The sequence below is a fragment of the Mesoplodon bidens genome, assembly GCF_964165515.1.
Source record: "Mesoplodon bidens genome assembly, chromosome: 5".
NCBI lineage: Eukaryota > Metazoa > Chordata > Mammalia > Artiodactyla > Ziphiidae > Mesoplodon > Mesoplodon bidens.
This window is the reverse complement of record NC_138161.1, coordinates 7,061,875-7,133,963: the sequence shown is the minus strand read 5'-3', so window position 1 is coordinate 7,133,963 and position 72,089 is coordinate 7,061,875. Positions and strand designations below refer to the sequence as shown.

At 44.7% G+C, this 72,089-nt stretch overlaps 1 protein-coding gene and 1 long non-coding RNA gene across 2 annotated transcripts in view; both read left to right on the top strand.

Annotated features, from left to right (window-relative positions):
- ETS2 (ETS proto-oncogene 2, transcription factor) overlaps nt 1-14,788 on the top strand; it is an 18,131-nt gene extending 3,343 nt beyond the window's left edge. The window contains exons 2-10 of the mRNA XM_081235230.1: nt 1,256-1,327; nt 4,547-4,658; nt 5,847-5,966; nt 6,284-6,484; nt 8,001-8,084; nt 9,105-9,329; nt 10,153-10,416; nt 12,329-12,447; nt 13,351-14,788. Of these exons, the coding sequence (XP_081091356.1) occupies nt 1,256-1,327; nt 4,547-4,658; nt 5,847-5,966; nt 6,284-6,484; nt 8,001-8,084; nt 9,105-9,329; nt 10,153-10,416; nt 12,329-12,447; nt 13,351-13,566 (1,413 nt within the window). The 3' untranslated portion in view covers nt 13,567-14,788. The remainder of the gene's footprint in view (nt 1-1,255; nt 1,328-4,546; nt 4,659-5,846; nt 5,967-6,283; nt 6,485-8,000; nt 8,085-9,104; nt 9,330-10,152; nt 10,417-12,328; nt 12,448-13,350) is intronic.
- Nucleotides 14,789-54,258: 39,470 nt separating this feature from the next.
- Nucleotides 54,259-59,101, top strand: LOC308618009. Its single transcript, XR_014015947.1, has 3 exons — nt 54,259-54,465; nt 56,778-56,841; nt 58,826-59,101. It is a non-coding gene; the product is annotated as an uncharacterized lncRNA (long non-coding RNA).
- The last annotated feature ends 12,988 nt before the right edge of the window (nt 59,102-72,089 follow it).

Below are 72,089 nucleotides of genomic sequence, written 5' to 3'. Positions count from 1 at the left end.
CTAAGTTTTCTAATAGCCACAGTAAATGTGGTGAAATTAATTTCAGCGTGTTTCACTTAACTTCGCACATTCAAAATATTACATAAACATGCAGTAAATACAAAATTAGTACTGAGATACTTTACTTTTCGCTACGAAACCTTTGAAACTGAGAGTGTGTTTTGCATGCTTAGCACATCGGAGTTCACCCTAGCCCAGGGCCAAGCGCTCAGGAGCCCCACGTGGCTGGTGGCCGCCACGTTGGTCAGTGCAGGTCCAGGATAAGCCCAGACCATCCAAGCAAGTAAGGCAGATCCGTGATCAGAATTACTTCCTTTTGAAGAAATGCACAGCTGAGCAACACGCAAAGCAGGTGTATTCTGAGCTTGTGTATTCAATGCAGGAGGATCTAGACAACGAAAGAGGGTTTGGGCTCTAGCCCTGGTTCTCCCTTTTATCTGCCTCCTGAGCCTGTGCTTCCTCACAGCTTGGAGAGGGAAGGGGGCCTCTGAGGCGGTCTTCCAGCAGGCTTTCCTAGATCTGGATCTGTCTGGGAGCTGCGGTGGCAGGTCATCCCTGCGCTTGCCCTGGAGCTCCCAGGTTGAGCTGACTGTCCCCCTTGCATAGGGGAGATAGCCCTCGCCCTGCCCGGGGGAAGCAGATCCTCCCACTCCTGTCCTGGAAGGACCCGGGCCCCCAGCCCAGCTCACCCAGCCAGCCAGAAGGCAACTTTATCTGTATGCCTCAAATCTAAATCGAATTCAGCAGAGAACCAGCATGATTATTTAATTACTTAAGTAGCATCCCATTTGTGAGAAGAATTCCTGGCATTCAGTATTTTTTTTCAGTAGTGATAGCATCTAAGATTTTTTTCTTTTTTATTGTGGCAAAATAAAATTTACCATCTTCACCATTTTTTTTTACATCTTTATTGGAGTATAACTGCTTTACAATGGTGTGTTAGTTTCTGCTGTATAACAAAGTGAATCAGTTATACATATACATCTGTTCCCATATCCCTTCCCTCTTGCGTCTCCCTCCCTCCCTCCCACCCTCCCTATCCCACCCCTCCAGGTGGTCACAAAGCACCGGGCTGATAGTTGATCTCCCTGTGCTATGCGGCTGCTTCCCACCAGCTCTCTATTTTACGTTTGGTATGACCTGTTAGGGCTGGAGAACTTGGACCAACTCAGCCAGAATTAGGTGTGGATGTGGACTTGATTTGTTGCCTCTTTGAGTTTCTTCATTTCTTTTCCTTTTTCTTTTTTTTTTTAAGATGAATGATTTTGGAATCAAGAACATGGACCAGGTGGCCCCTGTGTCCAGCAGTTACAGAGGGACACTCAAGGTGAGTGAACAAGTTTTAATTAAAACTTAAAAAAAAAAATTTGGAAAACTCAATCTCTAGGAGAAAAAACAGTGGATTGGGTCCCAGAAGACCGGTTCTAGCCCTAGCTTTTTAATTAACTGGCTGTGTGACTCTGGACTGTTTGCTTAATCTCTCTGGGCCTCCGTTTTCTAGTCTGCAAAATGGATGTCCTGGTGCTTGTTCGACTTGTCCTCCAAGATATGAAACCATTTAATTTGTAGACGGTGAGGCCTTTGTAGTTTCTTTCGGAGGCTCCTACCAGGTGAAAAATCCTATGAATTCTCCAGAGAACAGAGCTGGAGGAGCTGTCTGTTCTGTCCCCCCAGGAGTTTTCTTGGGTGACAGAAAAGTTGTTTAAGAACTGAAATGAAAGAGCTTAGAAGAGGCAGGCGGGCCCAACTGCTGCTGCTGCTCCCATCAGAAGGGTCAGTGCCCACCGGGATGCAGGCAGTCTGCATCCATTGTGTCCTTCCAGGCACAACTGTGCCTGTTTATGTAAAGCAAAGAACAGATTAAAGATGAAAGAGCCTTCTCAGCTGCATAATAAACATTCCGTGTAGTTTCTGTCTCAATCCCTTTGGGGAACATTCTTTAGCAGCACAAACTGATAATTTCCCATTTGCCTTCTACAAATGTGACAGCGAGATTTGATTGGGGTTTTTTTTAGTGTTGAGTAGTAAACATGTCTCAGAAACAGCGATTTTAAATTGGCCTCCTCCTAGCTTGGTGTTTTGTATGATAATGTGTCTCTGGCATGTTATGTTTTTCTCAGTAGATCAGCGTGAGGTTGTCTGTCTGATAGAACCCCAAGAGGCAAAAATTGGCACAGACCTTTCTAGAGTGTCATGAAATTTATCAGACGTCAAGTCAGCGAGGTTTTCTTTTTTCTGTTCATTTTGGTCAGATGTCTTCAGTGTTGGCATGGCAGAAACCATACAAGAAATTATGGTATTAAGTTTGAAACGACCCCTCTAGAGAGAAGACTTCTCCTATAAACTAGAAGAGTTTGACAGTGCCTGTGCGATCTCTGGGCTTGGAGAAGAAACTGTCATTGCTGAAATTCGATGTGTTGAAATACGCAGCAGGAATTTGTCTTGTCTTTTGGCTTCCTGGTTTTAAAAAAAAGAACAGTCAGGAGTACAGTCAGGAAAGGGCAGGCATTTCTTAGTCACTGGGCAATGCTAGTGGGAATTTAAAAAATCTATTGGCTATTTCACCAAAATTGGCGCTGCTCTAAGGTAGTTCATAAGCCGAGATGAGTATTTCACACTCTCAGGATTGGTCTTTCCCCCGTGGGCTTTGGGCAATTGGTCATCCTTGCTTTGGGTTTTGGGGAGCTGGACTCCAACATCATTGGGACATCACTGGGTTGAGCTCCTACTTCTTATGTAATGCGTCATTCATTGTTCTGCATTTCTAAAAAGAAAGCACACAAACTGATTTGTAAATGTGTTACACATTTTTTAATTGATGACTCAACAGATGGGTCATTGCATTGCACATGACATGGGATTTCCAGCTTATGTTGGAAAAATATAACCTTTCTTCACGTTTTTCTTCAACAAGTTAGGCAATGATGAATCAAGCCTTTATCTGTTAACATGTGTTACTCATAAATGAGTCTTTTTTCCTTTTTTTGACCGCGCCATGCAGCATGAGGGGGTCTTAGTTCTCAACTGGGGATCGAACCCGTGCCCCCTGCAGTGGAAGTGCCGTCTTAACCACTGGACCGCCAGGGAAGTCCCAATGCGTCTTACATTAAAGGCTATTCCATTTGTAAATGTTAGATGAGATTATTAGAAATCCTCACAGCTCCAGGCGTATCTTTCTCTGTGTATTTCTCCCCCTTTCCCCTAAATTATAGGTAGTTTAACTTTAAACCTATTTCTTTTAGAAATCTTTCCCCTTAATAGATGATGGGGGAGGGGTGTCCTTTTCAATACACTAAACTTTTACAAAATTAAGTCTTAAGGAATGTTCTCATATGTATTATTATTTTCTGAACCGTTGGAATAGATGGGGAAAGACATGTAGTTTCAGTTGCAGTGTTTCATGGTAAACATTTCAGAATAAATGCTTCAGCAGAAAAAGTAATGTATTTTGTTGTTTGATTTTTCATTTTCATTTAATCACTCACCTTTCATTTTAACTGCAGTGAACCAAGTCGTTTTTCTTATACACACAGCCTAGGCATCTCTCCCAAGTAGCTTAGAAGGCCCAGGTGTTTCGGGTTTTTTTTGCGGTACGGGAGCCTGTCACTGTCGTGGCCTCTCCCGTTGCAGAGCTCCGGACGCGCAGGCTCAGTGGCCATGGCTCACGGGCCCAGCCGCTCTGCAGCATGTGGGATCTTCCCAGACCGGGGCATGAACCCGTGTCCCCTGCATCGGCAGGCGGACTCTCAACCACTGCGCCACCAGGGAAGCCCGCCCAGGTGTTTGGATCGCAGTGGTCTCTGAGTCCCTCCAGGCACTGTTCTAAGATTCTCTTGGTTTTAGGTTTGTTTACTTAATTTATTCATTTAAATTGGTTAGGCCATTAAAAATAAGTTCCCAGTCATTCTGGTTCTGCGGTTGATGAGAGGCAGACCTTGTGTTGTACTTCGCTTTACTGCGCTTTTTACAAATTGAAGGTTCGTGCCAACCCTGCATCATAAGTTTATCGGCACCATTCTTCCAACAGCGTTTGCTCTCTTTGTGTCTCTGTGTCACATTTTGGTAATCCTCGAAATATTTCAAACCCTCCACCAAGTGAAATGATTACAGCTCTCTGAAGGCTTAGATGATGGTTCGCATTTTTTAGCAATAAAGTAGTTTTTAATTAAGGTATGCATAGCTTTTAGACATAATGCTATTGCACAATTAATAACGTAAACGTAACTTTTACATGTATTGGGAAACCAAAAAAATTGTGTGACTTGCTTTACTGCAATATTCACTTTATTTTGATGGTCTGGAACCACACCTGCAGTATCTCCAAGGTATGCCTGTAAGTGATCCAGAGTGAAATAGAATCCTTCTGGTCACTTTGACCCTGTCAGAAGTCCACTCAGAGTACTGACTGGTTGATTCCATGCGTGGCTTTATGACTGGCAGCTTAATCAGGGTGTATCAGTGAGGCTGCCCATGGACCACTTTGAAAACAGGTCATTAAATAAGTTTAAATGTCACGTTTCAGTTTTCTTTCCCTCTGCCTTTGCAGCGCCAGCCTGCCTTTGACACCTTTGATGGCTCCCTGCTCGCTGTTTTCCCCTCCCTAAATGAAGAGCAAACACTCCAGGAAGTGCCAACAGGCTTGGATTCAATTTCTCATGGTAATTTGTTACTCAGACTTGACAAATTGAGCGTGATGTCCCTAAGTAGTTCAGTTCATAGATTATAATTCATAAGTGACGAATGTTGGTATCTTGAATCTTTGTATGAAAAGTCCGGTAGAGGCTCAGATCTGAGAGAAGACAGTTTTCCTTTTTTATGCGCTTGGTGACTTTGAAGTCCTCACTTGCCAGACACACCCCAGGGAGGGTGGGTGCCCTGCTGGGAGCAAACCACAGGGTCGTTCCCCGTGCCGCCCCCCCCCCCCCCGCCAGCTTCTCCTTAGGATATTTCAACACTGCAGCCAGCCCGGGCCCCATCTCCCAGTCCCCTCTGCGAAGCAGACCAGTAGACGTTAAAATGCACCCCAACTTTTCATCCCGGGTTTGCATCCTTAGCTGGATCTTCCTCCCCTACCTTGAGTTTTGGGGCAACAAATTATTCCTGCTCATCTTTACCCATTTGCGTTTGTTTCCGTAGTTCTTAACGTCATTGTTTATTCTTTTTAAGGGAATAGCACGTCAAGTAATGCCTCTGAGATGACCGTGATAGGGTTATTAGTTGGAAACATTCCAGAAATTACTTTGTCATGTGAAGTAGGTGCTAGAAAATACAGCCCAGAAAGTTAATTAAAACACACATGCTTGCGTAAGCGTGCCATCATGTGACGGTCATTTATCATTCTTGAAATTGCTGAGGGAATCCAGAGAAGGCTGTGTTTCAATACAAATCGACGTCACGGGTGCTAAGTGCTGTGTGTTCCTGTTACATCTGATGTTCCTTTGCTGCCGCTTAGTTTAATGGAAGTTGCTTCCAAATTAGCCATGTACAACCCCTTAAGGCTTTTGGCCAAAAGCCTTGCAACTTCTTTCATTGTCGAAAATGTAGGAATAGTCTTAAATAGAACCGTTATCTAGGCATCACTGCTCTATGAAGTTTGGCAAAAAATCAAACTCGAGTTTTATTTTAGATTTTTTAAAAATAAGTGTAGTTATGGGATGTATAATATTTTCTCCACTGCAGTCAAAAAAAACAGCTTCTGTTAATATTTACACTCATCTAAGGAATGATGCGGAAGATTTGAGATCAGAGTTGTTCTTCCCTAGAAGCTAAGACTCCCTCCCCTCAATTCTCCCTGTGTTGCTGCCAGCTTGAACTCCTAACATCCCCCCGTGGGGTTTCTTTTCCAGACTCGACCAACTGTGAGTTGCCTCTGTTGACCCCGTGCAGCAAGGCTGTGATGAGTCAAGCCTTAAAAGCTACCTTCAGTGGCTTCAAAAAGGAGCAGCGCCGCCTTGGCATCCCGAAGAGTAAGCGCTCCTTCCTGGAGCTTTCTGCGCCTGCGCTGTACTAGATAGAGCCATCAGGCTGCCATAGCTTGAGATGACTTAATTTCAAGCATTTGTTTAGGGTGTATTGAAAAGAGGGACAGAGCTGTCATTAAGCTGAGCCAGTTTTTATTTCAAAATCCAACCAACTGAACACTTCATCCAGCACTGCTTTTAGTGCCTCAACATCTTCCGGGGTGTCTCGTTCATTTCCTCGGACTCTGGTGCCCGTCTGGGCTCTGCGGGTAAATCAGGAGTGCTTCTGGCCTTACTGCCTCCTTTTCTTCCTTCCCCGGTAGATCCCTGGCTGTGGACTGAGCAACAGGTGTGCCAGTGGCTTCTCTGGGCCACCAACGAGTTCAGTCTGGTGGACGTCAACCTCCAGAGGTTCGGCATGACCGGCCAGGTGTTGTGTAACCTTGGCAAGGAGCGCTTTCTGGAGCTGGCGCCTGACTTTGTGGGTGACATTCTCTGGGAACACCTAGAGCAGATGATCAAAGGTACCGGTCAGCGACTGGGCTCCCCAGGCGGGGCGAGCATAGCCGGGAAGAGTGATGGGGTGGGGGGCATCTACGGTTGGCATTTCAGTGATGTGGGGCAGATTGCCTGAAAATGCCATTGGCGTGAGTCAGCTACGTGGCGGTGATTTATGGATTTTGACTCCACTTAAGTACGTGAGTGGGGAGCATTGGCCACAAGGCAGGAGCCCTAGTCACCAAGGTGTTCAGTGTCGCCAGACGTCATGAGTTGGAGTTGGAGGCATACGTGTGGCTCAGGTGAAGAGACAGCAAAGAAGGCCCGTGTTCAGACCTCACGTCACAGAGCCTTAGGAAATAAGTCAGCCTCGGCGAAAGTGAGCCTTTGTTCAGATAAACTGGGAATTTTATAGTAACATTTCCTAAGACCAAATGGAATCCAACAGAGAATTTTTTTGTTTTATGTTTATAAACCAATGTAGAAGTAATTGATACATACCTACACACTGACATATTATACAGGAACTGGCCTTTGAGCAAAAAGAGCTCTTATATAGAAAGTCTTGATTTAGACCTAAAAAGAGCATTGACACCAATGTTAAAAATATATTGAGTTACAAAAGAGAAACGGTATAGTGAGGGAATCCTTCAAGTTAAAAATATAAGAAAATAAGCCCCTTAGAAGAGTTTAGGGAAGTACTCCTCATTTAATTGATTTTAAACTCCGAGTTTCAATGTCTGTTACAGACTCAGAATCTTTAAAAGATCTCAGGGTCGCCTGCCAGCTCTTCTTAGTTATGGCTTCTGACGGCCAGGGAAACTTAAAGACCCTCAAATTTTCCCTGAACTTGCACACGTCTGGTCTGACAAGTTTCTGGTGAATCTATTTGCTGGCAAGTTAGACCTGTTTTGCCATTTCTCACTCTGTGAGTCTGTGTGGGTCTGGATTTGTGGGTGTGCATGTGGTTGTGTGTTTGTAGGATGTAAGCACGTACAGGGAATGCTAACCTTTTCCTTTTAAGTTCCTGGGCGTGTGTGTCCCTGTTCGGATGCCCATAGCACTGCTTTGACCTCTCTTTCTATAACAGCGCTCACCACCCCGGGACACACCTCAGGGTTTGAGGCGATGGGTCAGAAGCTTCACCAGGGCAGGAACTGTGTCCATGTTACTAATCTGCTGTATTCCAGCCCCTGGTACAGTGGGGTACTTCGTAAGCATTTAACCCTTTGTCGACTGCATAGATGAATTCAGTACACCATCTAGATCTCTCAAATTGTATACTAGAAAATTTAACTTTGCCAGTAACAGCACCGAGGAGTTTAGAAGACTTATTCTAGTTATTAGAAAAATACATTTCTGTCTCTAGTGCTTTTAAACGACATGATGACATGGAACACCATCAGATTAAGTGGGAAGTGCTAAAATGCATTTTGTTATACTGAACTAACCATAGAACAGTAATTCAGAAAGGAACTTTTTTTCTTCTGTAGTTTAAACCTCTCAATTTGTAATCTTATGTCTCCTCTGTCTATTTTTCAGAAAACCAAGAAAAGACAGAAGATCAGTATGAAGAAAATGCACACCTCAACTCAGTTCCTCATTGGATTAATAGCAATTCGTTAGGTCAGTGCAATTAATTCTGCCCTTAAGAGCTTCTAAGTCTTCCTGTTAGATTCACGGAAGTTTCGAAGGCAGAACCTGCACTGTCCCATATGGTGATCACACACATTCACAAGTGCGGCTGGTCCACATTGAGATGTGTAGTGAGGATATAACGCACACCCGCCCGATCCGAAAGTCTTAGTGTTGAACAGAGACTGTCAGTATCTCCTTAATAATTTTTAAAATTCTGATTACATATTGAAATGATAATGGCTCTCTTAGGTCAAGTAAAATATTCAAATTCATTTCGCCAGTGTCTTTTTAGTTTTTCAGTGTGGCTACTAGAAAATTTAACGTCACATCAGTGACTTATGTCATCTTTGCTTTGGCCAGGGCTATAAATTGGCAATTTATAACTCGAGGGGCAAAATGGAGTGAGCCAATTGCTGTGGTCAGATTAGTGTAACAGACAAAGGTGGCAGGTCCAGGAAGTGTGTGGACAGCAATACTAAATTTGCTCTGAACTTTGGGGTTTAAATAGGTGTCATGGAATTCTGTCCCCCACCCCAGTGGTTGACACTGACGAGTATAGGTTTTGGTGGTCCCCCAGCCAGCGTGGGCAGGGCAACTGGAGATACTCCCTTATGGGTCACTGGCTGGACGGCAAATCACTTCGTCTGTCTGAGCCTTAGTTTCCTCAGAAGCTGAAAGATCCAGTGACCCTGTTGTCCCAAGGCTCACATGTAACCACTTGAAAAACAAGAGATGTAGAAATATTCACGTGAGACATTGCATCCGGGGTCCAGGGGCTGCAGGCATTTTGGAAAAGGGCTCATTGACTGAGAAGACGAACAGTTAAGTTAGAGAAGGCAAGGACACAGTAGAAAACCTGCCCACCCAAGCTCACACGTCCACTGGGGTTTTGGGGAGGGAGGGCTGGAGCGGGCAGACCTGCTCACGCTCCGTTTTGAGGTGTGTGGGGGTCTCTGGTCATCACGTTGATGTCGCCGGACGGCTCTGCCCTCTGTGGTCCTGTTGCAGGTTTTGGCGTGGAGCAAGCGCTGTATGGCATGCAGACGCAGAACTACCCCAAAGGCGGCCTCCTGGATGGCCTGTGTCCAGCATCCTCCGCGCCCAGCACGCTCGGTCCCGAGCGGGACTTCCAGATGTTTCCCAAGGCCCGACTCAGCACCGTCAGCGTCAACTACTGCTCCATCAGCCAGGACTTCCCGGCCGGCACCTTGAATCTGCTCTCCAGCAGTTCTGGTAAGATCCAGGCTTCCAAGTGCCCTTCTCAGCAGGGTTGTTGGTTTGATTCCCAGAGCCACGGTGACATGAGCTCAGACATCCGGAGTTCAGCCAGTGAAGGAGGAGGTCAAGGACTGGTCCGTCAGGTCACGGTCCCAACAGTGGTGCTCGGCGAGCTTACTCCTAACGTATCTCAGGTCCCGGGCACTGGGGGTGCCGGGTAAATGACACAGTCCTTGCTCCTGTGGCCACAGTCGTCCACGCAGTGGGCTATTGGGGGAGGCAGTGTAGGAAGGTGACAGATGTCTTTGTACGGGGATGCATATGTACTGTGCATGAAGCTCAGGTTGGATTTTTCTACATACACCCCTGTGTGACAGCCACCCAGATTGACATGGAGAGGGTGCCAGCACCCCACAAGGCTCCCTCACGCCCCCTCCCAGTTAACAGCGTCCCCACCCCAAGAGGATCTCATTGTCCTGACTTTTATCACCATAGTTTTGCCAGTTCTTGAACTTGATGCAGGTTGTGTTTTCTTCTGTGTTTGTCTTTTGCTCACATTGTGCGTGCCCGAGGTCCATCCACGTTGTTGCCCTTTTCCTTGCTGCGTAGCCCTCTGCTCGGAGCTACATCCTGCCGTTGATGGAAGATGCGATTGTGTAGCATATGTAGCCTAAGGAATAAGCAGCTCTGTTTCAGGGCATCGTGACAAGTCTGGGTGATTCTGAACCAGCAGGGCGAACACTTAAAGGGGGTGACGGCAATGACGCCGCCTCCATGGAGGGTAGCACCGGACGTTCCGTGGTCCTGGAGGGTCAGAGTCCGTTGTTGTCTCTGCCAGGGAAGCCCGGAGACCACGACTCCGCCGAGACAGGCGCCGACAGCTTTGAGAGCTCGGAGTCACTGCTGCAGTCCTGGAACAGCCAGTCGTCCCTGCTGGACGTGCAGCGGGTACCTTCCTTCGAGAGCTTCGAGGACGACTGCAGCCAGTCCCTGGGCCTCAGCAAGCCGACCATGTCCTTCAAGGACTACATCCAGGAGAGGAGCGACCCGGTGGAGCAAGGCAAACCAGTTATACCTGCGGCCGTGCTGGCTGGCTTCACAGGTGGGCGCCACCCCGGGTCCCCGTCCCCTCCCCTGCACCCGCCCAGCCCTGCGCCCGCCCTGTTTATCAAGGGCGTTTCTCGCTGGACCACATTGTGTTGACACCCCACGTTTTATGCGTGGGGTGTAATCCTGAACCCAAGCGAGCTGTCTCCCTGAATTCAGAAAAGGCCAAACTTGTAGGGATGGCCATGGACACAGGGCTCCGCGGTGTGGAGGACAGTCCTCAGGCTGCTCCCTCACCTGGGATGTGCCCGGCCAGTGCCTGGAGGAGTGGCAGCAGGGGACACGGGGCTTGTGGAGGCTTAAGCTCTGACTCAGCCACGCCAGGAATTTCAGAGAATGTAAACTGGCTGGGGGAGGGGCTGCAGAGCCAGCCTCCAATAACCCGGGGACTGTTTACCTTTTCTTGCTTCTCAAATCCATCTTATTTTGAAGGTTTGGGTAAGAGCTATTCTAGGCCAGGGACAAATATTAAAGCTGTTTTTAGAACCAGATATTTCCAGTACTTTAGCGAAAATATCAGAAAAATTTTTTCGTTGCTTCATGTGTCCTTAAATGTGTCTTTTTTTCTTCATATTTTGAACATATGGAGCCATTGGGGATTTAAAAAAAAAAACCTACTTTAAAAAATCCAATAGGTTAAAATAAGAATATGTAGGCACCCATTTTTCTTCCGTCATATAAAACAAATAGCCATGAAAAAGTGTTAAAATACTCAGTGTGGAAACTGCTGTAATTTTCATACATGGGCATCAGGGCCTGATAAGGAAGTAAACAGCCATGGTGTTGGTGGTTTTCATTTTAATATTAGTTACCATTCATTGCCTGCCAGCTGCGTGTGGTTAATTAACTAGGCATATGGTCAGTAGACCCTAGGACAGCCTAGCATGGGTGGTATTAACCCATTTTACAGGTGGGGAAATGGGCTCAGAGGAAGATAGCTGTCTGTGGTCACAAAGGCCACACAGCCTTATCAACAATATAGCCACTGTGCCTTGCGGAACAGTGCTTGGATAAATGTGCGATCCAGGGCAAGGCACCCAGCCGCTGAGCCCATCTTACCCTTCATCTTTAAAATATTGATACAGTGATACTTCACAAGGTGGCGGCAGTTCTAAGTATTAACCAAGAAAAGGTATATGAAGAGCACTTTGCAAAGCATATACCTCATCAAACAGAGGCGGTGAGGCCATGGCTACAACCCCAAATGCCCCAGTGACCACTGAGTAAAGCAAGTCTTGGGTTAAGCAATTTGCCCATTGTCATCTGGCAAGAAAGCTACGCATGGGATTCGGAGAATGACACGCCTCATCCTGTGTTGAAAGGCTCCTTCCACCGACTGCATCCCTGTCCCACTGGGTGTTTCTAGAAATAAACCTTGAAAGTTATTACATAAGGAACAATTAAATAGGGGGAGGAATTTTTTTTTTTTTTTTTTTTTTGCAGTACGCGGGCCTCTCACTGTTGTGGCCTCTCCCGTTGCGGAGCACAGGCTCCGGACGTGCAGGCTCAGCGGCCATGGCTCACGGGCCCAGCCGCTCCGCGGCATGTGGGATCTTCCCAGACCGGGGCACGAACCCATGTCCCCTGCATCGGCAGGCGGACTCTCAACCACTGCACCACCAGGGAAGCCCTAGGGTGAGGAATTTTGATGCCAAGAGTTGGTGGCCCAGAATTTTTTTTTTTTTTCCAAAAAGACCAAACCCAGCAATCAAGGGCCCAGTGGCCTCTTTTTCAGGAGCAGGGGGCGTGGAGGAAGCCCTCCAGGATTGTCACCAGCACCCAGAGTCACACCTTCACCTTGGCACCCAGTCCAGAGCCAGGTCTCACATTCCTTGGTTCAGTAGGATGATTAAAGCCATGCTGTATTTTAAACTTAGAAAAACATAACCCTCCCCCTTTCCCCTCAGGAAGCGGACCTATCCAGTTGTGGCAGTTTCTTCTAGAATTGCTGTCCGACAAATCCTGCCAGTCTTTCATCAGCTGGACGGGGGATGGATGGGAGTTTAAGCTTGCTGACCCCGATGAGGTACGTCCAGAAGCTGGGAACTTGCCCTCCAGGCTCTCAAACCTGATTCCATCACTTGGGGTTCACACATCCAATTCTCTGGGTGCAGGAAAGGGGTCACCAGTATACAGATGAGAGCACTTCCACAGGAGGCGTGCCTGACGGTCGGGAAATGTGGAGTCTTGTTTCGCTGATGCACAGTTTATAGTGCCCCCTGTTTATGCACACGGCACCAGGCAGGCTTCACCACCCTGCTCCGTCGTCTAGTTAAAAGCTGAAAGCTGTCAACTGAGCCTCTCGCCTGATCATCTGAAGATGTTTTAGGAAGTTTGCCTTTTCCCTTGGAGGGACTGAGCCCGCTCCTCAGCTGAGGTTGGCAGAGCTGCTCCAGCCCCATCTGGAGGAGAAAGCCGAGGGCAGGTCCGATACCAGCCCCTCGAGGACAGTGTAAGGGGGGAGCCCTTGGTCTCCGGTACCAGTAGAGTGCAGCCTGTCACCTCCCCAGTATCCTGGGGCCGCAGAAGCACTGAGGGATGCAGAATGTCCTGAGGTCCTGATCCCACTCAGCAGCTATGGACATGGGGGTCAGAATTCAAACCCAGGAGGTGGGTGGGACACAGCATTTCCCTTGTCTCAGGACCCGCCTGATTCTGAACCCTTGGCTCCTGGGGGCTTTGCTGAGTGAGAGGCCTCCGCAGACGGAGCTTTGGGTGGGGTCACCTCGATCTCGCATCAGCACCTCCCTCCATCCCCTGAGAATCAGCCGGGGGATGCAGAGCCCTGGCACGTGCACAAAAGCAGATGACACCTCTGTGGTCCTGACGTAGTGGTCAAGTGAGCATGCATCCAAATCATTGTTGGGAAAGTGATGCACTTTTTCTTAGTTGCCAAATTGAATGGAACTCTTTTCCATCCGTCCCACAGGTGGCCCGCCGGTGGGGAAAGCGGAAAAACAAGCCCAAGATGAACTACGAGAAGCTGAGCCGGGGTTTACGCTATTATTACGACAAGAACATCATCCATAAGACGTCGGGGAAGCGCTACGTGTACCGCTTCGTGTGCGACCTCCAGAACTTGCTGGGCTTCACGCCCGAGGAGCTGCACGCCATCCTGGGCGTCCAGCTGGACACGGAGGACTGAAGCCGCCTGGGGCTGGAACTGGGGCCACGGGGACCCATCCAAGGACCCTGAAATGCAGGATCAATGCATCTGGGAACGTCTCCAAGAAGCAGTGGCCTTATTTCATCTGGTACCGCGGTTCTCTGCCGAAAGCAGCACAGTTTCTTGCTTCTAACTCCTGCTGCCAGGAACACGCAACTTAGGATGCTGTTACATTAGAATGGCCCAGAAGGAAGCTCCAGGCAGCTGTCCTGGCTCTGGGTGGGCTGCGTCGTGACAGGATTGTTCAGGCTGTTGGGTCTTCTCAAAGGAGCGAGCATGTTGTGGACACACACTTTTGGATTTTCTTTTGCCTTTTGCAACCAGGAAACGCCAATGCCAAAGAGGTCTCTGGTTCAGAGGGGAAGGAGAGTGCAAGGAAACAATCATGCCATTTCAGAAGTTAGTTTGTATATATGACTGTAACTTTATAATTGTTATCAAAATCCCCTAACAGACCTATTTAACAGAAATTGTATATTGTAATTTAAAATAATTATATAACTGTATGTGAAATAAGAATGCAGACGGCATTTTGCAATGTATTCCAGTTGTCAGGAGCACAGGTGGCATTCTGCAAACATTTAATCTGCCAGGGCAGATTAAGAGAAGTTGTAAAGTGTGTACTATTTACATTTAATATACCTACAGGAATAAGGTCTAAGAGGGTTAATTCCTGTTTTTTTTTCATTTTGTTTTGTCTGGGTTATCTATGGCAAGGACTTTGTACATTTGGGAATTTTTATAAGAAACTTAATGTTATTATCTGGGGGCCCATCTGGCCTCTCTGCTTCTCCTTTCATTGTAATGTAAAAGCTATAAAGCAGTATTTTTCTTGACAAAATGGCATATGTTTTCCATTTCTATGCATGCCTTTAAATGTTTATATACAAAACTTATTTTTTAGTTCAGCTGTTTTTCCCCCAACAACTAACCTCCGCTTGACCAGCCATTTCCTTCCTGTGCCCCAAATTATGCTGTTTGATTAAAATAAGAATACTATTTTTGGAAATATGCGACTCCTTTTCAGAGATCAGGAGGGATTTATGTAGCAGCTATTTTTACTGCAAAAGTAATTCACTGGAAAAAAATGTAATTTGTAAAGAAAGTTTTATTTTTACCTCAGCTCTATGTACAGTTGACGTACAGAGCTGAAGGTGCCGGGGGAGGGGAAGCTTTATTAAACCTCTTGAACGTGAGTAAAGCCTGATTTGCCCCATCTTGTTTACCTGTCGGGTCTTGGGTTTTCTGGATACCAAGCTGCTCCTTTCTGTTTAGTGTCCCCAGTTTTATTTTCTTGGACGCAGAATGCCCAGAGGCAAAAAGAGGGCCAACAAGATGGGAAAGAGAAGGGATTGGGGTTGTTCCTGTGAAGAAAACATCTTGATCGTGATGGAGACTTTGGTAGTTGTTTCAAAGGAACCCCTGGTTCAGCCTCTGCCTCCTGCCTTTTGTAAATGATCAAGTCCAGTTGGTTTCAAAGTTTTACAGCCTTCACTAGCAGCATGAGGAGATACTAGGACCATTGGTGACATCTCTACAGAAGAATCACCCATGCGATGAGACCAGGGGCTTGGGTGGTAGGGCGAGCGGGGGAGAGCAGAGTTGGAAGGGGCACCACACAGTCTCAGAACCCACACCAGACTGTATTCCAGGATCACGACGCACAAGGTGTTTTTCTCAAGCAGGACCTGTTTATCTCTCAGACATCTGTTCATAACATCAACAGACATGGGACTGGGAACATCTTGCTGCCAAAAAGAAATCTTAGCTATTGGCTCATTTTATATGGGGTTTGACCACATGAAATTGCCAATGTTTGTCTGTTTCACCTACGAAGTTGGCAGTTTTATGTGGTTCAACCCAATAGTTATGGAAAATCAAATCCAGGGTAAACCTTTGACGTGGTAATGAACAGGACTTGAGTATAAAAGTTGTGTAATTTGGCCTTTTCTTTCTCAAATAATAAAGTACTTTGTTTATATAAACTCCTCCTTGTAAAGGTCCCCATTCTTCATCCCCACCAACCCCCCGGCATGGTGGAGTCAGGATACTGTGCTCAGAACCGCCAGACACACACCTGCTCAGTCCCTCAGAATTACATCTCCCTTTAACTGATTTCACACACCCATCCCCTGGTAAATTGGGACCAAGCTGGAACCAACTGTGAACACTTCCTGAAGGAATTCCCCGAAAGTGTTCCTTAAAGCGAAAAATTTTCAAGACGAGATTAAAATAGAAAAATCCAGGGGTCTAGTCTTTGTCACGGGGTTGCCAGAGATACCAAGAGATTTTAGGATGTTTCTAATAAGAGCATTGGGGTTTGAAGTTCAAGGACTTTTGTAACTGAGGCCTTGACTCCCCTGGAGTTCTGATGTTGCCGAGATGGCTTATCATAGATGAGGTTGGTGGTCCCTAGGACACCTCTTCTCAAACTCATTCTTGGACCTCCTTTCTACTCTGCATAATAAGTGAGGATTCTAGAAACTTAGGTGGATTGGATCAGTGGTGTGCTGAAGCCGGCTTGCCACGGGCTGGCCAGAGCTAAAGGTGAGGGCCTCTCCGCAACTTTGCGTCAGCGAGGTATTAGTAGCTCAAACTTGTTTGCGACGAGAGTAAGTTACACCAGTGAAACCAGCAAACGCTACAAATCAGGGCTTCCCCCACCAACCCTTCTCAGGGAGCAGGTTATTAAACATTTACTAACACACCACTGGTACTCAATGTTAACCATGTTAGAAATTAAAACAAGTTTAAAACTATGATTCATTTTTGAAATTACATCTATATTAATATTTTTATAAAAAATAACTTTTTCCCAAAAAGTGAGAACAGCACTATTTGACATGTTTTTAAATCTCCTTGATGTTTGGTTTAGTGGGAAAGAGCTGGATTCCTATATGGGCTTCTGCATCAGTCTGTTGTGATACATTCTGAAGAAAATCAGGCCTCACAGGGATCTGTAATTGGAACAGGCAGGTGTGTTTTATAGCGGTTTCACATAACTGGATATTGTTTTATACTACACCTAAACTGACAAATGGTAGTTTCTTAAAGATAAATTCCAGTTGGCATATGAAACCATATCAATAAACTTGCCTATGCTTACAGTAAATTCCATTGGTCCATCTTGCACTTTGAATGGATCTTTTACCCATGTGTGGTTTTGTAACATGCATTAGTCATCAGAAAACACTGCTTCAACATGTTGACTCATTTCAACATATGATATCAAACGATCACATTAGTTACTCTCACCACCAGTTTCACCAGAAAAGTCCTGAGAAGCTATCAAGCTCCCAGTGGCAGATACAAATTTTCAAAAATTCAAATTTTCACTTGAAAGCTCAAATTTTATCATCAGCAACAAATATGCAAAGTTGTTCTTTTGGAAGTGGCAGACTGATTTCATTTACTTTTGGGGAAATACCTGCCAAATACCCAAGTCTGAATAAACATTATTTGTCAGTTGGTCTTTCAAATACAACTGGCGCTTATGAATGAAATGGTTAGTTTAGCTTGCAACTCAAATCCACAACTGCATTTCCCAGGACAACCAATCTATCTCAGTAGCACCAGACCTTCTGTGTACTTTTCCATGTTATTACCCAGAAACTAAAAAGATGTGTCTTCACTTATTAAGAAACTTAATTTTTACTGCTTCATCAAGGACATTTTTTAAAGGAAACTGGTATTTTTTTCCTGCAAGTACATGATGAAGAATATCGTGATTGCTAGTACAGTCTAGTGCTAAGGCTCCAGGAGTTTTAAGCACCATCAATGCAAATGTCAGCACAGTAAAAAAGGTGAATGTTTTAATATTATTATAAAAATCATTTTGACCCTTGAGGATCCCTCTGAAAGGGTGTTGTCTGTGGACCTCACTTTGAGAACTGTTCTAGAAAGAGGAGAAGCTCACTCAGAATAAAAGGGGTGGAACTGGGACAGGGAGGGGGGCACAGGGAGGGAACATTTTCTTTTTGTCTCTCTAATTCAGTGTCTGTGTTTCCAGTCTTACCCTTTCATAGCCAGTTAAGATGAAGCATCTTTTATTTAAAGCAAATAGAATGGTCTAATGTCTGTATGATAAGGAAAAATTCATTCACCCGGGCTGAGATGGATCCTTTCAAAGTCCTTCTATTAGCCTCACTCTTTGTCCTTTTACTAGTTCCCCTGAAATTCCAAACCTTTTTTTAAATGTATATGTTACCATAATATTTTTTTAAAATTATTTTTCCTAACATAGTCAAATCTGAGGTCATAAAGAGATGAGGTTCCTGTGGCCTGTCTTCCAGCTTTTCCACAAGGTGGAGAAGAAGCAGAACTAAGTTGCCTTTAGCTGCCCCCTCCTCCCTGTGTCCCAGCTATTCCTCATATTAGGGGCCTGAGAGCTGCAAATGGTGGACACTCACAGCGGATAGGGACTGGGGGCCTGATGGGTGTGTGAGGCACAGGATGTGGGGCCGGAGGAGGTGGGCAGGGTCCAAGGAGGGGGTCAGGGTGGGCTGTTTCATCATCTCTTTGGAAACATCAAGTGGGCAGTAGGGTTTATTGTGCTTAGGAGCCAGACCTCAGCTTATCACTCTTACCCGGCCTTTGTGACCGTGGGCACATGACTTACTCCATGCCTCAGGTTCCCCCCACAAAATGAGGTCCCTGGTGGATGTATCCATGGTTGGTTTAAGACTGTGGGAAGTCAGTGACCTGGGGACTCCACTGAAGTCTTAACCAAAGCCTTCCAGCAGGGGTTCTGCAAAGAACAGACGGCTCCTCACATCAGTGCTTCGTTTGCAGAAGCAGCATGGGTGCAGAGTTCAACGATAAAGCTGACACTGAACAGAACCAGGACTCAGACCCAGGTCTTCTGTTTCCTGATGTTGTTCGCTTGCCAAGATAACCAGACTGAGTTTTGTTGATGCGATTAAAACTGCTACCCAGGGACTCCCCCAGGCTTCTGTACACTGCCCTTGGCTTTGAATTTAAATTACCCAGGAACCGCCTACAAGAGAACACAGAGTCCTTGGACGCACAGCAGCTGGCAGCAGCTCCGTTCTCTGAGCAGATGAGAGGATCCCATAACCTGGGCCAGAAGTTAATCTGTCTTTTCTGTAAGAGCACAACAGAAGAGCAAGACTCAAGCAGGGAAAGGGGAAACCCCTTATTGTGTAAACTCTTTTGAAACTCCTGGGCAGGTTTAGAACATGTGATGCTGCTTGAAATCTAATATTAGGGAAAAGATCATTTTTGGTCACAGCTGGTGTGTTAACACCTTTGCAACTGGAATTGGCATGACCTTTGTCCTTGTGCTATGAGTGAGTGACCCCTCCTTGCTTACCGAATTCATGTTCAGATGGCAAAACAGCCCCAGATTGCCACATCTGATCCCCATCAGTTGTTCCTGTGTCTATGGCTTCATACGCTGAGTACATATAACCAGGGCTCAGCACACACCTGTGTGCTTACATGGCTGGGGGACAGACAGGCTGATTCAAGGGGGCCTGTGGCCTGGGCTGGCTGGAGGATGGAGATAGAAATGGAGGGAAAATGGTAAATAGAAAATGAACAAAAATATTGTGTATCAGCCATGAGCCATCTCCATGTAAAGCCCTTCAGAAACAATTTGCCATTCGCTGGTAAACTCCACCAAACTGGGTATTGAAGAGGTTATTTTTCATCACAATGCAAATAGGACAGGGCCCCACCACTCTGCGCTGACTTGTTCTTTGGCACAGAAAGGACATGACCTGACCCTGCTCTGACCCCCTAGGTTTGCTGTAGGGCCAGGTGGGGCCTAGAGGGGTCCAGCTCCAGGACGTGATCAGCACTTTCCACCTCCCCCAAGGCCTGTATATGTGATTAGATCACTTTCTATTTCACATCAATTAGGGAGAACTGTTTCCTAGAACCTGGCTGGCCTCCCCTTCCCCAGCCTAACGGATCAGCCCTGGTTGTCAGGCCCTTGTTTACCTTGGAGACAGAACACTCTGCAGGGTTCTGAGTGGTCAGTTGAGGCCCAGAGGGCACTGGCCCTCAGAGGCAGATCTGTGGAGCCCGCGCAGCCATGGAAGGTCTGCCACCTGCTCCCTGGTCCACTTTCCAACTGATCCTGGAACACCTGTCAGGTGCTCTGCTGGTGGTTCCCCAAAGCTTGACGCACCTCCCAGGTCTCCCTGCGTTTCCCTGCAAGATCCTGTCACGTGCTGTGCTGCTGGTTCTGATAGTGAAGAGACGGCACACTTTAAGAGGTGTGAAGTTCTGAGGGAAAAGGTCTTCTGACCATGATGAAGTCTGTGGAAAATGTAATGAGAATATTGGACCAATAGCTCAGGCTGATGAAGCCCTCAGGCCACCTGGGTGGAGGCCACTCCTCCCATGTTACAAACCCTGTGCTTGTCGGCAAGGAATGCAAACCTGAGCAGGTCATCATTTCAGGACACTGTGGACTTTCTGGAAAATGTACACAACTGCCAGCCTCCTCAACTTTCCCAAGTTACTGATGGCAAACACCACCTTTAAAGCATCAGAGGAGGATGGAGAACAACCTCAGAAGAAAGAAACAAATGATCTGAATAACAATGTTGATTTTCCAGAAAGTCTAGAACTGTCTGACCAAGAAATTAAGAGAGAAAAGTGGCGAGCCCAGGAAAAGGAGGAGATGGGAGGAAGCCTGGAGCAGTCGAAGGCACAAAAGGAGCAGGTCCTGAAAGATAAAGTCAGCCGATTAAGATCCATAGCAGAACATCTGCTGACAATCTTCTCCCCACCTGACCCCTTTGGAGATACCGTGGATGAAGGGAACTCAGACATCCAGCCAAAGAAGGAAGCAGAAAATGGCCTTTGCCCTGTCCATGGGTCAGAAGTTGACCTGAAGGTCATCATGGATGATGTTGACTGCAACGTGTCCCTGCCACGTTCTGAAGAGGAACATCAAGGAACAGCCAGACAACTGAGGGAAGAAAAGCAAATGATCGAGGAGCTTACAGGACAAATCATGAGTCTCCAAACTGAGAAAGCATCTCTGCAGTGTGAAACTTTACTTCTTGACAGTGAGATTCAGCCGCTGAAGCAGAAACTTCAAAGTCTGCCTGATTTACATGACGACTATGTGATGCAACTTCACAAAAAATGGTTTAAGGAGGAAGCATGCTGCTTAGGATTGAAGAAACTTTTCAACGTGTATAGAGCCATGAACTCCATAATCAGAACCGCAACCTCTCCAAGAAGATAGCCAAAGACGTGGGCAAAGAATTGGAGAGAACCACTTCCTACTATCACCAGGAGACCTGCCTCCATGAGAAAAAACCTCTAGAAAGCTGGGTGGTGGTGATGGAGAGAAAGCTCAAGGAGCCAAGGCAAGAGAGTGACCACAACAAGCAGATGCTGGCCAAGGTCAAGCCCAACATCCAGCCATTCCCAGGGAGCCCTTGTGCCCCTGCTGCTCTACCCACAGTCCACAGAGGCCCAGAGGTGTCAGGGGATCCCCTGGGTCATCAGGCACCACACCCCCGGAAGGAGGAAGATCATGCCATGAGGGCCCAGGGACCTGGGATCACTTGCAGGTTTGACTCAGCTCACAGCAGCCAGGTCTGGACACTCACAACCAGGACAAAACATCTGCATGTGTTTTCCCTTTTTAGAGTAATTTTGATGTTTATCTTTTTAGTTTAGCTTCTATTACATAATTTATTTTTTATTCATACAGATAATGCATTATAATTTGTAAGATTTTTCAAATAAAGTTTTATTTAATACAATTCTTATGAATAATTTATTTGTATGTCTTGCACCGTCTAGAACATGATAGTATAAAAAATGTATTTTAATTTAAATCAAAAGTCACTATTCTTTAAGCCATCATTGAAGTTTAACATAGAGATGTTTGAAATAATAAAGACCATTTCTGTATGCTACGAACTGTTATTAGAAATTTGTACAGGTAATCTAAAATTTGCCCCCAAGAAATTAGATGGGTTTTGAAACACAATGCAAACAAACAAACAAAAAAACCCTTGAATACACTACCACTGAAATGTCATATTTTTTTATTAAATGGTCTAAATTCATTGAATATTTAGAGGAGTTGACATCTTGCACACTTTTTTTTTTTTTTTTTTTGTGGTACACAGGCCTCTCACTGTTGTGGCCTCTCCCGTTGTGGAGCACAGGCTCCGGACATGCAGGCTCAGCGGCCATGGCTCACGGGCCCAGTCCCTCCACGGCATGTGGGATCTTGCCGGACCGGGGCACAAACCCGTCTCCTCTGCATTGGCAGGCGGACTCTCAACCACTGTGCCACGAGGGGAGCCTTCATTTTTCGTTTTATTATATTTTTAACCTTTGTTATTTTGTTTAAAGTATTGTTTGTTGTTTAGACATTTTTCAGTTTTATGAAGTGAAAATAAAAGTTTTCTATTGGCAAATCACATATGCACACACACACATACACACATGTACACACCGACATACACAAACACACAAAGACTACAATCTGGGTGTAAGACAATTTATTTGTTATTTCAATACCTAAGGAAAATGCAAAAAAAAAGAGAAAAAAAGTTTAGTTAAAAAAGGAAAAATAAAAATCACACATGTGCAATTTGTGTATATAGGGACAAGATATCTAAATCTTATACACAGAAAAGATAGTTATTAAGAACAGGGGACCAAGGTAGTAATTTTACTGGCCGCTCCCACCTGGATGATGGCGTGGCCTGGTTTCAGAGCTGAACGATGCCAAAGGACGTTGGGAAAAGGGACTTTTTATTTATTGTCTCTAAGCTGTGACGGTGAGGAAGCCAGGAAGTGATGGCAGGAGGTGGGGGGGGTGGGGTTTTTAGTAAGGACGATGCTGTCAATGAAATGATAAACCTACTTTTCACGTCGCCTTGAGCTCAGGAATTAGGTGACAAGTGCAGAAAGTCTGGGCTCCCTCAACGATGTTCGTGTTGCTCTAAAGATGCTGAGAACACTCACAGAATGAGGTGAAATGACAGGGTCCTGAGCACCGACACCCCCAGTTTGGTTCCTGTGGGACTGGGGCCAACAGGTGACAAGGGGGCTCAGGATCCTGTGTTGAGAGCTTCAGGGAGGAAAAGTGCTGGCCTGCAGCTGGGTTGTCCCAGGTGCTCTGGGGACCATGACACCATCTCTGGTGCCACAGCTCCTGGCTGGTGGCGGCTGCAGGCATCTGATCCCAAAGGGCCAGGATGGGTTCAGAGTGAAGAACAGGTGGAGGACGGGGAGAGGGTTCCCATGGCAACACGCGGACAGAGATCAGACACTGGAGAAGGCTCTGTCCTCGAAGCCCAGGTGAGCAACACCTCAAGGTGACAGAGGACACCAGGCCCACATCACCTGCGTGTCCACCGTCTGGGCGCCCACCTCCCTGTCTACACACAGAGGGGACCACCCTCACGCCGATCCTATGAGGTCTGTGCAGGGTCTCCAGTCTCCAGGTGAGAAACAGGTCAGATTCAGTAGCTGGTGAGGCCAGAGCAGGATGTGAACCCGAGTCTGTGAAGAGCAACATCTCCGCCCCTTCCGTTCTCTGATCCACCCGCTCCGTCTTTGTCTCCATCACTCCTTTCCTACCTCACCTCCTCTTCCCACCTCAGTCCAGGTCATCTGCCCGACATCCATCCCAACCCCAACCAGACTGAGCACATGGTGGGCATCGGGCACTTGGAGACACATGGAGAAGTTCTCCCCACCCGGGAGCACTTGCAAATATGCTCATGAAATTACAGGGAAAAGGGCTGCATTCAGTGTTTTCCACTGAGAAAGCAGGTGAGCTGGATATTTTACTCATCTCTCCTTGGTTGCTTTCCATTTCTAAGCAATGTGCAATAATCATTTCAAGTAAACCCTGCTGATGTGTGATTCAGGGGGAGGAGCTTTGGGGTGGGGAGAGACCAGCTGGGCGGCTGAGGACCTGCCAGGAGCCATCAGGAAGGACAGGGGAGCGGAGGGGAGAGGAGGAAAGTCAGCATCCCCAGCGGGAGCTCAGGCTTTCCCGGATGCTCCTGTGATCTTTCAGGGAAGCAGAATCTTCTTCAGTGAGAAATCGCTCCCTAGCTTTTGGGCTCATTGTGAGCTTAAATCCTCTCTGAGCCATTATTTATTCACTGTCAATCATTATGAGCTTTAACTATGAACTGGGATTTTCCAGTTTAAAGAATAAGAAAGAAATGGGTCCAGTTCTCTGTCATCAACAGGGATGGAGAGATTTTGGTGGAAGAGTGAAAATATCACCTCTCTCACTGATCAGAAACTGATAATATTATTAGCAGCCTAAAACATTGCACCTCCTCTTTATTGTTTTAAAATTTCTCATGACTCCTTTTGAAAAAAATACCTGAAATCAGATATCTAAATGCAGGTCAGATATCACAGATAGGAAAAATGGGGGAACACTGGAAGGAGTGTTTGGGAAAAAATCAAGGGTCCCCGAATATAGCCTGAGGCGGATTCTCTTGTTCCCACCTGTCCTCCCCCAAGGGTGTGCCTTCTAAGATCCCACCGGTGCCCACAGGCACCTGCTCTGTTCATACCTTCCTGTGAACCTGGCTGGAGGATGCACTGGCTTTGGGAACACGTCTGACACCTGCCCCCTCCCTGGACCAGAGCCTGACTGTCACCTCTGAGTCAAGGAGGCGAGGTAGCTCCCTGCCAGACTCTCTGGATTTGAATTCCAACTCTGCCACTTACTGACTGAGTCCTGGGGGAACTTATCCACTCTGTGAGCCTCAATCTTTTCATCTGTTAAATGGGGGAATTCTTCATACCTACCTCAGAGTGTAGTTGTGGGGATTCTCTTAATAACACTTGTAAGACTCACAGCACGGTGCCAGCACACAGGACGTACTGTGGCTCCTGGTGGCAGGCTGGTGAAGACCATGGGCCCCTTCTCAGAATCATATTTTTAAACGCATAACATAAAATTCAGAGGATGACAAATGAAACCAGTTACTGTACATTGAAATGTATATTGAAATATAGTTGTGGAAAAGTGATCTATGTGCTTTTTATTAACATGTTGTAGAATAAGATCAGTGGCAGGTATAATAATTACTGCAATTTCAAAGCAGTTACGAGCAGAAGCAGTGTTTTGAGATTTCACAACAGCATTAATGCAGTATGAAATATCTGTGATTTCGATTGGTGACGAAATCACAGGTGCTGCTAATGCTGCTGTAATGTGTTGCCTCCATTCAATTAATGAAGAAAATGCTACACTTTAGTTGGAAGCTAGTGAAAATTAAAATGTGGGTTTTTTTTTTTTTGCCCATCCAAGTTCATTTATGGACCCTGAAAAGTCACGTCCCTGGGTTTTTCTATGATCGGGATACTGGAAAGAACTCACCCCTGGTTCTGAGCTGGGACCCCATGGAAGGCACAGGCTCACAGAGGAGGACTGGTCCTGCTCCCTCCCTGTGCTTCTCCTAAGAAACAGGTGTTTCAGAAGAGGGGATCTTCTCCCAATCTTTCTCTCGATTTACCTGGATATTCAGTTCAGAGATGCTCTAGTCTCTCAAAGGAATCCGGGGGTGGAATATGGTTTAAATGTCAAGTGCACCAGTCTGCTGGCACAGCCTGGAGAAAGCTCTGGACTCACCGTGGCGCCTGCCACCCAGGACGGGCAGAGGGACTCGCAGCCCTTTCTCCTGTTACTTAGGTGACATTCTCAGGTTTTCAGAGTTGTGAGATGGTCAGCAAGCAGGGGTTTTCAGAGGCTCTTTGTCACATCCAACCTCTGCTGATTGCTGTCTCCCAGCTCTCACTAGGTGCCAGGGAACACATCCCCTAAGGGAGGCTGGTCTCTGAGCACCGGTAGTGGAAGCCTGATGCTGGGTGCCCCGCAACTCTGACTCCTTCCCTGCCTCCTGGGAGCTGCCCTCCTCCAAGTGGGAATGACCTCCAGCCCTGAAGTACAGGGTGGACATGTGACCCCTGCAGGCCCGGGCCCAGCCCCCTTTTACAGATTAGTACAGATGTTAAGAAAGAGGGAACTTCTCTCAGTTTGAAGTCATGAGCACCAAGAATCCTGTAATCCTGGGGCATCATTGGTCATCTCCTCCCTTTTGGAGATCTCCTATTTGAGAACTAAGCTACTGCAGAGAAAGCAGTGAAGCCCAAAGACAGAGCCAGAGTCCTGAGAGCTGGACCCTGGATCCAGCTGTTCCTGAAGTCCCATATCCTCCTCTCTTAAATGCCGGATCCAGCTGTTCCTGAAGTCCCATATCCTCCTCTCTTAAATGCCCTGAGCCATTGAGTCCCCTTTGAGGCTTAAGCCAGACAGAGCTGAGTTTCTATCAGTTGAATGTGAATGAATCCTATTGGTTATATTTTTATAATCATTCTGCCAATAGCAAACTCTGTCTTAAATAGAACACTGTGTTTAGAATCACAGCGTCCATCAGAACAGACAAGGTGAGAGAGCTCAAAGGTGCAGTTGGTCAGACCTGGGCTCATGCTTTACAAGCATAAGAGCAGGGACAAGCGTCCCTGTTCCTGAGTTTACAAGGCATCCTCCCTCTGGGGTCACCCTCTGTCCAAGGCTTGTGGGCCTTTTGGGCCCTCAGGGAAGGGGATTGTTTGGCCCGGCTTCCAAACTTCCCAGGGAAGACAGCAGGGACCACGAGGGCTCAGCCTTCGCCAACGACGCATGAGACCCACAGCAGCTCCTCCAGGGAGCAGGGCTGGGGCTGGGGGCTCCCACTCCTGTGTGTATAGGGAGCACCTCCCTGCCAGGGAAGCTTCTGGGGACGTGCTGCCACTCTCCTAGTGGAGGAGAGGCCACAAGGGGCGAGACCCAGGTACTCTGTCCACAACAGTGGTGGTGGTGAAGTGCTCTCTGGATTTCTGACTGAGAGTTACTCCTGGACCTTCGAAACCAGACCCGAGGAAGAGGCGGAAGCTGGTCCTGATTGGAACCCCCATCCTTAGACCCCCGGAAGTTATCAGCAATGCCGGAAGGCAAGGCACCTAATCGGACCGATCCATGGAGCTCTTACGTCATCCACACACACAGGTTTTCTGCCACTTCACCCACACCAACATCTGACCTCAACCTTGGCAAATACTCACTGATGCACTTTGGTCAATGAGTGTCAATGATGGCCAGTGTGGGGCTGGTTTTCTATGTGAATATTCTCTCCTGCTCCCACTGCTGGTGAAATTTCAAGTCTGAATCATGAGGTCAGGATGAACAAAACCTGGAAGATTCGAGTAGTTGTAAGATGAGAACTAATGGGCAGGTCTATATCACATGCCTTCTAAATATCTCATTTCAGGCATCACACAGAATCTTTCAGCTAAAATAAAATCTCTACCCGCCATTGGACTCTCTGAGTGGGAGGAGACAATAAGGCAGCTCCTACCCCATCTATTAAGATTTATTAAAAACAGGCTGCAGGTAAATAAATAAATATATATATATATATATATATATTTTTTTTCCTCCTGGGCAAAGTTAATGCCAAGCCATATCAACTAATTTCTGAGACAAAAAGGTGTACAGAACAGTGCTTGTGGAATTTGAGACTTGAAGGAGTTCCCTTGACCGGCCCCCCAAACACAGACGACATCACTGCAGCCACATACCCTGCTAGAGAACGACCTGTGAGATGCAAACCCCCCATCCAGTTCCCAGGTTCATAACATAATGGTGAGGTTACTAAATCCTGGAGGCTTTGCCATCAATTGGCATAAAACTCCACCCAGAACTCTTGCCTTACCACTAAAGGCTAACCCCCTGTGTGAACTACTGTATTTTGAGTTAGGCCCAGAGGGTCCTCTACCCATTGCTAGGGCGACAAATCTGCACCCTCACCCGGGGCTCACCCAGGCAGCCACCCTCCTGGAAGGTGGCCTTTCCTACCCCCTCCCAGAGCTACAAGCTGCTCTACAGCTCCGTCATCCCTGGACCCCAGACTATCAAGGGAGGAGGAAAGGCTGCTGACCATGCACAGACCCCTGTGTGCGGGGTGTGTGGACTGTGAATGATCCATGGAGGGAGGGCAGGACCCCCGAGAACTGGGGGGACCATGGTAGACGTGAGACACAATCACCATGGCAACCAGCTCGCCAGCCCTTGCCCTCCCTACCTGTGCTCATGACACACTTTTCCTTCCAGAATGCTTTTCCTGAGGTTGTCTTCAGGATGTGGTCACAGGTGGGTCTTTCCACCCATCTGCAGTGTGAGGTGACTGATAGACACACTTGATGCCTGTGCTGGGTTGAACAGCATCTCCCCAAATTCATGTCCACTTGCAACCTCAGAAGGTGACCTTATTGGAAATAGGGTTCTTGAAGATGTCATTAGTCAAGATGAGGTCATACTGGGTTAGGGTGGGCCCCTAATCCTGTGTAACTGGTGTTCTTATGGAAAACAGACACAGACTCACAGGGAAGAAGCCATGTGAAGACAGAGGCAGAGACCCAGATGCTGGGAGAGGGACCTGGACCAATTCCTCCCTCAGGGCCTCCAGAAAGAAACAACCCTGCTGACACCTTGATTCAGACTTCTGATCTCCAGATCGGGGAGATAATAAATTTCTGTTGTTTTAAGCACCCCCGTTTGTGGTCATTTGGTTTTTTTGTTGTTGTTGTTGTATTGTTTTGTTTTTAACATCTTTATTGGAGTATAATTGCTTTACAATGGTGTGTTAGTTTCTGCTTTATAACAAAGTGAATCAGCTATACATATACATATACATATATCCCCATATCTCTTCTCTCTTGCGTCTCCCTCCCTCCCACCCTTGTGATCATTTGTTATAGCAGCCACAGGAAACAAATATGGTGCCACATGATTCTTCAATATGGAGGCCTTGCAAAACCTCTAAGCTGGGATTCAACTGGCCTGAACCTAGGATAGAATGAAAAATGTGTCTGATATCTACTCCTTATACTTTTTTTTTTTTTTTGTGGTACACGGGCCTATCACTGTGGTAGCCTCTCCCATTGCGGAGCACAGGCTCCGGACGCGCAGGCTCAGCGGCCATGGCTCACGGGCCCAGCCGCTCCGCGGCATGTGGGATCTTCCCGGGCCAGGGCACGAACCCGTGTCCCCTGCATCGGCAGGCGGACTCTCAACCACTGTGCCACCAGGGAAGCGCTACTCCTTATACTTTTAAGGAAAGAGTAAAACAATACAGAAAAATAACACACACGTGCACGTGCATGTGCACACACACACACACACACACCTTAGATATTTTTAAAGTAATCTTCTAGGGAAAGTCCTGGGATTGACACAGATTCATCATGAACTCGACCAATGACCTTGAGTTCATAGTTTGCACCTGCTTGTAATCCTGCAAATGCTCCATGAAGACAAGTTCTGTTCTGTTTGCTGTGCTCGGCTCCTGGGAGGCCCGTCTCTGCCCCAGGACAGGCAGGAAGGAAAAGTGGGGAGAGGCAGTCCCGCCACATCTGTGACCTCAGTCATGTCCTCATACAGGTTCCCTTGTTGGGACGTGTTCAGAGTCTGTCGCACTGACTCTATTTCTGTGTGGCTCCTTGCCTTCCCTGGGGGTGAGTGAAGAGGTGGCTTTAAGTCAAACTTACCAGGAAAGGGCGTTCATGGACCTGCCTATCCTCAAGCCCTGTTACGTGAGCACTTCAGCTGAGCAGCATTTCACATGCGTGCTCAGTGATGGGAGAGGTACCAGGACATTTCCGATGTGACTCCACCCTCCACTACCAGATGATCCAGTCGGACCCAAAATCCCAGGCCATGGGAGACCATTGGGAAACCATTGAGTCTTTCCCAGGGACAGTCTGAGAGCAGCAGACATCATCCCAATACCTAATAGGAAACATTCACCTGCTTTGAGACCAAAAGGTGCTGCCTTAGCTTTCCTTCCTTCACACCTGTGATCCTGCATCCGCTGGGGTCCTATGCATCATGGGGCAGGGATGCTTTCCTGTCAGAGGAGTAATGGGGGTCCTCGGTATTTGCTCCATTAAGGTGGGGCTTGGGTTCGCCTAGAAAGACCATGGCCCTTGTGTTCTCCGCCTGGACCCACGATGGGACCAGCTGACCCTGGGGAGGTGCCACCTCCAGGACATCTGCCTTCCAGTGAATAGGACTGACCTCCATGGCCACCAGGGCAGGACTGGCATCAGCCTGAGTCCTTGGTCCCCTCAATATGAGTCACACACACACCCCACAGGTGTCACCTCAAAACACAGCTACATCAGGGATCAGGCCAGGGCCACAGCTAGTGTCCTCACAGCTTTGGTGGGGATGGGGGTCGGAGGGAGAGAAATGGGTTACTACAGAGAACTTTAGTACATTCTGAAATGTTCGTTCTTTTTAGGGCAAAGCTTAAAAGGTATTACAGTGTGAATTCTAGTTAAAACTTCACCATTGAGGACGATGCTGACTGTGGGTTTATCATATATGGCCTTTATTATGTTGAGGAAAGTTCACTCTATGCCTACTTTCTGCAGGGTTTTTATCATATATGAGTGGTGAATTTTGTCGAAAGCTTTCTCTGCATCTATTGAGATAATCATATGGTTTTTCTCCTTCAATTTGTTAATATGGTGTATCACATTGATTGATTTGCATATATTGAAGAATCCTTGCATTCCTGGAATAAACCTCACTTGATCATGGTGTATGATCCTTTTAATGTGCTGTTGGATTCTGTTTGCTAGTATTTTGTTGAGGATTTTTGCATCTATGTTCATCAGTGATATTGGCCTGTAGATGCAGAAAATTATAAGACACTGATGAAAGAAATTAAAGATGATACAAATAGATGGAGAGATATATCATGTTCTTGGATTAGAAGAATCAACATTGTGAAAATACTCTGCTACCCAAAGCAATCTACAGATTCAATGCAATCCCTATCAAACTACCACTGGCATTTTTCACAGAACTAGAACAATAAATTTCACAATTTGTATGGAAACACAAAAGACCCCGAATAGCCAAAGCAACCTTGAGAACGAAAAATGGAGCTGGAGGAATCAGGCTCCCTGACTTCAGATTACACTACAAAGCTACAGTAATCAAGATAGTATGGTACTGGCACAAAAACAGAAATATAGATCAATGGAACAGGATAGAAAACCCAGAGATAAACCCACACACATATGGTCACCTTATCTTTGATAAAGGAGGCAGGAATGTACAGTGGAGAAAGGACAACCTCTTCAATAAGTGGTGCTGGGAAAACCGGACAGGTACATGTAAAAGTATGAGATTAGAACACTCCCTAACACCACACACTAAAATAAGCTCAAAGACTTAAAGACCTAAATGTAAGGTCAGAAACTATCAAACTCTTAGAGGAAAACATAGTCAGAACACTCTATGATATAAATCACAGCAAGATCCTTTTTGACCCACCTCTTAGAGAAATGGAAATAAAAACAAAAATAAACAAATGGAACCTAATGAAACTTCAAAGCTTTTGCACAGCAAAGGAAACCATAAACAAGACCAAAAGACAACCCTCAGAATGGGAGAAAATATTTGCAAATGAAGCAACTGACAATGGATGAATCTCCAAAATTTACAAGCAGCTCATGCAGCTCAATAACAAAAAGGCAAACAACGCAATCCAAAAATGGGCAGAAGACCTAAATAGACATTTCTCCAAAGAAGATATACAGACTGCCAACAAACACATGAAAGGATGCTCAACATCATTAATCATTAGAGAAATGAGAATCAAAACTACAATGAGATATCATCTCACATCAGTCAGAATGGCCATCATCAAAAAAATCTAGAAACAATAAATGCTGGAGAGGGTGTGGAGAAAAGGGAACCCTCTTTCACTGCTGGTGGGAATGTAAATTGATACAGCCACTATGGAGAACAGTATGGAGATTCCTTAAAAAACTACAAATAGAACTACCATATGACCCAGCAATCCCACTACTGGACATATACCCTGAGTAAATCATAATTCAAAAAGAGTCATGTACCAAAATGTTCATTGCCGCTCTATTTACAATAGCCAGGACATGGAAGCAACCTAAGTGTCCATCATTGAATGAATGGATAAAGAAGATGTGGCACATATATACAATGGAATATTACTCAGCCATAAAAAGAAACGAAATTGAGTTATTTGTAGTGAGGTGGATGGAGCTAGAGTCTGTCATATAGAGTGAAGTAAGTCAGAAAGAGAAAAACAAATACCGTATGCTAACACATATATATGGAATCTAAGAAAAAAAAAAAAAGGTCATGAAGAACCTAGGGGTAAGACGGGAATAAAGACACAGACCTACTAGAGAATGGACTTGGGGATATGGGGAGGGGGAAGGGTAAGCTATGACAAAGTGAGAGAGTGGCATGGACATATGTACACTACCAAACGTAAAATAGATAGCTAGTGGGAAGCAGCCGCATAGCACAGGGAGATCAGCTCGGTGCTTTGTGACCACCTAGAGGGGTGGGATAGGGAGGGTGGGAGGGAGGGAGACGCAAGAGGGAAGAGATATGGGAACATGTATATGTATAACTGATTCACTTTGTTATAAAGCAGAAACTGACACACCATTGTAAAGCAATTATACTCCAATAAAGATGTTAAAAAAAAAAAAACTTCACTCTGCAGTGGCCACTGCTGGCATTAAGGTTCAAGTCCAAAAGGATTCCCAGTCTTTCTTTTCTTTAATGTTTTTCTTTTTTATTGAGATACCACACTTGCATTGCAGGTGCTTGAATGTTCGGGGTACCATTAAGGGACCTTTAACATACGTCTCCAGCATGTGACATCTCCCCAAACAATATGCAGAACTTTCCAGGCCCCAGCAGGCCCCCTGGCCAATAGCAACCCCTATCAAGAATCCCCAAGCTGGAGGTGGCTGCTGTCCTGACTCCCAGCCCCACGTGCTACTGAACTTCCTGCAGGTGGATTCACACAGTACACGCGCTGGGATCTTCTTCTTTCACTTGACACTGTGTCTGTGACATGTCCTCTCCTGGAACAACTGTTTGTTTGTTTGTTTACCGTGAACTGTCCCATTATGTGAATACAGCACAGTTGATTCAACTTGTCCTACAACTGATGACCATTTGGGTTAGTTCATGTTTGGGACTATTATACATAAAGATGATTATGGACATTCTCACGAGTGTCTCTTGGTGGCCCGGGCCCCCATCTCACCTGAGTTACACACACGCAGGAACCGCTGGTCATGGAGACGTGTGTTTACCTGTAGGGGATGCAGCAGAACAGTTTCCAAGGTGGTATCACTCTGCACTTCAGCCACGGATGTCTGAGAGCCCCAGCTGTCCCACCATTGTCACACTGGCCAGTCTCTGGAATTTTAGCCATTCTAATAGGTGCACGAGGTAATTTACTGTGGGTTCGGTTTGCATGTCCCTCTTGGCTAATAACGTTGGGCACCTTTTCATATGCTCAGTGGGCTCTTGGATTTCTTCTATTACAGGATCTGCAGATTTTTCTAGAAGGGGCTGATAGTAAACATCTTTGGTTTACAGGCCACACAGTCTCTGTCCCAACTCATCAGCCCCGCTGCTGTAGAGAAAAGCAGCCCTTGACAACATGGGAGTGAACGGGTGTGGCTTTCTTCCAATAAAACTATTTATAAACCAGGCTGGGGGGGGCGGGATTTGGCCCGAGGGGACCCTGCTCTACTGTAAAACACCGGCTCAGGACTTTTGCCCATTTTTTAATTGGTTCACTTGTCTCTTTCTTAGTGATTTGTGCAGGTTCTCTGTAAGTTCTGGATCCCAGTCTTGTGTTGTTCATCATCTATCATGTTCTGGAAATTAGAAGAAATGATGGTATTGTGTTGGACCACTGCTCCAGCCTTGCCCTCGAGGTTTCTACCACAAGGCCCCTGGGGGATGAGTTGTCCGTGGTCGCAGGAATCCCCCCCTGACACGTGGACGCAGGAGGGCCAGCCTCTGCCAGAGGCACCCCGAGGGGTACAGCTGATGCACAGCAGCCCAAGCCCGGGTCCCTCAGCTCCACTTGCTGCATCTCTCGGAGCCAGGACGGGCCGCGTGAAAAATGGCCCCAACTTGTTCAACTGGACACATTTTCCAAAAGGAACACAAACTCAGTATGGATAATGAAAGTATGTGCCACCAGGAATTTTTTCCTCATTTAAAGGAAATTTTCCAGTTCTTCAGACCAGAGATGTTCAGAATGAGGGAGGGGGTGAGACACCTTTTCCATGTGAGCCAAGCCTTCTTAGGCTGGGCGACTGGGGGGAAATTGCCCACTTTCTGGGTTGCTTCACTAGCAAAATGACCATTGTTTTTACCCTGCAAAACCTTTTTCACAGGTAAGCTCCCCAGGGGAGCCGCGGCCAGGTACCAGGTACGAGGGCACATCAGGAGCAGAGTGTTGCTTTGCCTGTGGGATCTCAACTGAACAAACATTATCATCTCATTTCGCAGCAAGAAAACTAAACTCAGAGAGGTTAAATGACTTGACCAAGATCAGAGATTCCATAACTGAGCAACCCAAATGCTTTACTTCAAAGCCCAGCGCTTCCCCACTGGACTGTACTCAGATTTCCTCTTACAAAGAGCAGGCTGGAAGGGCTGTTTTGGGAAACGTGGTCATTTCCACCCAAGATAAATGAGACCTTGAGGTCTAAAGGGGGGTGGTCAAAGGACTCATCACTCAGGGTCCCCAGCAAGCTAGCTGCAATGCTGGGATGAGAGACCAGATTTTCTAAGTCCAAAGCTTTCCTCACATATTTTTATCTTATTTAAATAATTTTGATTTTATGACATCAACCACAATGTAAGCTGCATAAAAACAGCAATTTATTTTGTCTTTTTCTCCACTGTATCTAATGTCTATAACAGCATTCATGATTGAGACGCTCCATTTCTTGAACAAATGGACCATAAAAAAATACATAGTAAGGGGTTTGTTTGCATCCTGCAAGAACGTTTTGATGCTGTTCCTCCCTCTGGCTCCCTCTCAGGTCTCCACTCAGACAGAGAGGGTGGCTGGATGCCCAAACATCAGCCAGCACCCAAGGCCAAAGGGAAACTCACATTACAAGGCCTCTTTTCCTTATATCTTACTAAAATCGTAAGCATGCAATCGTTCATTTCCTTGACAGACTCTCTCATTACAGAGATACATAGAAATATGGAGAATTCTGCTTGTTTCATCCAGAGTGGCTTCAGATGGCCAACTATTCTGCCTTTCATTTTACCCATTCCAAACATACAGCTCCTTAGCAATGTAGGAAAGCTGTTCACAGCCCCTAAATGTGGGATTTATCAACCCGTGTATTGTTTATTCTTGTGCAATTAGCAACATCATTTCTGAAAAAAGGACTGAATTTATGTCATTTTCCGAGCAGTGATTCTGCTCCTTTATGCCTGCTCTCATTTCATACCAAACATGGTTTATGGGAAGTTTAGGTAAACAAAGCTCTTATGAGTAATTAGTATTTAATTAGTCTAAGTTTCATGTCTGTGTGAGTCAAGGCCTCCTTTTCCAACCTCTGGGACGAATTAAGTATGTCAGGCCTCTGTTTACAGAACAAGGCCCAAGACTGCATCCCCTGGGCATTTCCCAAGTTGTTGTTAGTAGCTAAACCTCTAGATTAAGCTACTAAATATTTTTCTTGGCGCTCGCTGCTGGTGAAAGGGCAAGACTGGTCACCCAGTGATCTAGGTCCTTCTTCTCTGTGTTTGTCTTGTAGGAGGTTCCACAGCCCACCAGCATCCCCACCAAGAAGCCTGATCCTGACACAGGGGGAAGGTCACAGCACTGCCCTCTGGGAAAAAAGGTCAGGACACTGTCCTTCCCACCCTCAGCCTATTTCAAGTGAAGCATCTGGAGTGAGAACCTCTATGCTGACAAGTATTTATGCTGGATTTCTTTTTCCCAATTTCATATTGTGAATATGTTCGAGTACACAGAAAAGGGAAAGGAAGAACACAATGAACATTTGTACACCAACCAGTGAGATTCAAAATTTCAGTTCACCAACCATCAAAATTGTGTTTAACCATTTGAAAGTGAGTTGCCTTTCCAATATTTCTGCATATATATGCTAAAAATAAGGACACTCTTCAATACAACCAAAGTATTATTGTGACAAAAAAATTATCATTTCATTTAAGTTATTAAAGTAATTGGAGTGATATTGCTCATATTATTTTTATCCTTTTAAAGCCTATAGTGTCTGTAGTGATGCTTCTATTTCATTCCTGAAGTGGTAATTTGTGTCTTCTCTCTTTTTTTCTGAATAAGTCTAGTTAAAGGTTTATCAATTTCATTGTGTATTTTTTTTTTCAAAGACTCAACTCTGGGTTTCATTCATGTTGTTATTTTGCTGTTGTTTTTCATTTCATTGATTTCTACATCTATGTTTATTATTTCCTGCTTCTGATTTTTGGATTTAATTTGCATTTTTTTCTTTCCTAACATTTTAAGATGGGAGTTTAATTCATTTTTGAAGCTATACCTCACAAATTTTGCTGGTATTTTTATTCTTGTTTAGTTCAAAATATTCTTAATCCTCCTTGTGGTTTCTTCTTTGACCCATGTGTTATTTAGAAGTATGCTGTTTAATTTCCAAATGTTTGAAGATTTTCCAGATATTCTTCTGTTGTTGATTTCTTACTAAATTCTGTTGTTAAGCAAAGGATAAACTTTGTATGATTTCAATCCTTTTAAAATTTGTTGGGCTCCCCTGGTGGCACAGTGGTTAAGAAACCGCCTGCCAATGCAGGGGACACGGGTTCAAGCCCTAGTCCAGGAAGATCCCACATGCTGCAGAGCAACTAAGCCCGTGCGCCACGACTACTGAGCCTGCGCTCTAGAGCCCACGAGCCACAACTACTGAAGCCCATGTGCCTAGATCCTGTTCTCTGCAACAAGAGAAGCCACAGCAATGAGAAGTCCATGCACTGCAATGAAGACCCAGTGCAGCCAAAAAATAAAAATAAAAAAATTTGTTGAGGCTTATTCTATGACTCAGCATATGGTGTATCTTGTTGCATGTTCCCTGTGCACTTGAAAAGAATGGTTTATTCTGCTGGTGTGGGTAGACACTTTTATGTCAATTAGGTCAAGTTGGTGAATAATATCCTTACTTATTAGTTTCTGTTTATTTGTTTTATAAATTATTACGAAAGGAATGCTAAAATTTCCAACTAAAATAGTTGATCTGCCTAGTTCATGAGGCCTGTCAGTTTTGTTTTTGTATATGTACACATTTAGGATTGTTATGTTTTTGTGGTAAATTGACCTCTATCTGTATGAAATATTCTTCTTTACCCATATTAATAATTCTTCTTCTGAAGTCCATCTTCTCTTAAAAGTTAATAAAGCTACTCTTTATTTTGTTTACTGTTTTCATGGTATATATATTTCCATCCTTTTATTCTTACATACCTTTGTCATCACATTTAAAGTAGATTTTTTGGAGATCACACATAGTTTTGTTTTTCAGTTTTTAATCTTAGAATATCTGTCTTTGGAGTGTAGACTATTACGTGTGTTATCATTATCATTATGGTTGAATTTAAATTGGTTATCTTGCTACTTTTTTATATTTGTCCCATCCCTTTTTTATTTATTTTTTTCTCTTTTCTTACTTTCTTTTGGATTAAATGTATAATTTTTTTACCACTCTATTTATATTCACTATTTCCTGATAGGCTATATTTTTCGTGTTTAATTATTATTATTATTATTTTTTTAATTTTTGACTGCATTGGGTCTGCATTGGGTCTTTGTTGTTGCACACAGGCTTTCTCTAGTTGCAGTGAGCAGGGGCTACTCTTCATTGTGGTGTGTGGGCTTCTCATTGCTGTGGCTTCTCTTGTTGTGGAGCACAGGCTCTAGGTGTATGAGATTCAGTAATTGCAGCACATGGACTCAGTAGTTGTGGCACATGGGCCCTAGAGCATGCGAGCTTCAGTAGTTGTGGCCCATGGGCTTGGTAGTTGCAGCACACGGGCTCTAGGGCATCCAGGCTTCAGTAGTTGTGGCGCGTGGGCTCAGTAGTTATTGTGCGCTAGCTCTAGAGCGCAGGTTCAGTAGTTGTGGCATGTGGGCTTAGTTGCTCCACAGCACGTGGGATCTTCCCAGACCACGGATCAAACCCACGTCCCCTGCATTGGCAGGCAGATTCTTAACCACTGCGCCACCAGGGAAGTCTTATTATTATTTTTGAAGTGGACCATTTTTAAAGTTTTTATTGAATTTGTTACAATATTGCTTCTGTTTTATGTTTTGGTTTTTTGGCCCTGAGGCATGTGGGATCTTAGGTCCCCAACCAGGGATTGAACCCACACCCCCTGCATTGGAAAGCAAAGTCTTAACCCCTGGACAGCCAAGGTTGTCCCTTATTATTTTTAAAGTGATTACTCTAAGGCTTACAATATTCAACTTTAACATATCACAGTCCATATAGAAATAATATTATGCCACTTCATGTACAATATACAATTCTTAAAACATTATACGATACTTCTATTTTTTCCCTTGCTATTTGTGCTATTTTGTTATTGTCACATTTATTTCTCACATATTAAATCCACAATACATTTTTTACATTTTGCTTTTAATATTCAATTATCTTTTAAGAGAATTTTTAAATGAAGCAAAAAATTATATTTACCACATATTTGCCAATATTTTGCATTCTCCATGTCTTTATACAGGTCTAAGCTTTCATGTGGTCACATGTTTCATATTCCTGTGATACAAAGAACTTGGCTTCAATTTATTGTAGAGCTGACCTCCTAGAAGTGAATTACTGCAGTTTATGTTCGTCTGAAAAAGATTTCATTTTACTTCCATTTTTAAGGGAATAATAACTTCCATTATTTTCCCTGAATATAGAATTATAGGTTGACAGGATTTATTATCTATCTATCTATCTATCTCTCATCATCATTCTCTCTCTCTTCCTTAAATATCATTCTTTTGTCTTCTGGACTGCATAGTTTCTGACAAGAAATCTGCAGTCATTCTTACCTTTCCTCCTTTGTACATATGTCCATCTTCTCTCTCTGCTTTTAGAATTTTTCTGTCACTGGTTTTCAGCTATTTTATTGTGATGTTTTATGGTGTAGTGTGCGTGTGTGTATCCTACTTTGGATTTGTTGAGCTTCTCTGGCTAAATAATTTTCATCAAATTTGGAGATATTATTTCTGCAAATAATTTTCCGCTTTCTTCTCTTTCAGAGATTTCAATTACCATCATGTTAGAGGGCTTGAAATTTTTCCACAGATAATTGAAGCTCAGCTCATTTTTTTTCAGTTCTTTTTCTCTCTATGCTTCATTTTGTGTAAATTCTATTGTTATATCTACAAGGTCATTGATCTTTTCTTCTGAATTATTTAATGTACTATTATTATTCCTTCCACTAATGCTTTTAAAATTTCCTCTATTGTATGCTTCATCTCTTTAATTTCCATTCAGTTTTTTAAAATGTATTTCATTTCTCTTCTCGTTATATCTTCCTTTAAATATTAAAATTTAGTTGTGATTCCTGATGTAATGTCCTTGTCTACCAATTCTATCATCTCTGTAATTTCTGATTTGCTTCTAAAGACTGATATTTCTCCTAGTTATTGGACTTTTTTTTGGCTTTTGGTAATTTTTGCAGGATACAGTAAATTTTATGTTTTTGTGTCTAGATTTTGTTGCTTTCCTGTATAGAGTGATGGACTTTGTTTTGGAAGGAGAAAAGTTACTTGAAGATCAGATTGATCCCTGTGAGCTCTGGTTTTAAGCTTTGCTAGGGAATGTCTAGAGTAACTTCACTCCACAAAGAGTTCAGTCCTACTGATATGGTGTGACTACTCTGGGGTCTTCAATGAATGCACCAGGTTGTTACTGAGGATCCTCCACTCTGACTGGTCAGAATTTAAATAGTCCACTTCCTTCCCTGTGTGACTCTGATACTCTGTCAGCTTGCAACACTTGGTCATTCTTGGCCTATCTCTGTCAAGGTTCACTGTACCCAGAAGCACTCTAATACTCAGCAAACACCTAAGGAGTCTCTATGTAGATTTCTTCAGCCCTTTTTCTGAGTAGCTCTTTCCTATTTGGGAATCTGCCTATGACTTCGTGTAGCCCCAGCCTCCTTAAATTCTGATTTCTATCTCTTCAACTCATGAGGGCACTGGGCTCTGTCTTGGTTGACCCTCTGTCATCTATGGTCTGAAAAATGTCTGGAGGTAGAAAGCTGGGGCAATTGTAAGGCCTATCTTTTTGTTTTTCTATTAGTAGGGATCATAGTACTATGTTATCTATTGTCTAATGTCTGAAGACAGTTGTCTAATCTATTTTGTCCAGTTTTCAAATTGTTTACAGTGAGAGGGTAAATCTGAGCCTTGTGTTCCCTCTTGGCCAGAGATCGTTCTCATTATATTTTAACTTCCTTGGTTTCATTAATTATTTTCCCCTTGTCATTGTGTTTATAATTGTGTTTCTCCCTTTTTTCTTTTTTTTTTTTTTTTTTTTTTTTTTTTGCATTACGTGGGCCTCTCACTGTTGTGGCCTCTCCCGTTGCGGAGCACAGGCTCCGGACGCGCAGGCTCAGCGGCCATGGCATGTGGGATCCTCCCGGACCGGGGCACGAACCCGTGTCCCCCGCATCGGTAGGCGGACTCGCAACCACTGCGCCACCAGGGAAGCCCTCCCTTTTTTCTTAAGTAGGTGCTGTCCACTTTGTTCTTTGTTGGTTTTTTTCCCATGAAGTACATTTGAATTTATTCTTTATACTATTTTTTTAAAGTTTCTATCACATTAATTATTGCTTTTATCTTTATTATTTGCTCTCTTCTGCTCTCTCTTGGTTTGCTTCTTAAAAACTTTTTAATTTGGAACTTCAATTTCTTATTTTCTTTTTCAATTAACTTTTTAGCTGAAGCTAGGACTGTACTTCATGCCATGAGCACATCAGGAATAAACTTTGTGAAATTCAAATCTCATGCATTACTTTTTTAATAGATGGAATTCACATACCACAAAATTCACCTTTTAAAAGTGTATAATTCAGTGGTTTTTCATATACTGTACAGTCGACCCTTGAACAATGCAATGGTTAGGGGAGTCACCCTGCTGCAACTGAAAATACATGTATAACTTCATAGTCAGCCCTCTGTGTCTGCAGTTCTGCTTCTGTGGATTCAACCAACCGTGGATCATGTAATTCTATACCATTGAAAAAAACCCACGTAGAAATGGACCCACACAATTCAAACCCATGTTGTTTTAGGGCCAAATTTACTCACAAATGTGTGCAGCCATCACTGTTATTTTGAAGCATTTCCACCACCCTCAAAATAAACACTGTACCCATTAACAGTCTCTCCTTTCTCCCCTCCTCCAAGCCCCTGGTGACCACTAATCTGTTATCTGTCTCAGTGAATTTGCCTATAATGAACATTTACTATGAATAGTATCATACAATATCTGGTATTTTGTGACTGGCTCCTTTCACATAGCATAATGAGTTCAATATGCATCCATATTCATGGACTTCCCTGGTGGTCCAGTGGCCAAGACTCCACACTCCCAATGCAGGGGGCCCGGGTTCAATCTCTGGTCAGGGAACTAGATCCCACATGGCTCAACTAAGAGTTCGTATGCCACAAATAAGAGTTTGCATGCCAGAGCTAAAGATCTCATGTGCAGCAACGAAGATCTCACATGCTGCAACTAAGACCCTGCCCAGCCAAATAAATAAATAAATATCTTTAAAAAATGAAACCATATTCAGTATGTATCAGTACTTCATTCCTTTATATTGCTGAGAAATATTCCAGTAAATATTTATTTATCCATTCATCAGTTGATGGATATTTGCGATTTTCTATGCTTTAGCTATTACAGATAATGCTTATATAAACATTTGTGTATAGATTGTTGTGTGGATATATGTTTTCAATCCACATGGAGTAGGTCCTTGAATTGCTGGGTCATATGGTAACTTTCTGTTTCAATTTTTGAGGAACTGCCAAACTGTTTCCCAAAGTCACTGCCCTTCACTATTTTAAAATGCTACCAACTAAACTATACTTCAATTTTAAAAAAAGGAAAAAAAAAGGAAATCAATAAATGTAGTTCACTATTTAAAAAATTAAAAAAAAACACACACTACCAATTATGAATGAGGGTTCTAATTTCTCCAAGTTCTTGCCAAATTCTGTTTTTAAAAAATTTTAGCCTTCCTACTGTGTGTGACATGTGTCAAATTTTAGTTTTGATTTGCATTTCTTGAACAACTAATGATGTTGAGCATCCTAGGTCATTTGTATATTTTCTTTGCAGAAAAGTCTACTTAAATGATTTGCCCATTTTTAAAAATTGGATTATTTTTCTATTATTGAGTTGTCAGAGTCTTGTATGTATCCTAGATACAGGTCCATTATCAGATATGTGATTTGCAAATATTTTCTCTCATTCTGGGCATTTTGTGCTTTGAGGCACAAAGTTTTTTTTTTAATTTTCATGAAGCCCAATTTATATATGTATTCTTTTGTCACTTGTGCTTTTGGTATTGTACCAAAAAAACTATTGCCAATTCAAGGTCATAAAGATTTACTCCTGTGTTTTCTTTTTTTAAAGTTTTATAGTGTTAGCGCTTACATCCAAGTCTACGATTCATTTTGAGTTAATTTTTGTGTGTGTTGTGAGATAGGGTTCCAATTTTATTCTTTTGCATGTAGATATCCAGTTGTTCTAGCACCATTGTTGAAAAGTCATATATCATTTTTGTCAAGAAAGAAAAAACACTCTTCTAATATGTAAATGAATGACTTTCAAATTTCATAAAGTCATAGGACATTATCCCTAGAAATACGCTAAGAGGTAACTTAGCCTTCAAACAAAGTCAATTAATTTACTCAAGGCCATCCTTGCACCAATTCTGTTTCCAGCTAATGTATCCAGGATCTGTACCAAACCAGAAATGGTGGAGCTGGTCCACTCCTATGTTATGGTCAGAATTAATTTCTCCTTTTTATCCCCACATATTTATAGTTCCACCCAGAAAATGCAAGTCTCAAAAGACTAGTGAGTGTGGAGGTTTGTGGCATGGAGGGTTTGGGGAGAGATTGCTGGTAAAAAAATTCATTTGAGAAAATAAAGTTCAGGGGAAGAAGATTCAGGCAGGAGAAGCCCTAGAGTTAGTGTGAGAAGGAACTGTATTTTTTTCATATCCTTCTTTGGTACAGAGTCCCAGGAAATCAGTGGTGTATTGTGAAGACCAGTTCCTATGCAGCAAAACCCATCAGAGATGAAGACCTCCTGGATCTGGGATTGTGGCTAGATGTGTTCCATCTATCACTAAACTTGTTTAGTGCAGTAGATTTTTCATAGGTTCACTCAAATGCCATTCATACTGCCTTTTAGTGAGCCTTCCAGAATTACAGATGCTAGGAAACTAAAAACCTCATTTAGAAGAGCCAGGATGGTGTATGTGACTTAATTTCTGACAAGTAGATACCTGCATGACACTAGAAGGATGCCAGTAGTGTGAGACAGTGACCAAGCACAGAGAAATTAGGGATCTTCACAAGCAAGGTGATAGGCACATTGGTTCTCCTGGGGCAGCTCTGGCAGAGTTTCTGAAGTCTGGTTCCTAATATTTTAGGTACTGAGCAGTAAGTGGTGACAACAGTGAGGTTTCCACTAGAAAAGTTCCATACACTGTTGGTCATTTCCTTTGGTTGCCACTGTTTCTGATTGTGTAGCAATCAAATCTCATGCCCTGGGTCTCACTGAGATTCTGTAAGTGTCATAATACCATCTGATAAATCACTTTTTATGCTAACTAGAATGCATCCTGTTATCTGTCACTATGAGGCTTGACCAATATAACCAGTGATCTCATCCACAATGAAAGGGCAGTTAATACGTTTTTCTGTAGGCCATCCTTAAGCCTAAATAAATGTTTCTTCTTGGAAGAGTACTTCATTTCTAAAAGGAAAACAATCGATATGGTACCAATTTGAATAAAATTCAAAAAAGTTGAAAGAAACCACAATCCTGAAGACTCGGAGGAGGATGAAGAAATTTCTGAAAATGATTTACTACAGAAAAAAGAAATGTTAGTTTGGAAATAGTTTTCTATCCTTGGTAGAATACAAGAAGGTGGTACCTCCATGAAACAGGATCAGAAAATCAAAATCTAGGAGCAGGCTAGGGTGAAAGAGTAAAAACAATAAGCATTAAAAACAGAAAGATAGGACATCCCTGGTTGTCCAGTGGGTAAGACTCCACGCTCCCAATGCAGGGGGCCCAGGTTCAATCCCTGGTCAGGAAACTAGATCTCGCATGCCTACCACAACTAAGAGCCCACATGCCACAACTAAGATATGGCACAGCCTAAATAAATAAATAAATAATGAATAAATATTTTAAAATAAATAAAAATAAAAGCAGAAAGATGGTAGGTAGTATACTGTGTGAGAGGCAAGTTTTTCACCAGCTCCACAAGAGTCTGTGGCCCAGTGAGTCAGGGGAATAGTCATTGTAATGTATGAGAGCTTTGAGGAAGGATTAAAATGTGTGAAAAATGGCCTGGAGTGCACTCCGTGGGTCTGACGTGGTGGACCCTGGTCCAGGGTGTCCTGCACGCATGTGGCACCATCTTCCTGGAGCACCCATGGGAGGTCAGATCCAATCTCTACTTCTATAGAAATCGTGGTGAGATGGAAAAGTTGGATGGACCATCCAGCTCCCAAGTTTACTGCTCCTCCACCCAAGGTGGAAGGCTGGTCTGAAGGTACATGGTTACCCTCTGTGCCTGTCCAGCAGTTCCCTACTGAAGACCGGAGCACCTGCCTGCCCCTGAAGACAGGGCTGCAGTGCAACTGAGTGGTCTTCGCTGCTCTTCCACAGACGATGGAAATAAAGTTGATGAAGAATAAACATCTCTTTCTTAAAAAGAAAAAAAAACTAAGATGAGCCAAGACTATAAGATGAGGAGATAAACAGATAAACAGGTTTGGTGAGATAAGGAAGGAGCCCAAGGAAACTAAAATTGCAGTAACATAAATATGTTTGGGAGGAGGAAAAGATTACAGTGTCAGAGTTGATGTAATTAAATATGTACTTGATTCTTTAAAAAATATAATAGATAAACTTTAGGCAAATATAATCAAGAAAACAGGGGAAAATGAGCAAATATAGAAATGAGAAAAAAGTCAAATAAGTAAATTTCAAGCAAATATAATCAAGAAAAGAAATGGCAAATAAGAAATTAGACGTGAGAAATTTCAAGGTAAAGAGAGTTGGAGGGAGAAATATATAATCAAAGAAATGTAGGAGACTTATCAAGAAATTGTAAAGTACGGACTCAAACAAATCATAAACATGCAAAAGATAATTGGAGAAAGGTGAAGACAGAATGGATATTTGATGATAGTAAGAATTATTGTTTATGTTTTAGGTGAGTAGTAATATTATTATTTTTTAGAGTCTTTGTATTTTAGAGATAAATGCTGAAAAAGCTACAGATAAAATTATGATGATAAGATTTGTTCAAAATAATGAGGGAGGGGGGCAGTAGGTGAGCAAGTGAATGAGGGCATGGATAGAATAAAGTTGTCCATGAGTTGATCATTATTGAAGCCAGGGGGTGGAACAGTACTACATTGTAATATTCTCTCCAATTTTTTAATAATAAAAAGGTTTTTAAAAATGAAACTGAGGTGAAAGCAAACCTGATAGAAAACTATGATATTCTATTCCATGCAAAATATAATTGAAAATCTTTAAAAAGGGGAGGGAGCATAATTTTCTGGGCTTATTACCAACATTGACCTAAGAAGAAATTTTAAATGTTAATAGATTACTACCCACAGAAGAACTATAAAATACAAGTTATGCATCTCAAAGGTTTCTTTTAAATTTTTAAGGAATTAGATCATATCAAGTATTCCAAAGCATAGAAAAAATAGAAAGCTACACAATCTATTTCATGATGGTACATTAACCCTAATTCCAGCACCTAACAAAGATAACACAAGAAAAGAAAACTATAAATCAGCCTCACATAGGAGTAATTTAAAAACCTTAAATAAAGTAGCTTCAAAATAAATAGTATCTTAAAGGAATTTTCTATCATGATCAAGGAAAACCTTTCTTAGCCTGGGATTGCAAAAGTGTTCATTATTAGGAAATTTGACATTATAATATTTTATGTCAGTAGCACCCCCTTTTAATAGTGGCTTAAAGGGCATAAGTAACACCTAAAACACATCCCCAAATTGCAAAATATCCTTAAGGGAAAAATAGGACAAAAGGATGCTTCTTTACCACCATAATAATTACATAAACAAATGGCCAACATCTTACTTAATAGTGAATCACTGAAGGTATTCCTATTAAAATCAGAAACAGGGCAGGCATGGCTGCTTCAAGCATTAGTATTTCATGTTGCTTAAGAAGATCTGACTCATGTACTAAGATCTGAAAGAGAATTGGGAACTATAACTGTTGGGAAGGAGGAGACAAATATTGTATTATATACCAGCGATATGATCAGGTAACCTAAATATCTAAGAGAATCAACTCTGAAACACTTGGAACTTAAAAGAAAGCCTAGCAAAAGAGCCAGATTTTTAAAATAATAAATGTATAACAGTCAATAGTTTCTACATATACCAACAAGAAGCTAACAGAAAGCATACTGTCATGGATGGAAAAGATTTCTTATTAACAACATGAAGGAAACAACAAAGCTTGATGGAGATGCAACACAAACATAATGGACAAAAAGCACATTAAAACAAGCACAACCATTAAAAATCTGCAATGCTGTGTGAAAATTGTTCTGGAAAAAACAAAACTGAATAAATAAAACCCAGAATCCGTAAGAGTATATTCACTGTGATTCCTTTTTGTAGAATAGAGATGATATAAAGTCCCAAGAAAATAAAAACGATTTCAGATAAACCTAAGAGATTTTAATAATAATAATTATTTTTATGGAGGTAGATTTTCAGATCATTTTTTATTTTCTCTGTACTTTTATGCTCTATTATCTGCAACAAGCAAATATGACTTTTGAGGTCTGAAAAAATATTGAATTGAGTTTAAAACCAATCAAGTGAAATATAATAAATTTGTTGGCTACTTATAATTTTTAAGATTCAACATTGTGCTTCTCTGAATCAATCTGAAGAGCTTCTCTAAAACATGGGATAATGCCCAAGAGCAAAGAGTCTGGGACAAAGTTCAAATGGATGAGTGGAAATATTTCTCTGGCTTTCCCGAGCTCGCCAGTCTGTCTAGAAACTAATTTAAGAATATGAAATGACATCATTGCAGGTGTTCTTTCAAAGTAGTACATACATTTATAATGCTCTGGCTGACAAACTTGGAAAGGAGACAAGATTTTAAAAGCCTCAGATATTCTCTTTGTTAATGCTAACGATCTTCATCTTCAAATAAAAGTATTTCTATTTCTTCTTCTGCCCTTTAGGCTCCAGTTCTCGGTTAAGAAATGTCTCATAAACTTCAGAATAGGAGAAAAACATAAGATGTTTCTTAGTACATAGTGTTCTCTATTTTAAGACTATAAATATTTTAACTTCTAGAAGAGACCACCTATCATGAATACTTCAGATCTTCCTAATCTTATAAAGATTAACTATAAAGTTTATTGTAGTTTCCAAACTCAAGTAGAATATGCAAGATTGGCTTAAAACATTTGGAAATAAATACACTGAACGTTTGCCAAAGGTGAAGGTACTGGAAAAGATTAATGTGAAATTCAAAAGCTGAAAAGTAAAAGAAGCTGTCAATCAAAAAATTAAACATATAAACTTGACTTAAACTTATTTTAAGAAAATCAACAAGTTATACCACTATACTATACAGGCAGAGCCTAGCGCTTGCTGACAATCCAATAAATATTAAGTACCTGCTACTGACAAAGAATTGTGGTGAGCACTGTAGAGAGAAATATCTCTCTACAGTGAGATAATATAATCCTTGGTCAAATATCTCAAGGAATTTAGAGAGTAAAGAGGTAAAAAGACAAGTACAGAAAGAAATAGCAGAACTCCTACAAATTAACATGAAAAACCAAAGCACTTAATTTTAAACATAAGCAAAAGACTTGAACAGACATTTCACAAAAAAAGATATATGAAAGGCCAGTAAGCATATGAAAAGTTACTCAACAGTATTAGTCATCAGAGAAATGAAAATTAAAACTACAGCAAGATGTCATTTCACACCCACTAGAAGAGCTAAAATAAAAAAGACAGACAATGCCAAATGTCGGCCAGGATGCAGAGCAACTGGAACGCTTGTACACTGCTAGGAGAGAATGAAATGGTCCAACTGCATTAGAGATCTGTTTGGCATTTCCTTTGAAGTTCAGTAGTCATCTACCCTATGAGCTAGAAATTCCATTTCTAGGTACTTATCCAAGAGAAATGAAAGCACCTCTACAGAAAAGTATATGCAAGAAGGTTTATTTACCATAACCAAAAAAGTAAATGCCCATCAACAGGAAGACGGATAAACAAGTTGTGGTATATGCATACAGTGGCATATTACTCAACAATAAAAAGGAACTGATAGGCACAACTACATGAACCCATCTCTAGAACACTGAGTGACGGAGTCATGCACACAAATGCATCCTGGAAGAATCCAGTTATTTGAAACTCTAGAATGGGCAAAGCTCATCCATGGTGACAGAAGTCAAAGAGTGGTTACTTCCAAGGTCATGAGAGTGGGCGAATAACTAACTGGAAGGGGCAGAAGGGGACAGTCTGGGATGGTGTGTGTGCTCGAGACCTTGATAGAGGTGATGGCTGCACAGATGGACAATAGCACAAACTTATTGCACTAAACACCTAAGAGCTGTGCATTTTATTATACTTCAATGTTTAAAAAATGGTCAGAAAAGGTAAAAATAGAAATAGTAAACATTTGTGAGTTTGCATAGCAAGGACTACAAAAAGCCTCATACTTGCTATCTTAGTCAATTCAGGCAGCTATGACAAAGTACTATGGACTGAGTAGCTTAAACAACATGTATTTCTCACAGTCCTGGAGTCTGGAAGCACAAGATCAAAGTGCCAACAGATCCCATTCCTGGTGAGGGTCTTCTTCCTGGATTGCAGGTGACCGACTTCTTTCTGTGCGCTCACATGACAAGAGGGGAAGTTCTCGTGCCTCTTCCTCCTCTTATAAGGGCACTAATCCCATCATGGGGGCCCCATCCTCAGGACCTCATCTAACCCCAGTCGCCTCCCAAAGGCCCCACTTCCTAATGCATCACACTGTGGGTTGGGGCTCCAACATGTGAGTTTAGGGGGAGCACAAACATGCAGTGCATAACACTTGTTAATATCACTACAGAGCACAACTTCACCAGTAAAGTGTCCCTCTGTCACATGAGGAGGTCAGGAGCCAGCACTGGATGATGAAGCCACAGTGAGGTCAGGTGTTGAGGGGAAGCAGGAACCACCTCTGGGGACCATCCCTGCAGGGTCTGAGACTCAGAAAAATATAACTCACCACAACTCATGAACTTCTACAGTACCTGGCAAATGCTCAGAAGGGGAAATTTACATCCCAAAATGTAATCACTGCAGGATAGAATATTAAAAACACCAGATGAAGCCACAGAGAATGTTTTCTATATGAGGTTTAAAATGACAGAGACATCTCACCTCCTGAGGAACAAAACCACATTAACTAAGATATTTACCCATCATATAATCACCACACCTCAGAGTCTAGCTCCATCTGAAAGTGATGAAATTTACATTGGTTCTGTGATCTGAAATGGACACGTGGAAAACTACTGGAACACTTAGTTGCTTCATTAAGATACACCCTTAAGAGCCTTTAAAAAATTATTCCACGTTGTCTAGTGTATTTCTGGTCAGGATACCTTGTTGGAATATAAATGACAAAAATAAAGAGTTGCCCTAGAAGAGAGTTTGTTCATAGCCCACAAGAAGAGATATTAGTTAATTTCAACATGTTACAACATTGATCCTCAACCCTTTCCCTGCCCTCACACACCAGGAGTAAGACACATCATTGCCCATCGGTACGGATGCCTCCTTAAGACAGTGGTGTGTTCTAAAGAGGGGAGCCACTCAAAGACTTTCCAGGGGTAGGGGGGAGTTATGATATACGGCTCTCCTCCCCGACCAGGAGAGTCACTGATTCCATCAGGGATTAAACTAATCCAACACCATTTGCCTATTATATGCTTTGCTCAGGCCCATCCTTGATTCTTCTCTTTCTCCCCAACACCCCGCACGTTCTGGCCCCATTCCCCTCTGCCCCAGCGTCCCACTCCCTCCCTTCCCTCCAGCTTCCAGCCACACTGGCCTCCTTGTTATCCCTTGACCATGCCCGATGCTCCTGCCTTAGGACCTTTGCAGTGACTGTTCCATCTGCCTGAACACGCTTCCCCAGATGCTCCAATGACTAACTCCTTCACCTCTTGCGAGCCTTTTCATAAAGGTCATGCTCTAAGTGGGGCTGACCTCTGTCCTCCTCCAGACAAGTTCTTCACCCTCCTCTCATGTTCTCTTTCCTTCCTCCCAGTGCATTTATCACCTTCAACATCCTGTGATATTGGCTCATTTTATTATATTTATTACCTTACTGTATTACACTTATTATTTATTATATTACTATCTTACTATATTCATTGTTTGTTGCCTGCTCTCCCTGTGACAATGTAAGTGCCTCATGGCAGGGTTCTTTGTTTTATTCATTGACATCTTCTAAGCACTTAGGACCCTACCTGTCACAGAGCAGGTGCTTAAGAATATTTATCAAGTGGATAAGGGTATATTTTTCTGTGCTCCTCTAGCTAACATAAATAATGACTCTAATGTTGCCATTGTAAGAATTTATTTCACCTTTTCCTTCCACCTACCCAACCCTCCACTTAGGGGAGACTTATAAGGACTGTGCTGAACATCAAAGACAAGACTAGTGAACTGAGTGGTCTGAAAGCCTGTGATGGCAAACAGAGGGGAAAACAACTCAGAAGACAGCCCCAATCCTATATTTTTCTATCCCATGAAATTTGTGAACAGTTGTGTCTACACAACAGCAAGGTCTCCAGCCCTATCTTGTGATCTCCTTCCCCCTCTGTTTCTCTTACTCCAGTACAGCTCTTACTCAGCCAACAAAGTAAGGAGATGGAGCAGAAAGTATCTGAGTGAGTCTCTTCTTAAACCTGGACTCGAATCATTCTGAAAAGTCAAGTAGAATAACATCACTGGCATTAGTTTGTCATGTGTGGTAGATAAAGGTTCATCTCATTTGATGGTAAGGAAAAGACTCATTCAGTTCACCTTAAGAACTGGGGTTTTACAGTATATTTAAGGAACTATCTGGTGATAAGGGATACAAGGGGAGGACAGCATCTAATGTACTACTAGCCCCACAGAGGATAAACCTGGGACGCTGTTCAGGACAGACGGTAGTTCTGGTTTCCATGTTGTCTTGTTGCCCCAGTAGCACCAGGCGTTCTTGCATCTTCACTCTGGCGCCCCCATTAGCCTGGATCCCCTACTGCCCATTGGTCTCCGCTTCTCTCTGGAGGTCTCCTTGCTTCTCCTTTTGGTACCAACTGACTGATTCCATCTATGTCTCCATGAAAGAGACCATAACCATCCTTGCTAATTACTATTGTCCCTACTTAAGGCTTTTATCCTACACTCCTTCTACTCAGCCCACATAGTGGCCGCCCTTGGTTTGGGCAGGACCCTCAACCAACTCAGTCTCTCCAAGGATGAGAATTGTGGTTTGGAACACTGTGATGGTTAATTTTATGTGTAAACTTGATTGGGTGATGGGGTGTCTGGATATTTGGTTAAACATTATTCTGGGTGTTTCTGGATGAGATTAACATTTACATCAGTAAAATGAGTAAAGCAGATTGCCCTTCCTAATGTGGGTGGCCCTCATGCAATCAGTTGAAACCCTGAATGGAACAAAAAAGCCAAATAAGAGGGAAACTCCTGCCTGACCGTGTGATTGGTCTTTTCTAGCCTTTATGCTCCACTGAAACACCGGCTCTTCTGGGATCTCCAGCTTGCTGACTGCAGGTCTAAGGACTTCCCAGCCTCCATCACTGCATGAGTGAATTCCTTATAATAAATCTCTGTACATAGATATAGATACATATCCTATTGTTCTCTGGAAAATCCTGACCAATAGAGACATGGTCACCCATGAATAAGGAACAGATTAGAGATGCTTCCCTTGGCTTAGCTATGGGCTGAGCCTTCTTTGCCTTCAGAAGGGGCAGCCATGGCAGGTGTGTGAGTCATGGCCTCAGCATGGTCCTCCTGACTGTGTGAGCCAGATGCAGAACCAGTGGGCTTCTGTGTCTGACCACGGCCATGGCCAACCATTCTCCTCAGGACCTCTGGGATTATAGTAAGCTCACTACACTGCCCTGTGCCTGGGGCCCCAGACTCTGAGTCTTCAGCCTCCACACAGGACACATTGTTCTCACTCCCCATTTCTAACTTGCAGTCCTCAGTTTGGGAAGGGTGTTGACAGCTTAAAACAGAGCAGCATCCCTACAACACAACCCTGCTGGTGTCCAGCAACTCTCCAGCTCCCAGACTATGGCAGCCAGAACAACCCAAATCCCATGTTTATAGGGTCCAGACTGGATTTTGATAAGCACTGAGAAGAAGGCAAACAGACAGAAAAAGGCACATATCATATGATATCGTTTATGTGTGGAATCTAAAAAAATGATAGAAATGAACTTATTTACAAAACAGAAATAGACTCACAGACATAGAAAACAAACTTATAGTTAACAGGGGGGAAGGTGAGGGGGAGGGATATATTAGGAGTTTGGGATTAACAGATACACACTATATATATAAAATAGGTAAACAACAAGAACCTACTGTATAGTACAGGGAACTATACTCAATATTTTGTAATAACCTATAAAGGAAAAGAATGTGAAAATGAATATATATATATGTATGTATGCATAACTGAATCACTTTGCTGTACACCTGAAATTAACACAACATTGTAAACCAACTATACTTCAATAAGAAAATGTAAAATAAAATAAAATAAAAAGAAGGCGGCCAAAAGGACGCATAGGCTCAATGTAATGTCCACATGCCCCAGGGCTCCCCTTAGAGAAACCGAGGAGGGTAAACGAAGTGACCACGTATAGGAAAGAAAAGCAAAGTTTCCATGGATAGAAAAGGAAGGCACAAAGTCTAGAAATTCCATGGCATGTAGCCATACCCACAAATATTTGGCCTTGGGAAAATTATAGGCATCAGGCTCATTAATTCAGAAACCGACCTGCTAGCTGCCATGGCCACACGTTCCCCACGCTGTGCACCAGGGGCAGAAAACTGCTCGGAATTCATAGGACCCCTCAATGTTTGTTTTTAGCAAATATTTGCCGAATGCCTACTATGCCCCAAACTTGGTGGTTAAGAGCAGGCCTCCTCCTGTTGGTGTTTTCATTTCAGTCTCTGGGCTCTGTCCTTAACTTGCTGGAAGCTGCAAGGAATTTAGTGCTCCTGGGGACAGGTCTCCACACGTCCAGTGGACTCGGCTGAGTCTCTGATGCACTCTGCCATCCAAGAATAAAAATAGAGGCCGATCCATTAAAACAATCCTGGGAGATTAAAGGATTTCTAAGCCAAAACAAGACCTGAGATAAACTGCTTACATGTGAGCAAGGAGGCAGCATGGGGTCCAGGATGCCAGCAGTGTCTGGGAAGGGCCCCCTGCAGCCTGATGAGACTTGTTCCTGCAGCCTTTTCCCTCCTGTCCTGTCAGATCTGCAGGAGGGAAATGGTTTTAAATAAAAAGGGACTGTGTTTTATGAATATGAGTGCAATGGAAATGGAGGTTTTTGTAACTTCCATCAGGAGGGAGGAAAAGGGTCAGTGGCCTTTTATTAGATCACAGGTATGGAATGTTCCAGCGGGAAGGGACCTCAGAACCTCCCTGCCCAGCACACAGTGCTCCCTGTACACAGAGTCCTCCACAAACACTCATTATTGGTGCTGATGCTGATAAAAGCTCCAGGGTATCGAGCGCTTGCTGTGCACCTGCCTGTCTGCTAAGCGTTCTGTGTGCTTTATCACAAAAATGCTCAGAACAGCACCAAGAGATCACAGTACACAAATGTCTCCACTTAACACGTGACAAGACTGTGTCTTGACAAGGTAAGGCCTTTTACACTGTCCCACAGCCAGGAAGATGGAGGACAGGAACCCAGGAGCCCCCATGCCAACCCTGGGCTGGTTGCTGCCCACTAAGGAATCAATGACTGGACACCCTTATCACAAAGGTAGGGAAACTGAGGCTCAAAGAGGAGAAATGACTTGCCCGTGTCACTCTGGAAACCAGCTAGCCTGAGGCCAGTTCCTATTCCCAGACTAGGCTACTTGGACCTTCTCAAGAAGAAATTCTGCTCAAATCAACCCTTCCAAGGTGCAGCCTGTGCATGTCCCCGGACAGTGCTGATGCAGCCATCTGGTCTACCCCAGTCTCTCCTCACATCAGGTGACTTTCCCGACTGTCTGCTAATCTCACCTTTCCTGGACTCTCCCTTTCTTGGCCCACATGCTGCCCGAGTGACATGCTCAGTGCTATAAATGAGGGTGTCGTGGCATGTTTTCACATCTTACTGGAAGTGCAGCTCTTAAAAAACAATCTAGTAAACAGCCAGCCCAGCCAGTACACGTCAGCAACCCTGCTGCGAGGCTCCGATGTCAGCTAAGGCGGGCTGAGGACTCAGGCCAGAGCTCTCTCCAGCTGCCATGCTGCCCTCAGGCCAGCCCCGCCTGCCCACGCTTGCAGGATGAAACTGACCAGCGCCTGGCAGTGCTGGCCCCTCCCTCACTGGCTTCTGGAGCGCCCAGATTTCCTGGGGTAAGTGGTTCCATGCTCAAAACTGGGACCTGGGAACTGTTCCCGGGGCAACCACATTCAGCTGAGCAGGAAAAGTGAATCAGAATACGGACAATGATCGGATCACTGAGTCTATAAACAGAAATTGCATGGATTGGTGGATTGCTGGCTAGAGTGTTTATTTTGTGCCTCAGTGACCCGGTGGTCCCATCTGGGGTCTCCTTGTCAGTCCTCGACAAATGAGAACTGTTTGCTTATAAAAAAATTACAGCTCAGCAAGAAGTCATAGGAGGCCTAAATAACCTATTGGAAGAAAGAAGTGAAGGTTCCTCATTAGAAGCATGAAGATGGGTGGGGGGGGGGGTAGTGGTGGGATGAACTGAGAGATTGGGATTGACACGTATACACTAATATGTATAAAATAAATAACTAAAAAGAGCCTGCTGTGTAAAAAGTAAATAATTAAAAAAGCAATATGAGGATGAAGACTCAAATTGGCTTCTTTAAAATATCAGTAAAAAAGAAAACTATGGTACAAAAGCATTAAGGCCATTACAGGGTTTTAGTAAAGGTGGACAGGGGGCTTCTTCCCTGGATCTAAAAGCTCGCCATCCTTCACCCCTGCAGAGGACAAAGCTGTTGGGTAACCAGCCATGAGTAGGCATAGAAGTGGGTGTATTGGTAAGTTCTGAATCCAACCGTTAAGAATAACAGGAGGAATAAAACAGCTACTACTTATTAAGCCTCAGCCTACCAAAATGTCAGCTCTCAGGGGCAAGGATTTTGTTTTGTTCCCTGCGGTATCTCTAACCTAGAACAGTCCTTGACACATAGCAGCTCAATATACGTGTTTTAGACAGGTTTGTGCAGGCATGAATCCAGATGCGCCAGACACTGTATATTTCGCACTGTTTTTGTGTTACTAACAGTCTTTTCCACCCATATGAAGCAGGTCTAATTCCCATTTTACAGATGCACAGGGAGGCTTGGGGAGGTTGAACGTGGATTTGCAGCTGAAAGTAGTAGAGCTTGACCAGAAAGTGGGGTCAGTCCTCCCCCTGGGCTCATACAATTGACCACCAGGCCAAACCTCCTCCTCGTGCACTGTATCTTGACCCTGGGTCTCTGGACAGGTCCCTGGCCCCCCAAATTCCCCTTGAATTGTTAAGGGTAGCTCAGCACCCCTGAAAATGTATGTAAAGTGGTGTGTCTAAGGGCCTATCTATGCTAAACAGAAGAGAAAGCCCATGGTCTTTAGATTCTCAGGAGACTCAGGATCAAAAGACTTGTAAAAATCACTGTTCTATACCCTAACATAGCAACTAATAAGGAGGGAGGGGGACCAACTGTCTGCTTTGTCAGGGTCTGTCCTGATTTTAGCGCTGAAAGTCTCAGGCCCTGGAAACCCCTCATTGGTAACAGGGCACATGGACACCCTAGGAGGAGAGGCAACGTGGGCCTGAGTCCAGATTCCTGGTTTTTCTCTTTCTCAGCAGGAAAAAAAAGGCCAGGGGGGGACCAGGGATGTGGGGAGCAGGTACAAAGCCTGGAAACTGGAAGGCCTGGGAGGTGTTGAGGGGGGAAGATGAGGTGTTTGGAGCAACAGCACGTGGACGTTGCAGGGCAGAGGCTTGGACGCCATCCCGCTGGGTCTTGGGACCTGCCCGCTAGCTCTCCCTTCCGTGGGCGCTGTCTCGAGGCAAGCTGAGGAGGAAAGCCCAGTGGCAGGGATTCTGAGGAGGGAGTGTAAGGGTTGTCAGAAGCATCCCTCACTCCCCACACCCAAATTCTGCGGCTCCTGTCTGTTTGAGTTGTGCAGGGCAGTGGCGGTTGGCATTGCGCTGGCACTGTTCACATTTCGGAGAGTAACTCTCCCCTTCCCAGATCCACCTGTGGGGGGCAGGTCCCAGGAGCCCAGGAAGATGGACGAGCAGTTCTAGATGTAAGACTCAGGCCCACGGAGAGCAGGAATATTCCTGGACGCATCCCAAAGCCAATTCGGTGCCAGGAACGGGAGCCATGTGGTCATGGCTAGCGGGAACTGCAACTCTGAGCAGAATGCTCCAGGCCTGAGGTCTCCATCGCAGGTAATGGGGCTGAATCACCGGGCCTCAGCCACGCCCCCAGAGGGCCTGCGTCTGACATCTGGACCATCAGCATTTACAACTCAGACGTGGGGCTGACACACATCTCCATCTCGCACTTGCTCTTAGCGATCTCCCAGGAGATCCTGGGCTCCCCGGATCCGTGTGCTGTTAGCAGTTGGTTTTAGGATCGCTCGGTGTTTGCCTAATGATTCCTCTCTCTCCTGTTCTTTTGTTTCCTGAGTTCAGGGTGTCCTTGTCTACTAAGAATGTTGGGATGCATGCTTTTGGTCTCCAAGTGGCTGAGCTCCAGGTAAGGACCAGGCAGCCCTGGGCTCTACAGAACTGGCAGTAAGGAGTCCTCTGTGTGCACCCTGAGATGCACGGTCGCCCCAAAGCCAGCCTCCCTCCTTAGGAAAAGCAGCCACCCTTGTCACTCAAGCCCAACTGGGCTTTGCCTTTTATTTGCATCAAGCGTGACAGGGATAATCTTATCCAAACAATTAAGAGTGTCACCTCGCCTTGGCCATCTGTGACTTCAGTACTTAAGGACTTATGGGTCAGAAGGCACTCCCTTTTAGAGCACTTGCCCCTACAGAGATGGATCTGGGCCTCAGGATCACCAAATCCACCGGGGTCAGTAAGAAATGACCACTGACCTCGCGAACGCCACGGACCAACTCCAGTATGAGCAAGGCCGTCCGCCTCACTGGCCGCACCCTTTGCCTGTGGAAGGAAGGCCAAGGCAACTTAGGTGGAGGAATTGCCAACTGTGTTAAATTAAGTGATTTTCAGACCCGGGACCAGGAAGCAGCCACAGGGCTCCCGTCCCTCCTCCCAAAGTTCTTAGGGCGCAAAAGGCAACCTCGCCAACCAGCCGCGCCAATCCCAGGCAGAGCCCAGCCCTGTGTCTGATCCGTCATCAAGGGCACCGGGCCGGTGTTTCAGGAAGAACCCAGCTTTCAAAGTTGACTTCAGATTGCTATGAATCACCCTATCTGATTCAAATGCGGGCTTGGGTGGACTTAGAGATAGCTGATTGCCTCAGATTAATCCACAATTGCCTCAGCAGGTAATTTACCTCTGGGAGTTCCAAGGACTGAAAAGAACAATGCATTTGCATAAATAGTCTAAACTCGAGTCCAGGCAGCATGCTGTTCTTTGGCTGGCAGCACCCAGTGGCAGGGAGGAATCCTGGGATTCCAGGCCTCCCCCATCCTCTCCCCCCCTTCTCCCTCCCCCTCCCCCCCATCTATATCCCATAAATGAAAAGCATCCTCCAAGTCATGACTCGGTCCCCAGCCACAGCCACTGCCCCTGATAATCGGGCTCCCCACCCCACTGCTCCTAACCAGGTGGTCTATCTCTCCATGTTCCGGTGACTTTTGCTGTCACAGAATTCTTCCTCACCCTGCGTAGCAATCCACCACCTCATGGCTCCAGCCACCCTCCAGGTCCACATGGCAGAAGTCGACTCGCGTTGTCATGGGACGTTCCTTCACGTCTGTGAAGTGCATTCTGGCTTCCCTCTGCACACCAAAACCCTAGACCTCCTAAGACATCATGGTTCTGGGAAGCTCCACCGTCCTGCCCATCTTCCTCCAGGCTTGCTCTTCTTGGTGGCCTCCCTCTGAGAATGTGGCAGCCGTACCAGGGGTGGTCTCACCAGGGCCACCTCCCTTGTTTCAGCCACTATGCTCCTATTAATATAATCTAAAATCACATTGGCTCTTTTCTGGCAGCTCAACCCCATGTGGCTCCTAATGAGATTTATTTAGAGTCAGCTAAAATCCTTTTGTAGATGGGCGCTGTTTGGTCTCCTCTCCAGTAGCCCCAGCCAGTAGCTGTTCTGTTGGGTTTTGGCGCTAAATGCCACACTTTATTTTTATTCCTGTTATATTTCATCTTTTTAATTTGACACATCATTCCTTCCCCGTCATTCACGGTAATCTTCTGCCATTTGGAAACCTGTTACAAAAGCGCCTTCTGTGGCTTGACCCAGATTATCATTTAAAAAGCAGTTTCAGTTATGGATGCACTTAATCATGTCAGCCTGCAGCTTGCTTTTCTCTACCTTTTTCAAAAGATACTATGCTAATTGCTTTCTAAAATATCTTAAAATGTTAGAGCCAGATGTTAGAGGCCATGTGGTTCAAGCCCTTCATTTGACAGATGGAGGAACCGAGGCCAGGTGAGGTGGAGGGATGCTGGGGGAGCACACAGCTCCCCATCCGTGGCAGAGTCAAGCATCATGACTCAGATATTCTAACCCAGGTATCCTTCGCTTATGTGCTCAGCAAACAAACGATGTGCACGTTGATCCAAGTCTACTGGAAGTTTCCAACAGTGGACAACAAAAATCCTGCCCAAAGCCACAGCAACCCATCAGCTGATGAATAAACAAACATCATGGTCCCTGGCCATTCCATGGAATATCATCCAGCCCTGGAAAGGAAGGAGACACTGATACATGCTGTAGCATTGAAGAATCTTGACAATATTATGGTAAGTGAAAGAAGCCAGTCACAAAAGGCCACACATTGTGTGATTCCAGTGATGTGAAATGTCCAGGATAGCCAAACCCACAGAGAGAGAAAGGAGTTGCCAGGGCCTTTGGGTGGAGGAGGACACCGGGAGTGACAGCTAACGGTACAGGATTTCTTCAGGGCATCATGAAAGTGTTCTGAATTAGTGCATAACTTCGTGAATACACTCAAAACTACTGAATTGTGCACCTTCAAATGGCGTATTTTACGGTGTGGGAGTTATATCTTACTTTGTTGAAAAGAAGCCACACGGGGCCTTTGCCCTCGTGGATCCTGAGGCAGAAAGGAGGTGCAGAGGCAGTGAGGGCGTCTAGGGCCAAGCCCGGCCTCTGGTCCCAGCGGCCACGCTTTCCAGAGGGCGGGCCGGCGGGGAGGGGGCACTCCGGGTGGGGACCGCGCGGGACACCCCTTCCCCGGCCCGCAACATCAGCTCCGAGTTTGTGGGAAGGGCCGTCCTCTGCCCTCAGATGCCCCATCTTCCGAGCCGTCCAGCGTCCGGAGGAGGACAAGGATTCCTGGCGAAGAATTCGGGCGCGGACGCTACAGCATCCGCGGGGAGTAACAGCGGCGACCCGCCAGCTGACGGGGTGGCCAGAGAAGGACGGGGCGGCCAGAGGAGGACGGGGCGGCGTCAGCACTGACAAACCCTTTCCCGGGGCGGGAGGGGGATGCTGACCCAGGTCTGCAGAAATCAGGACGAAGACAAGAGAAGCAGCACTTGGGGCTGCCGGGGAGGGAGTGGGGGTGGGGCTTAAAGAAAAAACAAAGCTCCCTGTCACTTGGAAGCTAATTCCTTTCACGTTGGCCGACTGATCCGCGTGGGCGGTGCAGCGCTGGCAGCGGGCCTGGAGCGGGGGCGGCCTTAGTTCCTGGAATAAAAGTTCAAGGCCACGCAGCAGATCACCTAAGGCGGCACGCCCCTCCCTGCCAGGCCTCCAGCCCGGCTTCCCAAAGCCGCCCTATCCCCACCCCCACCCCCACTCCGTCTTCCCTCCCTTCCTCCACCCCCCCCCCCCGCCCCATCCCCGCCGCACCCCGTTCTCCCCCTACACCTGCCTCGCCAGCCCCAACAGCCCAGGGTCAGGGAGGGCGCATGCCCCGGGAAGGAAGACATGCACAGAGGTACACACACCACACACACGCAGGTCCACATACACCACATACACACACACCCCACACACCACACACATACACACAAACACAACACACACATACACACACACCACACACACACCACACACACACCACACACACACCACACACATAGGCACACAAACACACCACACACACACCACACCAAACACACACCACACACAACACACACACACAAAACACCCACACACACACCAAACACCCCCACACACACACCCACACACACCACACACACAACACACACACACCACACACCCACACACACCACACACCCACACACACCACACACACACCACACACCACACACCCACACACACACCACACACACACCACACACCACACACACACACACACACCACACACACACACCACCACCCCCACACACAAACCCCCACACACCACACACACACCACACACACACCACACACCATATACACACCACACACACACACACCCCACATGCACAGAAACACACCACACACACACACCACACACATACACACACCACACACACACACACCACACACACCCGCCACACCCCCACACACACCACACACCACACACACACCACACACCACACACACACCCGCCACACCCCCACACACACCACACACCACACACACACCACACACCACACACACACCACACCACACACACCACACACACACACTACTCACACACAACACACTCACACACACCCCACACACGCGCACAGAAACACACACACACCACACACCACACACACCACACACATACACACTAGCCCCCCACACACACCACAGACACACCACACACCTACACACACACACACCACACACACACACACACCCACACACCACACACATACACCACACACCCCCACACCCCACACACACACACCCACACACACACCCGCCACAACCCACACACACATCCCACACACCACACACACCACACATCACACACCACACATCACACACATACACCACACATACACCACACACACCACACACACCGCACAGAAACACACGCACACACTCACACATAGCCCACACTCACACACACACCACACACACTCACACACAGCCCTCACACTCACACACACACCCCCACATGCACAGAAACACACACCACACACACACCACACCCACACACACCACACACATACACCACACACCTGCCACACACACCACACACACCCACACACACCCCACACAGACCACACACCACACACATACACACGCACGCGCCCCCCACACACACCCCACACACGCACCAACACACAGCACACACCACACAGCACACACCACATACACCTCCCCCCACACACACACCCCACACACCCCATACACACACACCACAAACACACCACACACACACCAAACACACACACCACACACGCAGGTCCACATCACACACACATCACACACACACCACACACACACTCCACACACCCCACACACCCCACACACCACAAACACCTCACACACACCACACACACACACATCACACACACAAACCACACATGCACACCACACCCCATACACACACACCACACACACCCCCCACATACACAAACACACCACACACACATCACACACACACCACACACACCCCACATACACAGACACCACATACACACCACACACACACAAACACACCACACACCACACACACACCACACAGACACACCGAAACACACACACGCAGGTCCACATCACACACACCACACACACACACACAGGTCCACATACACACACACCACACACACGAAACACACACACCACACAGACTCACACACGCACACCACACACACCACACACACAGAAACACACACACACCACGTGTGCAGGTCCACACACACCACACACACAAGTCCACATATACCACATACACACACCACACATACATACGTACACACATCACACACACGGGTACACACACTGCATGCACACACAGATACACAACGCACACCACACACACATCACAAGCACACCTCCCCCCCAGCTGATTGCATTCCTCAGAAATGGGAGCAGCTATTTGACTTCTCTGAGCCTATTGGGATTCGGCTTCCCCCAAAAAAGAAAAGAAGGGAAAACACAAAGTCCACTCTCTCTACCAGGAAGACCAGCCCCCGAGGTCCTGTCATTGTCAGCAGCTGGTCTTGTCCTTGTCAGCACATCGTTTGGGGAGCACTCGTGTCTTCAAAGAGATTCACACACATTCACTAATTCCCCCCAGCCCCGCCCACGGGCAGGGTCTGCAGAGCCTCGAGGGGACAGCAGCCCTGGCTCCTGGCTCCGGGAAGACCAGCCGGGAAGGAGGTCAGCCGGGGCCAGAAGGCAGGGCCCAGCTCTCCAGGAGCTGCAGAATGAAGGAAGGAAGAAGCGGGGTGGCTGGTGACGTGAGGTCACCTCTCGGGACACCCCGCCCTCTCGGGGGCACAGTCTGCTGGCCTCCTGCCTGTGACCCAGGGAGCCAAGTGCAGTGGCCGTGCACAGCCGTGAGGGGGTTGCGGTGGGACCCCAACTGCCAGTGTGGCAGTGTCGCAGGGTGGCAGCTGCCTCTGTGCCAGCAAAGGAAGGGCTCGGGGTGCATCCGCCTCTGATTCATGATGACGGTATCAACACGTCTCGCTCCCAGGTGGGAGCCTGCAGTGCCCCACGCTGATGAATCTTTCCATGTCTGAGAACCAGTTCGCACGCTGCATGAACTCACCAGTGGGGAGATGGCTATGATGCTCGTGGGATGGAAAAGAGAATTTTTCTCACGTGAAAGAGCTTCAAAGACCTGTATTCCCGTGTGTGCGTGTGCGTGTGTGTGTGTGTTTCTGGAAAGCTGATCCTGAGCAGCCTCTCTTCTCCAAATTAAACCCCTATTTAGAAGCAAACATCCTTCCTCTCTGAAAAGGAGTGATGGTGATGGACAGTGGGACTTGACATCCAAAGGCCTGGTCCTCAGAACTGGAAAGACGTGCTAAGGTCACTGTCTCACCGTGGATAAGAACATTCCTTTGTGGAGGCAGCTTTCTGTTACCCCATCGCTCTCCAGATCCACACACTGAAAAAGGAAGTTTGAAAGAGGGACCATTTAACTCAAAGCCAAGGGCAACACAACGGAGACTGGCTTCTTTTTTGTTTGTTTTTGTTTTTTTTTGTTAGTTTCTGCTTTATAACAAAGTGAATCAGTTATACATATACATATATACCCATACCTCCTCCCTCTTGCGTCTCCCTCCCTCCCACCCTCCCTATCCCACTAAGTGTCCATCATCGGATGAATGGATAATGAGACTGGCTTCTTTATTCATAGTCTGGGCTAGCTGTTTGTCCTAGGGCTCAATGATTATTTTAGCCCATTAAGTGAAGCACAGAAAAATACACTCACCTCTTTTTTTAAAAGGCATTAAAGAGAAGATCAAGAAATCTAAAGCCGAAAAGAGGCACAGCGACAGAAGCAGCTAGACACAGCCTATAGAACAGCTTCAGAAGAGAGAATGAGAATTATTATGTCCAGGACTTTATTCTGAGCCCTTCATTGGAAATTGTACCCATTTTTCTTCAACTGGGATTATTAACTAATACAAATTTCTGAATGCTGCTGTGGACATTTTCAGTACTAGGCAGGGACTCGGGGTGCCCTTTCAAAAACACTGTTTAACCAGGTGCATTGTATTTAGGTCAAAGTGATTTAAAGTACTAGATTGGATGGACCTAGATGGATTCTTTTTTTGTTTTGTTTTAATTACTGTTTCATTTTTTATTTTTTTGCTGCACAGCCTGTGGGATCTTAGTTCCTCCACCAGGGATCGAACCTGAGCCCCCTGCACACAACCAGGTCGATTTACGTGTGAAGGTGTGTGTTGGGTGTTTTTTGGCACCTGGTTATAGTATCAAGAGTTCAAATTCTACCTCTGCCATTTACTAGCTAATTAACCCCCTCTAGATTTGGCGTCCCCATCTCCAAATGAATGATGGTAAGAATACCTCCCTGGTAGGCTGTTGTAAAGATTCAGTGAGAGGTTGTATGCAGAATTCTGGCTTATTGTAGGCACTTCTCCTTGCCCTGGATTATTTTTCCATAATAAGTTTCGTGCACCTGAGAAAAATCAAATGATGACAAGTTGATTCTAACGTTTATATGAAGAAGCAAAAGACCCAGAATAGGCAATACAATATCGAAGAAGAACAAAGTTGGAGGATGAATGCTCCTTGACTTCACGACTTACTATAAAGCTACAGTAATCAAGACAGTGTGGTATCAGAGAAAGAGCAGACAAATAGATCAATGGAATGAATACAGAGCCCAGATGTAGACCTGTATAACACAGTCAACTGATCAGTGACAAAAGAAGCAAAGGCAACACAGTGGGACAAAGATAGTCTTTTCAACACTTGGTGCTGGAACAACTGGACAGCCACATGCAAACAAATGAAGCTAGGCACAGACCTAACACCCTTCACAAAAATGACCTCAAAATAGATCATAGACCTAAATGGAAGACACAAAACTATAAAACTCCTAGAAGAAAACATAGAAGAAAATCTAGATGACCTTGGGTATGGCAATGACTTTTTAGATACAACACCAAAGGCATGATTCCTGAAAGGAATCATTTATAAACTTGATTTCAGTAAAATTTAAAACTTCTGTTCTGTGAAAGACAATGTCAAAAGAAAAAGAAGACAAATCACAGACTGGGAGAAGCTGTTTGCAAAAGACACATCTAATAAAGGACTGTTATTCAAAATATACAAAAACTCAAAACTTCAACAATAAGAAAACAAACAGCTCAATTGAAAAATGGGCCAAAGACCTTAACAGCTACCTCACCAAAAAAAGATATACAGATGGCAAGTAAGCATAGGAAAAAATGCTCCATGTCATATACCATCAAGGAAATGTAAATCACAACAGCGAGATACCATGATGATTTTGTTATTTTAGTTACTGGAGTTAATCAAAGGGATGCCTATAAGGGTGTTGACATTTGCATTTTTGTTTTCTAGCTCTTTTAATTAGGAATAAGGATTGATCAAAGGAAGAAAGGGTGGGAGGGAGGGAAAGGAAAGGAAAGGGTGAAGGCAGGAAAGAAGGAAGATGAGCTTATGTTAGCCAAGCAAACCTGACTCCTTAAAATAGAACTGTCCCATCTCCTCCTCGCCTATTTATCCACATGTGAATCACAAAGAAGTTAAAGGCCTTCCCTGCCTTCTGCTTCATCAACAGAGGTGCTGCAGGCACCCCTCACGCCCAGCCAGCACAGGCCAGGGCCTGTTGCACCCATCTATGGAGACCTTCTTTATCTTGACACGGTACACTGAGTAAACACTCCTGGAATTAGAAATATGTAAAAGCATCTGAAAAGTTTGAAAAAAAAAAAGCACACAATCAAAAAGGAAATGCATTATACACAGTCAGAACTAGTTCAGTAAACATTTGTGGCATGAAGGAACTCTAGCCCCTAATGATATTCTTGAACATAATGTATTCTACTTTTCTGTAGGGTTGGCTGCAAAAACGGTCACCCTATTTTAGTTTCCTGTGTTAGTGTTGGTTGTCCTTGCCCAGACAGGAACTGCTGTTTCATGTCACCTGTTCTCTAGGATTTAGAGTACATTTTTCAGACCACTTGCATCACAACCATCTGCTAAAATGGTATACTCTAGGCCTTTCCAAATGCCCTAAGCTAGGAAATTCTGAAGAGAGGTAGTGCTGTGCAGTTAACTTCTTTGGGAAGGAGGAGGAGATGTCTGGCTTCTAGAGAGGGAGCAAGTGAGAGCTGATGTGGATTCCAAAGCCAGCGTGATACCTAGGGTGGGTGAGGGGTGGGTGGAGAGAGGCTGCAAGGAGTCTGGGGAGTGGGGGGAGAAGTGAGGAAGGTCAGGACACTAATATATTTATCCTGGCAAGTGAGGGCCTAAGAGACCCTTGAAGAGGCAACAAATCCATTATTTTAACTCACAAAGTCAACCAGCTGAGAAACCCAAATCATGTAATAATTATATTGGTGGGAGAGAAGAGAAGGACATTTTCATTTCCCATGACAACAAGTCTATAGGTACTGCCAAAAATGGGTCTTTTTTAAAGTGGTATACATATTTTACTTAGCAACCTGGCAGTGGTTACCATAGGACTAGGAACAGACATAGTTTAAAATTTCATTTAAAATGGTTATTTCTGTAGAGCTAGACCACAGTGGAGAGGGTAGGGCAGGGAACTCTTGTTTTCTAAGATAATCCTTTCTACACTGGTTGGTATTTTCCCCTCAGCCATGTCTCACTTTAAAACGAAAGGTATGATTTGTGTTTGAAGAGCCCTTTGCCCCCCACACCCACCGTTCTGGCTGTGTTATCCTCTCTGGTCGGGGGACCCAATGACAGTACATCTCAAAAATCTCCCATGTGAGCCCCTGAACTGCTGCCAGGCCTGGTCAGCACCAGGGAAAATTGTGACAGAAATGAACAAATACATAAATAATGAAAGAAAAATCTCTCGGATAACTCCTTTATTAGAAGGTCAACTCAAAACTGACTGTTCAAGGATTACACAGTCATGATATCACTTCTCTGCGATACTCCTCCTTTTCCTCCTCCCCCTCTATTTTTTTTAACATATTCTAATTTTTAAAATAAGAAATTAAAATATTGAAAGATGCATCATATACAAATCTTTTCCCCAAATGTCCTCGGCTGACACCATCACCAGGCGTTCCCCAAGGTGGCTGGATGACCATTTCATGTAAACCCCTCAGCCATCCCCACCAAGGACAGATGCCTCAACCTACAGAACTTTCCAGCAAACCTCCATCCTTTCAAGACTTAAATCAAGGTCTCCAACAGAAAAGGCTGAGACAAACAAAAACAAAACAGATTCTGGTTTTCAACCAAGCTCAAAGAGCCTTTTTCAAAGCAAATCAAAGCTCTCCCGGTAGCCAGCTCATTGTGTTTAATCATCAACTGTGCTTATCAGAGCTTGATTTGTGAGTTCCTTGAAGAAAAAAAAGGTGCAAAAAGAATCCTTTTGTGCTTTGGAGATTGATTTTAAAGCAGACCTTGAGGTCACCTGCAGACATGCTTTAGGCGGAAATTAAAGGCAAGAAACAAAATGCACTCATTTGATTTCATAAAGTTGGGCAGAACCCCTGGGTCAGACTTACCAATGGAATCTAACCATGGCTGAAGCACCAATCTGCACGTTATTTTTCTTTTGGGGGGAGGGGAAGTAGCAACAATGCAGGTGGGGGTCTGCTCTGACTCCCCTGGATGTGCTCCTACATCCTGATTACTGGGCTGAGACCAGAGGAGACCTGTCAGGTTTACCTGCTAGAAACAAATGTTCATCTTGCTGTCCAAGACCTCAGAAAAGGGAATCCCTTGGATTGTCTGGGTTTGGCTTTCCTTGGCTAGTTCTCCTCTATAGTTTAGAGACTCTGGGTCTTTAGGTGGCATTTGACTCAATCAAGGTGGCCAGTACTCAGATCTATGGTTCCAATTCCAATATCCTCTCCTGGGGAGAGCAAGCAAGAAGACCTACCTATGGGTGGGTGAGGATAAGAATAATATTAAACAGTATTGTTATCAGTGAAACCTGCAGTAAGTTGGGTTGATCTGCTGGCACCCTGAAGCTAGCCATGGCACCGTGTTTGATTCAAAAACCAAACAACCCAGCAGGCAAAGAATAAAGCAAAGAGCAGATGAAGTCTCTGGGAAGGCCAGAGAAAGATTCCATCACCACACACAGTGCCACTTTTTCCTACCTTCCTTCTCCATTCTTCTCTCTGTGTCTCACATTTCAGTTTTTTGAGACTCTCTCTCCTGCCCAAACAAACTCTGCCCCTCTCTTCTAGGTGGACATCCTCATTGCTTTCCCTCTGTCTTTTTTGTGCAACAGTAGCTCTCAAACCCTTCTGTTGAAAATCCTACCATTTCCTCATTTTCCCTCTCTTTTATTTTCCCTGTACCAAAAATATCAAGACTAAGCTGGCATTCCAAAATGGGGGGACCCTGGGGGTGGGTTGGGAAAGAGAGTCTAGGATTATTGGTGCCTTTAACACTAATAGTGCCTGAAGCACTATTGATACTCTATTGATTACCTACTATGTGTTGGACATGATATTAAATTACTGAATTTAACAGGTATCTAAATTGGGGTTTTCTTAAGTGCTTTCTGAGGATACTGTGTTCCTTGATAGCAGGGTTTGATGAATAAACACATTTGGAAAATGTGTTGTCTCTTATCTGTCTCCTTGAGATTCCCAATACATATTAAATGTATGATAATTCCTACAGTAAATATGCGTATTTGTCATTGGTTAACCCAGGATTTCCCTAATTTCTTTGATCACTAAACTTACCTGGCCATGGAAAAAAAAGAAGCTAATGTCAGCAGCCCATTTGGCCCACACAGATCTAGAAAATGGAAGTCACCAAAGCACACTTGTTCTGTTGTTTGCAGGTCCTGGAGAGCCTCATGGGAATCCACCCTGATCTACAGGGGTGTTTGTGGTGATGTAGACATGGGCTTGTTTATTCTTGACACAGAGGTTTTGTTCCCGAGGCATAGGGGATGGGTAAGGATGAGCCAATGAGACAACTCAGCGATGGCTTACACACAAGACAGAAACGCAAGACGGCACCTAATCGTCGTGGAGGGGAAGGAGAGGGGGCAGGTGCCTCGGAGACCAGGAAGTCCAGCCCTAACCGAGCAGCTATCACTGGCCCACAGAGTGGCACACATGATGTAATTCTGCAGCAATACACTGAAGTCCTAAATTTAAGCTTGCTCTAGACTTAGGCTGACAACTAGAAACAGAAAAGTCAGTGAATCAACTGGTGCTTCCGAATGGGATTTATTTTCAAACATGGTGATGGCTTTTCAAAATACCCAGATCCTTTTTGTGTCCTTTCTCACACTCCACTTCTTCACCAAGCTCCACCCTTCTCCCTCAGCATCATGCTTTTCTAAATCAAAGAGAGACTTAGCATGATCCGCAAGCCAGAGCAGCCCAAGGAAGAGCATCCCCTCTGGCCAGAGCCAGCGCCTCACAGAGCTGCTGTGAGATCCAGGCATTTTGTTATTTTGCTTTTTGCTTTTGGAACTTCTTTAAAACAAACCTCAAAGAAGAGCAAACTCCTATCTGAAACTAATTCCTTTTAGAATCCAAGGAATGACTCACAGAGGCTGTTTTGACATCTGTGCTCCCTGTTGAGTTAATATGATTAGACTCATAGATTCTATTTTTGAAATGTAGACTCTGTACCCTGAATATTCTTCCAGAACAAAAAAGAATAGGGGGAAAATGACACCCCTATTTACATATGTGCTGTTTGCCCCACTTACTTTTGTCTTTCATGGTCTAGTTTTTTCCATCAGATTAAAGAGATTGGACAAATTATTCAGGTAAGTTGCATAATGCTCTTTGGAATAAGTCATATCCCTGCACAAACTAATAATATGAAAAGTTCTCTTTTCACGAGATGACAGATGAATGGCTAAGCAAACATGTAGTATATCTACTCAATGGAATATTACCCAGCCTTAAAAAGGAGTGAAATTCTGACACAGGCTACAACATGGCTGGACCTTGAGGACATGATGTAAGTGAAATAAATCAGTCACAAAAAGACAAATACTATATAATTCCACAGATATGAGGTCCCTAGAGTAGTTAAATTCATAGAGAAAAAGGTAGAATGATGGTTCCCAGGGGCTGGGGGAGGGGAAAAGGGCAGTTAGTGATTAATGGATAAGACGTTTGAGCTGGGGAAGATGAAAAAGTTCTGGAGACGGATGCCATCATTGTAGTTCAACAATGTAAGTGTAGTTAATGCTACTGAACTGAGCACTTAAAAATGGTTAAATTGATCAATTTTTTGTTATGTGTATTTTACACTCTCCCCTGAAAAACACGCAAGGTTCCCTTTTCTCTGGAGCAGACATTGAGCAATGCCTGTGTCCCAAGCTTCCCCCTGCTTGTTTCTGGTCTTACCAACCCTGCTGCTCCAGAAATAGCCGTGCTCCTGGTTCTTCAAAGCTAAGGCATGGCAGACCTAAGTCCCCTCTCATCCAGAACTGGCACAGTTCCAGCTGAGGGAGGTGGTTTTCTTATACTCTGCGATGGATGGTCTTAGCAGGGGGCAGGTGCAGCCAGCTTTCCAGGGAAAAAAGTCTCAACTGTTGAAATTCGATGGCTCCTGAGATTTGTTCTAAGTCACAGTAGTCGTTAAAATAAGTTAAGGCTGGTACCCTTTGTTCTTGTGTCATAAACCATCTGCAACAAAGCGTTCAAAGACATAGAGCCCTCCAACTTGGCCATAAAATTAACCCTAATCTCCAGACTGCTTGCTCTGTGTTTCAACTGTGTGGCCAGCCCAAGTGTTGAAGCACTTTGTGTGTGAGATAATTTTTGATAAGCCCCATAAAGCAATGTTGCTCATAATAACAGACTTCCTGTGTGCCCATTAAGGACAACGAACTGGGCTAACAACAAACCTCAAGAGAAGTATTCTGTTGTTTGTGGTTGAAAGAAACAATAAAGATCTTTTATTCTTGCCACTAGAATAATGGTCTTTTGAGAACTTCATTCTTGAAAGAGTCTCTGGCATGACTGCAGAGGTCATAAACACCCATATCGTATGTATTTTTGAGTTTTCTCTTTAAGGCACTCACACATTTCAGAATGACATGGTAAAAGATTTATACAGCTGGGGGAGTGACCAGTCATAACAGTCCAAGAATAATCCCTGTTAAATATGTTATAATCTTTCTTGGCTAGATTTGTTCTGAACATCTTATTCGTTGTACTGGAAGAGCTGCTTTCCTCTCTTTACAATATGCACCTGCATGGACTTTGGAGAAATAAGGATTGATTGGACCAAACAAATACCCAATTGTCAGGTAAAGTTTACAAATAAAAAGTCTTGTCCCGTGTTTTTCACATGCAGGTCATTCTCAATTTCTTAACTGGGGCTAATTTGGAGTGATATTAACACACCCGTTGGTTGGTTTAACCCCTCTCCTTCATGTTTCTAGACCATAACAGTGATGTACCCTAGGGGCCACAGGGTGGCAAAGATGGATAAGAACTCAATTACCACCAGTTTCCGGGACACCTAATTATGAAGGTCTCTTTCTGGCCAGGACTGGGGGAGCAGCCGTATAATACAGTGCAAATACAGTGCCAAGGGCAAGGGGCTTGGCTGGGTCTGGTTGTTGCCACTTGAGATGCCAGGCTGGGTACCATATTGCATCAGCCATGACAACAGGCTCTTAACAGGGCAGGAAAATGACTTAGGTATGGTTGTTGCCAAATCCCCTCTGTTGACCTTCCCCCCCACCCACTCTTTCCTGCCCTCCTTTAAAGTCTGGGCAGAAAGAAGGATGTGCTTTCTTCTGGGGGTCCTAGGATAAGCCACAGGAAAGCCCCTGCCAACAGTTATGCATTTTGTGGTCATGGAAGGCAGGTGTGGTTGGAGCCCTGCACAGAAATGAACAAGCCCAACACAGACCCCAGAGCATGCTGGGAAAAGCCCTCCTGGTGCTCTGAATGGGAGGATGAGGATGGGGGAGTGGAGGGATGTCCCTTGCTCTGGAATGGAGAGCAGAAGCTTGCCCTAGACTTGCAGAAGCTCTGTGGACTGTGAAGAACCAGAAGGGAGGAGGTAGGCAGGGGCAACCCCTGGTGAAGCTTCAAGCCTCCGTATCTCTGTCTGCAGATAAGGACAATGCTATGAAGAAAATAAACAAAGCGACGTGCTGAAGAGGGCCGTGGGTGGTTTTTTTTTTTTTTTAACTTTTTACTTTATATTGGAGTATAATTGATTAACAATGTTGTGTTAGTTTCAGGTGTACAGCAATGTGATTCAGTTATACATAGACATGT